Source organism: Populus euphratica, unplaced genomic scaffold (assembly GCF_000495115.2).
Source record: "Populus euphratica unplaced genomic scaffold, PopEup_1.0 scaffold151.1, whole genome shotgun sequence".
In the NCBI taxonomy this organism is placed as follows: Eukaryota; Viridiplantae; Streptophyta; class Magnoliopsida; order Malpighiales; family Salicaceae; genus Populus; species Populus euphratica.
Window position 1 is genome coordinate 339,174 of NW_011500039.1, and position 72,089 is coordinate 411,262.

The window sequence follows — 72,089 nt, forward strand, 5'->3', positions numbered from 1 at the left end:
TAGAAGCTGGCCTTGTTTTTATAGTTCTAGGCCTGTAGATGGCCATGTATAACATTGAAACCTTTTCCTTTAAAAAGAGTAGAAAGTTTTGTAGAGATTTTATCGTACATGTTGTTGTCCTCGGATTAAAAAAATAAAAATAAAATTAGAGATAATAAAAATATAAATATATTTGGTTAAAAAGATAGAAATAGATATATAAAAATAAATTTATTTTTGAAATAATTTTAAAATAAATTTTTATATTTTTTATTTTTAAAATATTATTGTAAAAAACTCTCAATTCCAAAATTATATAACCAAAACATGGAAGAATATAAATGATTATTATTATAGCTTTAAAACTCAACTCAAGAGGTCGATCTGGAGTAAAATCCAAGTTACTGGTCAAGGCTCAATTAACGGATCAAATTAACTTAGATTAATTCGAGTCAGTTAAAAATAAAAATAATTATTATAATAGTTTTAAAATCCAATTTGAGAGTTCATCTGAGACAATATCCAAGTCACGAGTCAGATTGACCATTGGTCTAGGTAAATATAAAAACAGAAAAAGTTATTATCATAATTTAAAAAACCTGACTTGATGGTTGATCTGGGATAAGGCCTATGTAACATGTTAGGAGGATCAACTCGAGTTGATCCAGGTCAATATAAAATAAAAATGGTTATTATAATAGTTTTATGCGGGAAAAGAGAGGCTTACTTGGTGTAGGAGATGAAGTCGATGATGTCCATATGGTTGGTTAGATTGCCTCTTTTACAATAATCTCCCTTTGTTTCTCTCTTTTTCTTTAGTTGTGTTTTTTTTTTTGTCTCTCTCTTCTCCTCTCTCTAGTCTTTCTCTCATTTGTTCTCTATCCTCTTTTGCGCTTTGTTCCCTCTACTTTTACATGGTTAAAAAACAAAAGAATACCATTACAGTTCGTATTATCACTCCCAGGATAACAATCCTAGAATAAGGATAAACATGGCTCAAATCCATCCATGTTTAATGAAAATAGGGCACCAACAATCCTGCCATTATAAGATTATTGGAGACGAACGATTTTTACATTGGAAAAACATCGTATGATTGATAGAAACTAAGACAACTAGTAGGCTTTATGGTAGACAAATCTGATCTACGATTTGAATTAGATTTAATGCAGTTTTGATGTGTTTTTTGTTGAACCGATCTTCCCTTGAAAGAGGAAGAAGGGGATGAATAGTTAATTTAGAAACAATATTGTTTTTTGATTGAAATGATTATCTTCAATTTGCCCCCTATAATTCTAATGAGTTGCAATCAAGTCCATACTTTTGAAAATCTTTTTTTTTTTTAATTTCACCCTTGAATATATGTAATTAGACCCTTTGATTTTTGTGTTATTTACAAAATAATCCCTATATTTGAATTTCTTCAATTCAGTTCTTAATTGACTTCTCAAACTTTTCATTCTTTCAAAATTACCTCTTGTAAAATCAATTAACCCCATTATAGTATTGGTGCCTATTCATTTTGGTCATTGGAATTTTATTTCTTGTAATTTTGACCCAAATTGACCCTGAACTTTGATATTTCTCCAATTAAACCTTTGATTATATCAATTAAACTAATTCAAATTTTAATTAAGTCCCTAAAATTATTAATTCTTTCAATTTTTGGCCAATTTGACTTCTAACTTTATAATTTCATCTTTATTAGTTATCCAAACTTTCAATTTGTGTTGTCTTGACTAAATTCTCAAATTATTTTTAAATGTTTTTTTTTTATGAAACCCCAATTCATCTATCTACATGTAGTTTTGAATGAATGTGCATGCCTAATTAGGGTTATATTCTCAAAATTATTATTATTATGAAAAATCAAAATTGGGTAATGATAGTCAGTATTGTGGTAGAAACGCTAAACCTCCAAGAAAGCTGGTATTTAAATATCATAATTGACTAGAAAATTATCAGAATTTTATCTAAATATTCATCAATTTTAATTGAGAATATTTTTCACCACAATATACAAGTTGGAAAATACCCTTCCGCCTTCCAAGATAGGTGAACCTTGCCAGGGCACCAACATAAATCTATTTCATAAAAACTGATTTCAATACATGAGCTGATAATAAATTCAAAATACTAAAATTATTCGCATGAGTGAATCTTTACCCCAAGTAATAGAGTTCATCGATTAGAAACCCATCAAGCCCGTAATACTACAACCAAAAACTTGAAAATTGTTTATAGTGTTTCGACTGTTGGATGCTTATAATCGATTATGAGCACTCAAACTTTGGAGTTCGCAGCAATGTTAGATCAACAAGTATAGACTTGAATAGCCCATCTTAATGAAAAATTTAAATGACTTACTGTTGATTATGAAGAACTCCATCGATTGATAATGTATATGAAATCATAGATGAGTGATATATATGCATCCCTTAATCAACTTTACAATCCCAACAATGACTAGATTACTCCTCCTTTAATGCCAATTCTATTTTAGATTTATTGCATTTTAACGTGTAAATATTTAAATTTATAATAGATATCTGATTTTTATATTATTTTAATTATTTTTCTACTTCTGTTCAATATATTTTTTAAAATATATTTTTAAAATATTACTGACAGGGTTATCAAATGAATAATTAAGGATGATCATTTTCGATTCAATTCAGTTTTTATAAAAAAATAACCAAACCGGTTCAAACCAACCAGTTTCAATGTGATTCGGTTATTTTAAAACAAAAACTAGTTCAAATTGACTGGTTTTGGTTTAGCTCAATTTTCTCTGGTTTAAGTTGAGTTTTTTTTGGTTTTTTTTTTTGGGCTTGATTTAGTTTTTTCAACTTCAGGTTTATAAAACTGAACAAAACCAGTTGATTTTTAAAAAATTATAATCTATTTAATTGGTTTGTTTTTATAGTTTGATTTTTTCAATTTTTTTTTATTTTCTTGGTTGAATTGGTCTTTCGGTTTTTTTTGCTTACTCCTATGAAAAACTTTATCGATATATTCCAAAGAGAGTTATCAAAGAATTATTGTAAATGCTACTGCTATTATCAACTTACCAATAAAATTATAGATGATATTATGTTAGTGATATATTATATTTATCAATGAATATATCAATACACAAATAAAAACATTGATAACATTACATATGATATGATTTTTTTATAGGTGATATATTAAATTTACCAATAAGATAGCAACAGAATAAAACGAGTATTTTTTTTTGGCATGTTTTGTATATTTATAAATCCATCAGTATATTTTTTACCAACAAACTATAAATTAGTAGTGAGAGTTTTTTTGATGGATTAATTGTCTATGAGCCTATTGATAAAACTATTAAATCTAGTAGTATTTAATTTCTCTTTTAATTATTGTTTAATATTTTTTTATATAGATAAATATCAATTTTTTTATTTAAATATTTACACTTTTCAGTTTACAGTTTAAATTTTTATACACAAAAAGCACGCCAAAATAATGTATATACCCTATATTATTTTCTTAGAAAAACAAATAACGGTTAGATAGCTAGTATTTATATATGAGGTAATGGGCAGAGAGGGAGAGAGAGAAAGAGACAGGAAGAGAAGGGGGTGCGGGCGGCTGTGCATGCATCAACGTGGTCGTTCATGAACCAGAAGCTTTAAACCAGGTCTTCCAAAAAGGAAAGGATAGATGGTATGGACATGGACAACTGTTACAAAAACACACATTCAGAGTCAGATCATGATCCATTAGGAGACAGTTTTAGCATTGGCATCGTAGCTGTACTTGGAGGTAGATAATCAGCTCAAATCGTGTAATTGAAGAGAAGATAATGGATATTGGTGAATTCAACAAGAGGTACCCTCATGATCATAAGAAGCAATTGCTTGACGACGACGATGACGAAGACGATGACGACGACGACCATCAGGTGGAGGGCACTAGTGCTCCCGCTACCTCTTCTTCTTCCTCTTCTTGGAGGATCAGGAGAAGTACTGGTAGTACAAGTGACAATCTCGTTTCACCCCACAAAAACAAATTAGTAGGTGCGTTGTCCGTAGATCCACCCAGCAGACAGGACTCTAGCTAGCTGGAGTAATTATACACACACACACACATGAAATGATATACACATATATAGTCTGCTTGGCCTAGTGCTCGTGGGAAGTCATTATAGTAATTATAATGATGTTACTAATTAATTAATATGGTCCAGATCATGAAGACAGTGATGAAGATCTTTTCACGGTTCCGGATGTAGAAGCTCGACCACCGGCGGAGTCTGCTGCTGCTGCTGGTGGTGGTAATAATACTACTACTTACAATAATAAGAACATTAATTCTAATAATCCAGAGGTTCAATCCGCCGCCGCAGCGGCATCAGCAGCAGCAGGGAGTAATAAACGCCATAGAGGACGAAACCCTGTTGACAAAGAATATAGAAGGCTCAAGAGGTGAGTCCTACATACATAGTTTAAATATGATGTTGTTATTTCTTTTTTGTTATGCATATAGATTAGCTTAACGCACTTGTTAAATGTTATTTAATGTTCAGAATCAACATCTAATTTCCATTTCTGTTATTGAATTTATTGTAAACGATTAAAAATGTTACCACAAATATATATATATATATATATATATATATATACACGTTGTCTGTAGTATGTATATGTGGGGTCAGATCAATATTTTTTTTGAACAAGCACGTTACAAAAAACTATTTGTTATTATTATTAAACATAACTTAACAAATTAATTTGAAAATTTGACAACTTGACTCCTTATCGAGTATAAATTTAAAATTAAACTGTGTGAAAGTTGTCATAACATGATCTAAATGAAATCTTTGTTGTTTAACCCATCAAACATGCAACCTAAATTCTTAACTCTATTAGGTTTGATATTTTTTTTTTAAAATTTTTTTTACTTAATTATATGATATGCAAAATAGATGTTTATAAAATTGAGCACAAATCAAATATCAAAATGTTATTTGAAATAATGATAACTTAATAGAAAATAAACAAAAATGAAATATAAATATCAATTCAAACTCCATCAAACATTGAAGGAGAAATGAAAAAAAAATAGCTTCACTCTTCATATCATAGCAAAGCAAGTAAGTTAAAACCTAAAATTTCTAAGTTACATAGAACCATTTGATATTATTATTAAATTTGATTTAAGAAATCAACTTTGAAACCTATCGATTTACATTTTTACCTATTCCGGGTTTAAAAGTAAACTGTTTAGGAGTTGTCTTGACATAATTCAATTAAATTGGTAATAACAATTCAAACGATCTGTAAAAAGTGTAGTTTGTTTTTTTAAAAATAAATATAAGAAGATATTTTTTAATATTAAGATGATGAAATGTTGGATTATCTGGATTTCGCTGCTTAACCCGCTAAACCTATAATCTAGGACATGGATTCCACTAAGTTTAATAACTTTGTTTTTTTTTTTTTATCTATTTTTCAATTAATTATATGATAAAAAATCTAGACGCTCATAAAATGTAATACAAACCAAATGTCCGAATGATTATTTAAGGTTGTGATAAACTCATAAAAAACAAGTTAAAATTAATTCAAAATTAATTAAATGATAAATGATAAAATTAAAAAAATAAAAATAAATTCAAATCTAATATTAAAGGATGAAATTAAAAAAAAAAAGAAAGAGAGAGAGAGAGGACCCCTTCATAGTGTAGGACGTTAGTCATCCATGTTTTGTTTAACTATTTTTCATTTAATTATATAATAACAAAACCAAATGCTTGTAAAATATAATACAAACCAAATATCTAAATGATTATTTGAGGTTGTGCTAAATTCATACAAAAACAAATTAAAATTAATTTAGAATTAATTAAATGTTAAATGATAAAAAAAATTAAAAAAATAATAAATTAAATTTAAATTCAATATACACGGCTAACAGTGTAGGAGGTTAGTCATCTTTTTTTTTTTTTTAAAAAAAAGTTGATATATTGAAAAGACTAACTAGAAGGTAACCAAAAACAAGATACACAGAAAAAAAGTATAAAAGAAAAGAAAAAAGAATCACAAAAACAAAAAGCAAACACAAAAGAAAAGAGAAAGAAAATCAACAGATTCATAATCGAAAAAGATCATCAAAATTGAAGGAGCTGGTATGCCACACTTAAAGCCTTGATTTAGATCAAGCTATAATACTTTTAGGTTCCATAATTAAAGCAGTGTCAATAGAGCCGTGAAGAATTTATATTCAGACTTGAACCAATTCGAGAGATAATAAAGAATTAAGAAGAAACTATATTCGCAAATCATAGTTTCATCATCGAAGATTATCTTGTTCCTCATAAGCCATATACTCCTGCTAACACAATAAAAAACCATAGACCAAGTATTACGCTGGAATTTTCCAAACACCAGGTTGGGAAACTGATGTAATAGAATAATCTAATTATTTAGAAATAATCTTAATTTTCCATAATCAAGATCTCATTCTTAATTTGTAATGCTTGGATCATGGGATCTCCCTTACTGTCTTCACACGCACGCACGTATGAATGCATGTATATGACTTCTTCTGTATGTAGCAGATTGCTAAGGAACAGGGTCTCAGCCCAACAAGCTCGAGAAAGGAAGAAGGTTTACGTCAATGACTTGGAATCAAGAGCCAAAGAATTGCAGGAAATGAATACCAAATTAGAGGAGAAGATTTCCACCTTGACCAATGAAAACACCATGCTTCGGAAGGTGATCATGAAGTGATGATGATCTCTTACAAATTAATTACTAAAGTTGCCATGCATGCCATTTAATTTACCTGCTGATCATCAATACGCATTTGTTCTCTTCTTGCATGCAGGTCCTCATGAATACCAGGCCTAAGGTTGATGAAAGCATGGAGCAAAAGCAGTAACAGCTGGGCAAAAGCTGAAAATGCATCGCCTCCTATGATCAGATTGATGTATAATATCGCCAGTGATCTTGCCAGCTGCTTATGCATGGCGAATACTTAAATAGCATATGCACTTCCACGAAAATATATACAGTCGAGGCTGATTTTGAAGTGGTTAAATCTTTTCTAGACGAATGGCTGCTCAGTTTAAGGCCCCAAGAAATAAAAATAAAAATGAGCGTGTCTATCTATATATTTATGTATTCAGTCAATTTATGGCAGCCATGCATGGATATTTTTCAGGCGGCTTTGCATCCAAATCATGTGGCTTACTGAATATTAAGTCATGTAAACTCATAGGTCATTTTAATTGCCGAAGTTATATTATTTGTGTTAAATAATATTTATCTAGTTAATATTAAGTCATGTAAACTCTTAGGTCATCTTAATTGCCGAAGTTATATTATTTGTGTTAAATAATATTTATCTAGTTTTATTTATTAAAAGTGTCTCTATCCAAATTTTGACCTATATTTTTTATAAATTTTCAGAAAAAATAAAAAATAGCAAAAAAATAGTGAAAACCTCAAAAAATATTTTTTTTTATATATTTGCATTGTTTTTAGCATTTTCAATATTATATCAGAAAAATTTAAATTTTCAAAGGTATTTTGAACACATTCAACTTTTAACACGTTAATTTTACAATCACCAATTTTTTTTATTGAGTCGACATTGATATTGCTCACTTTCAAAAATAAAAAAAATAAGAAAAATAAAAATAAACAAAAAAAAAGAAAGAAAAGAAAAGAAAATGAAAAATTGAGGGACTAGTTTGAAAATATAGCAATATTTTGCCTATAAATACTAGTCTACAGTAAAAAAATGTGAAGGGAGAGAAAATGTATTGGGGGGGGGATTAAGAGAAAAAAAAAGGGAAAAGAGAAAACCCTAAAAAATCTATCTTCTCTAAAGCCGCCCCCTTTCAACCCTTGGTCTTTGAAAAGAAAACTAGATAAACTCTCCCTTTAAGAAGGTAGAGCCACTCTCTACCATGGCAGTCTTCTCCCCATTTCCTACAGACAAGCCTCTATTTCCCTGTTAAACTGCCGCACTCCCATCTCTATCTTCCCTGCAGAATAAGGACGCCCCGTCGCTCACCTTTACCCTAGCCTACACCTGATTTTCCTCTCCTAGTCATCAACATGGTGACCGCCCCTTCCATCTTAGGGTTTTTCTTCCTTCCCATGGCCAAAAACAAAACCAGAGAGCCAAAGCTTTCCCCCTTTTCCTCTGGTTTTCTCCACGGACCAGTCAAGGCCACCCCCTCACTCTCCTTTCAGCCGGTCTTTGCCATCAGTAGCTACATCCCCTACAGACCCACAAGATAGCCCTGACTCTCTTCCTTATCATCGTTGTCTCCAGATTTGACCGACCTCTCTCTTAGCCATTGCGAACGCCACTTAATGGGCTATAGGCCTTCATCCTCACCAAGATCCGAAAAGGCCGCCAGGAGTTGCACAGACGTGACATGAACCCATTCGCCAGTAGTCCTTTGGTTATGCCACCGACTACCTAAAACAGAAGAAGAGGAAAAAAAAAGATTTGCAGAGAGAGAAGCAAATCAGAAAAAAAGGGAAGGAAGAGAAGTCAATCTAAAAACAAAGAAAGAAAGCTATAACAAACTTGCTTGTTGTGTTTTGGGTGTTTTGCAGGTAACGACGATGCTTATAGTGGATAGGAAGGTGAAGAAGAGAGGAAGCCATTACAGATCTCCCCCTCGCTCTCTGGATTTCACGGCGGCACGTGAACCCATGCACTACCAGTCGCGATGGCGCGTGGAGAAGACCCACCATCACTGTCCTTGCAGTTCCAGAAGGCCTCCTCTGCAATTCCTGGATTTTTAGGGGTCTGTTTTGTAATTTTTACATTTTAGAACATGTATTTCAATTTAGTTTTTTTGTTTAATTTATATTATTTTGTGAACATGTAAATGTGGGTGAAAAAAAAAACATAATGAGAATGGATGTGTACGTGACTATACTTTTCATTATGTATATTTCTGAATTATAAAATAAAAAAGAAAGGAAAAATAATTAAATGTTTTAATTTGTGTATGGTCAAATATCCCAAGGATAAATAAAATCATGTTGTATTTTCTATGAAAATATAAGAACATATTTCTACATATATATTTTGGGATTTAAGAACTGACTTATTAAAATCTTAGAATTTGACTAATATTTTTTTAAATCATATCAAATTACAAAGCAACTTATCTCAAGTAGGGTGTGTTAGGGGTATTAATACCTTTCCTAGCCATAACTAGTCCCTTACCCTTGAATATCTGACAACGACTAATACATTTAGGTTTTCTAGTAACCCTCAATCAAATAGCAGGTGGCAACTCTCAAAAACCAAATCAAGCAAACAAATGAAAAATTGCCATCGACGCAACGCGGGTGACGTGCGACAGAATGACGACTCCACTAAGGACATATATTATTTTCAACATTATCGGACCAAGCTTTGTGTTTTTGATGTGTTAAATAGTTTTTTGGTGTTTTGTTTTATTTTTGTTTTATTCATACATTGTATAGAATTCTCTCATGCATCACATGTTTTCATTTTTAAAAGCACACACAAGCTTTAGGTTAGGTGGGGGACTAGTAGCTTACCTTACGACTTTTAGTCAAAGTTTAAGTTTGTGTAAACCTCAACTCTTCATTGAGTGCCTAGATTATTGGTGATTGGTATACGTGTCATTTCATTGTCTCTTGAGCCCTTATATTGCCTTTATGAGGGTGATCACTAGGACAACAAGAAACTCTTTTTAGAGACTAAGTAGTAAACCTATCATTTATCTCACATAAAAAGATTAAAACCTGCCTTTAGGATGTATGCTCCATACATATTGTTTTGCATCTGAGCAAGCCCTTCTTAAAACATCTTAAATTCAGGATGTATAAGGGATATAATGGTCATCACTCAAGAAATTTCTATTGTAGAATTTCAACAAGAATAAAAATTGTTGTTTCATCAACAAGAATTATGACCATATATCATCCCTCGATGAGCAAGTTCATCATATAGATTACATGTCATACATTTATCATGCATTGTACCTGGATGAAAAATAGGTTCCCTCATCTGAGGTTTACTACACTAGACTAAAAAGGATGGATAATAAAGAAAGGGGTTAGAGAGAGGCTCATGGTCTAAAGAAAGTTAAAAGCATCAAGGTGAAGTAGATAGACTCAGATTTGCTTGAACAAATGTTGAGCATCAAATGGAAAGGGAAGTCTATATAGTCTTATGTGGGAACACTATTTGTCCACATTCCATTGAAGCAGCACCTTTTCTTTTCAGTCATGAACAATGACAGCAATGCCTTCAGTCATCAACTAATAACAACCTCCGTTCTTATTTAGTTGCATTGTTAATTGTTCATCGCCTCCACATCTTCCAATGGCATCAAATAGCTGCTAGCCATCTGTGCATGGTGCATTAGTATTCTTTGAAGTTACCCACACTGTGAACTCAATTTTAGTTCAGCAGCACAAGATGTTGGAAAAAAAAACATGATTAGACATTGAACTTTTATGTGACAGAGCTCTCTCTATAGAAATCTATTCATAACTCTATAAGTAAAAAAATCTAAGAAGGGATGCAGTAGTTTTAGATCATATATAATTTTCTCCCATCAGTGTTAGCTTTAAAATGTAAAAATAGAGAGAAGAGACTTACTTAAATTGAAAAACATGAAAAAGATTGAAACTTTAATAGAGACTCCCTTTACAAGTGTATGTTTGCTGCAATGCTAATGAGAAATCAAAGAGGAGACAGAGGAGCTTTTGATTCATCAGGTTCTAGTCCAATAGAGACGACATGTGATTCCACACGTTGGTAATGACGATGCTACATGTTTCTATACACTACCATGATTACCTAGCTATTAAAAGGTTTCCAACAATCCTAAAAATTCCTTTCTTTCATAGCCATGAACCATAGCTTGCATTACGTGCTGTAAAAAGCCCTTTTTAATCAAGTAAGCAATCTGAACCGATAAATGGCGCTCTCAAAACTTGAAGAGCTTTTTAATAAGTTTCATGACTTCATGAATCAAGTTATTGATTATTATACAAGCTGATAAAATAGGTGCTAAAAAAGAAAAAAAATCTTTCTTGATGAATCCTTAAGTTTTAACTTGAGCCTTTTGTTTTCCTTGAAACTTATAGAAGGTCACCTCATCGTAGACCATCAAAAGATATACCCAAAATCAATGATTAAAACTAACACAAAGAACCATAAAAAAGTCATTTTAATCTTACAAGGGGTCATTTATGTTTTCAAAATATAAGACAATCAAAGAACTATATTGAATAGTATGTGTTGGGTCTTTAACCAAATAAGCTTGAATTTCAAAAATATTTTTTTTAAAAAAATAAACATCTCTCTAATTTTATTTCAACAATTAGACTTGAATAGACATGACCTTTGAAATATGAGATTTGATTCAAGAAATGTCGTCAAATAAAAACATCGATTGATTTTGCAAAATACCTAACAAAAATGACATCAACACTTCTCAATACTCCTCGAAAAGTTAACTACCCAAGGGTAATACAGTAGATCCTGAGAAGGAAAACAAGTAGTATTCAGATCAGCTAGGGGTAAAGAAAAACTCAAATGATGAGTCATCAAAGTCCATTAAAGTTATGTTTAGCATCTGACAATGACAAAGAAAAAACTTCTTGAGTATCAACAGATGACAAGCATTCAAATCATTGCTGGGGGCAATGTTGACAGTTTAGGATCTACTGAATTTCAGCAGCACTTGATGAGCAACATTGCATCTGAAGGACATTTTCATCTTGGGTTATCCTCTGAAACATGGTTATGATTCCCAATAAATGTTATTGTGTACTTACATTCAAATGATTATCAAAAAAAGGCACACCACCAAGATTGACTATGAGACCATTTGTTTTGAAGCTCAAAGGCACACTTATTTGCATGAATATGGGTGATAAATGGATCACTAATAATTCTAATACATTCCTTTTCACAATCTGATTAGACGGGCTAAAAAGAACTTATTGTGAAGAATATTGAGCATACAATGATGAGCCTTTTACAACAAGCTATGGAATGCATGCTTAGATGACTTGATAGTTTCCAAGAAGGTTGATGATAACATATACTTGAAAAGTATTGCTTCAACTAAAGGCAATTTCATGACTAGTTGACAATATTAATGGGTGTTGGCATGATGCACACAACTAATCAGGGGATAATTCTCAGAAGAATCTAGGAGAGAAAATCCTTCATGATGAATCAAGTAACACCATACTTGGGGATAACCCAAGATAGGCACTGCATTTACAATTGAGTGATGGCTAGCACATAAATGAGCCAATGCATCGAAAGAACAAAGAAGGTTTTGGAATGCAAACAAAGGCACCTTATAACGATGAAGCATCAAAGAGAGGGGGACCTATATTTCAAATCAGGTAAGGATGCATACATGTCATCTAACCTCAAAGCATTACATATACTTGTGATTTGTTACAGAATGATCTTCAATGAAGTCCAGCAAGATTGTGGACAAAGAAAGAATCATTGAGTTAATGATAATAAAGAATCAGTTTAGATCCTGGAACGAGAAGAAATGAGATAAACCCTACCAATAAAAGAATCCTAAAGAAACAAGAAGATTAACCCTGTCATCAAGAGGAGTTTTCAAGTCAACCTTGCAATTAGGAAGCGTCAAGTTTGTCAGCCTTATCCTGTCAAGACTTCTCCAGCCAAGTCTTTTTGCTAGGTAAGTTATATTTTATCATTTAGGTAGGTCGCCTATAATAATAAGACCAACTTTCATCTTTCATTTGGGTAGGTCACCCATCATAATGAGACCATCACCTTCTATTTGAGTAGGTCACCTATCATAATGAGAATATTATCTTCCATTTGGGTAGGTCACCTATCATAATGAGACTATTATCTTCCATTTGGGTAGTTCACCCATTATAATGAAACTATCTTCCATTTGAGTAGGTCACCCATATCAATGAGACCAATTCACATTTTGATCATCTTGCATTTAGGTAGGTTACCCATCATAATGAGACTATCATCTTCCATCTCGGTAGGTCACCTATTATAATAAAACCATCATATTTTTCTAGGCAGGTCACCCATAACAATAAGACCATTCTCCATGTTTTTTATTTGGGCAGGCCACCTATTATAATGAGACTGCTTTTTGTTAATTATTTGGATAAGTCACTCATTATAATGATACCACCTTTTATCTTTCACTTGGGTAGGTCACTCATCATAATGAGACCATCATCTTTTATTTGGTAGGTCACCCATCATAAAAAGACCATCATCTTTTATTTGGGTAGGTCTCCCATTATAACGAGACCATTATCTTGCATTTAAGTAGGTCATCCATCACAATGAAACTATATTTTTTCCACTTGGGTAGGCCACCCATTATAATGAGACCATTATCTTCCATTTGGGTAGGTCACCCATCACAATAAGACCATATTTTTTTCACTTGGGTAGGTCACTATCATAATAAGACCATTATCTTCCACTTGGGTAGGTCACCCATCATAATAAAACCATTATCTTTTATTTGGATAGGTCACCCATCATAATAAGACCATCACCTTTCATTTGAGTAGGTCACCCATCACAATGAGACCATATTTTTTCCACTTAGGTAGGTCACCCATCATAATGAGACCATTATCTTTCATTTGGGTATGTCACCCATAACAATGAGACAATATTTTTTCCACTTGGGTAGGTCACCTAATGAGACCATTATCTTTTACTTGGGTAGGTCATCCATTATAATGAGGCCATTGATTAGTACTTAAAAGTGCATTTTTATCATGGTTTTATATCATCATTTTGCACTTGAAGTATCAATAACTCCTTAACCAAAGCATGTTTTATAATAATATATCTAATAATATAAGATACCTTTAATTTGTGGTAAATGTCTATTTTTAATGCAGGCCTATCACATAAATGAAAGGATTGATTGATGACTTGAAGAACTTGAATTGCAAGGATAAAGAGATGGTCAAACTTAGAAAAGAGATGTCGGTGCAATCCAAACCGGAACACTGTTCGGTAATTGGGTTATATCTGGAGCTACAGATCTTAGATTTAGGTCCAATTTATATGGATGGAAAGGTAAGACATAGGCCTACAACTTTTATATGGAGCCCAAGATCTAAAAAGGCCATTATCTAGTCCAAATTGTAGCAACAACAAAGAAGCCCGAATCTGTCTTCCAGCCCGAGCACTGTTCGGTATGTTGGCCATATCTGGAGTTCTAGAAGTCCAAATGAGCTGAAGTTTTTACACAAGAAAGCGGAGACAATTGCCTACAACTTTCATGTTTGCAACTGGCTCCAGTTTTGACGTTATCAATGACGTTTTGGGCAGACAAGAGAAGATAAGGATTGTCACCAAGTCAAAAGTTGGCCACCCACTTATCAATTAGTCATCAAATCAATAGTTCCCAATTTTGGCCTATAAAAGGAGGCATTTGCCATGCATTTAGGCATCTTGGTTTCCAGATCAAGATCATGTTCTTCTTTTCTCTCTTTGTATTTTTTGTAATGTTTGTGCTTTACTTTCATTAATATCAAGTTTATGCCTTTCATTTCCTTTCCTTTACTTAGTTAACTTTTATGTTGTTATTTTGTTTATCTATTTTTCTTTCTTTCATTATGTCTAGCTAAGTCAAGTATGTCAAGGTGAAAAGGTTACACTAATGGTGTGAGAGTAAGTATAATGTAAACTTAATATGGACTTTAATGTTTGATACTAACATGTTTTATATTTGTTATCTTGTTCACTCTTTAATCCTTTGCTTGTTAAATGACTAATCTTGATTTATGTTGTATAACACTTGGTACAACAAATGCTTGGCACTTTCATAGCCCATAATGTATGGTATAACCGACACCTGAGCTATGAAAGGAACTTGATTTGTTGTTAACATAAGTTATAATCATGAATGCTTGACGAGATTTACAAGTATTAGCATTAATTGAATAAGATGACTAATGTAATCATGTTAACAATATATAATCTGATTGGAACCTCCTTTGTGTGTGGTTTCCAATTCAATAATAAGAGTTTATACTATACTTGTTTGATATACCATTAGTGAAACCTCTAACCTTGACATTTGTTATTATTATTGTTTAATCCTTACATTAATATTCCATCTCCAAGTTCTCATCATCTTCTTCTCTTCTTCTTCTCTTTCTTTATTATTATTATTATTATTATTATTATTATTATTACTATTAATACTACTACTATTATTATTATTATTATTATTATTATTATTATTATTATTATTATTATTACTGTTGTTGTTATTGTTGTTTTATAATTGTTGTTTATAATTTGTACAATTAACCTCCCTGTGGTTCGACCCCGGTCTTGCCGGGTTATTTATTACTTCGACACTCCTGCACTTGGGAGAAGACATCAATCTTTTCGTCGTGTCAGCCATCATCTTGCATTTGGGTAGGTCACTCATCACAATGAGACCATATTTTTTCCACCTAGGTAGGTCACATATCATACTAAGACCATTATCATTTCTTCTTGGTAGATTACCTATACTAATGAGACCATCATATTGCATTTGAGTAGGTTACCCATCATAATGAGACCATCATTTTTCTACTTGGATAGGTCACCCATAACAAAGAGACCAATTCATATTTTGATCATCTGGGTAGGTCGCCCATCATAATAAGACCATTTGTTTTCTAGGTAGGTCACCCATCATAATGAGACCATCTTCTTCCATGTGGGTAGGTCATCCATCATAATGAGACCATTAATTTTCATCTAAATAGGTCACCCATCACAATGATACCATCATTTTTTTGGGGGTAGGTCACTCATTACAATGAGACCACACACACATCTTTGTATCGATTTCAGTTAAAGAAGATCGTTAGATGAGATCTCAGGTTAACCCAATCAAAAGGGCAGGTCACCCATAAAATAGACTAGCGTGAGTCTTTGTGGGCAAGTCGCCCATGAAAATAGATCAGCGTAAGTGTGTATGGGCTGTCGTCCCTGAAAATAGACAACAATGAGTATTTGTGGGTAAGTCGCCCATGAAAATAGACCACTTTTCTTTAAAAGGGTAGATCACCCAAAATAATAAGATCATTTTCTTTTAAAAAACGAAGTCCTTGGCTGAGTGGATCACTCAGTAAACTAAGAAGATCTTTTGTTTTCTTTACAAGCTTATTATGTAAAACATTGAGGAATTTTGGCTTCGTAAGCATTGTAAAGAGAGGGCCTCTATTGCTACCCAAATTTTGACCTATATTTTTGATAAATTTTTAGAAAAAAATTTAAAATAGAAAAAAACAATGAAAACCCCAAAAAATATATTTTTTAATATATTTGCATCATTTTTAGCATTTTCAATGTCATCTCAGAAGAATTTAAATTTTCAAAGATATTTTAAAAATGTTCAAATTTTAACACGTTAATTTTACAATCATTGATTTTTCTTGTTGAGTCGACATTGATATTACTCACTTTTAAAAATAAAAAAATAAGAAAAATCAAAATTTACAAAAAAAAAAAGAAAGAAAAGAAAAGAAAAATAAAAGTTGAGGGACTAGTTTGAAAATATAGCAACATTTTACATATAAATACTAGTCTGCAATAAAATAAAATAAAAGATGAAGGGGGGAAAAATTTACTCAAGAGGGGAATTGAGAGAAAAAAAGGGAAAAGAGGAAACCCTAAAAAATCTATCTTCTTTGAAGCCGCCCCCTTCGAACCTTTATCTTTGAAAAGAAAACAAGAGAAACTCTCCCTTTGAGAAACTATAGCCTTTCTCTGCTATGGTAGTTTTATCCTCATTTCCTACAGACAAGCCTATCTTTCCCTGTTAAGTCGCCGCACTCTCATCTCCATCTTTCGTTCAGAACAAGGACCCCCCCAACCGCTCACCCTTTACCCTAGCTGACATGACTAAAAGTTTGATGTCTTCTTCCAAGTGCAGGAGTGTAGAAGTAATAAATAACCCGGCAAGACCGGGGTCGAACCACAGGGAGGTTAATTATACAAATTATAAACAATAATAATAGCAATAACAACAATAATAACAATAACAACAATAACAACAACAACTATAGTAGTAGTAGTAGTAGTAGTAGTAAAAGAAGAAGATGATGATGAGAACTTGGAGATGGAATATTAATGTAAGGATTAAACAATGATAATAACAAATGTCAAGGTTAGAGGTTCCACTAATGGTATGTCAAACAAGTATAGTATAAACTCTTATTATTCAATTGGAAACCACACACAAAGGAGGTTCCAATCAGATTATAGATTGTTAACATGATTACATTAGTCATCTTATTTGATTAATGATAATACTTGTAAATCTCGTTAAGCATTCATGATTATAACTTATGTTAACAACAAATCAAGTTCCTTTCATAGCTCAGGTGTCGGTTATACCATACAGTATGGGCTATGAAAGTGCCAAGCATTTGTTGTACCAAGTGTTATACAACATAAATCAAGATTAATCATTTAACAAGCAAAGTATTAAAGAGTGAACAAGATAACAAATATAAAACATGTTAGTATCAAACATTAAAGTCCATATTAAGTTTACACTATACTTATTCTTACACCATTAGTGTAACCTTTTCACCTTGACATAACTAACTTAGCTAGACATAATGAAAGAAAGCAAAATAGATAAACAAAATAAGAACATAAAAGTTAACTAAGTAAAGGAAAGGAAATGAAAGGCATAAACTTAATATTAATGAAAACAAAGCATAAAAAATACAAAGAGAGAAAGGAAGAGCATGATCTTGATCTAGAACTAAGCATAAACATTACAAGAAAAATACAAAGAGAGAAAACAAGAACATGATCTTGATATGGATACCAAGATGCCTAAATGGATGGCAAATGCCTCTTTTTATAGGCCAAAATTGAGAACTATTGATTTGATGACTAATTGATGAGTGGGTGACCAACTCTTCACTTGGTGATAATCCTTATCTTCTCTTGTCGGCCAAAAATGTCATTGATAACGTCAAAATTGGAGCCACTTGAAAACATGAAAGTTGTAGGAAATTGTCTCACCTTTCTTGTGTAAAAACTTCAGCTCATTTGGACTGCTAGAAGTTCAAATATGGGCTAAATACTGAACAGTACTTGTGCTGGAAGACATATTCGGACTTTTTTGTTGTTGCTATAATTTGGACTTGAAAATGACTTTTTTAGATCTTGGGCTCCATATAAAAGTTGTAGGCCTATGTATTACCTTTCCATCCATATAAAGTAAACCTAAATATGAGATGTACAGCTCCATATATGATCCAATTACGGAACAGTGTTCCGGTTTGGATTGCACCGACATCTCTTTTCTAAGTTTGGCCATCTCTTTATCCTTTCAATTTCAGTTCTTAAATTCATCAATCAATCCTTTTATTTATATGATAGGCCTGCATTTAAAATGAACATTTACCATAAATTAAAGGTATCTTATATTATTAGATATATTATTATAAAACATGATTTAGTTAAGGAGTTATTGATACTTAAAGTACAAAATGATGATATAAAACCTTGATAAAAATACACTTTTAAGTATCAATCACTAGCCTACACCCGATTTCCCTCTCCTAGTCATTAACACGGTGACTGCCTCTCCTATCTTGGGGTTTTTTTTCCTTCTTTTGGCTAAAACTAGAACTAGAGAGCCAAAACTTTCCCCCTCTTCCTATTGTTTTCTCCATGGACTACTTAAGGCCACCCTCTCACTCTCCTCTCAGCCGGTCTTTGTTGTCAGCAACGATATCCCTTACAGGCCCACAAGACAGCCCCGACTCTCTTTTTCATCGTTGTTGTCTCCAGATTTGACTGACCTCTCTCCTAGCCACTAAGAACATCGCCTAGCGGCTCGCAGGCCCTCATCCTCGCCAAGACCCAAATTGGCTGCCAGCAGCAGTACAAACACAACATGAACCCATTCACCAACAATCCCTTGGTTATGCCACCGACCACCTGAAATAGAAGAAGAGGAAACAAAAAAAAAAAGATTTACAGAGAGAGAAGCAGATCTGGAAAAAAGGGAAGGAAGAGAAGTTGATCTTAAAAACAAAGAAAGAAAAGCTATAACAGACTTGCTTGTTGTGTTTTTGGGTGTTTTGCCGGTAACGACGATGCTCACAGCCAGCAAGAAGGTGAAGAAAGGAGGAAGCCATTATGGTGTGTGAGTTAGTCACAGTGAAGAAGGGACGAAGCCATTATGGTGTGTGGGTTAGTCGCAGTGGCCCGTGGAGAAGATGTGCTGCCATTGTAGTTCCATAAGGCCTCCTCTACAATTCCTGGATTTTTAGGGGTCTGTTTTATATTGGAACATGTATTTAAATTACTATTAGTTTTTTTTTGTTTAATTTATATTATTTTGTGAACATGTAAATGTGGGTGACAAAAAAAAATGAGAATGGATGTGTGTGACTGTACTTTTAGTTATGTATATTTTTTGAATTATAAAATCAAAAAGAAAGGAAAAGGAATTAAATGTTTTAATTTGTGCATGGTCAAATATCCCGAGGATAAATAAAATTATGTTGTATTTTCCATGAAAATATAAGAACATTTTTCTACATATATTCTGGGATTTAATAATTGATTTATTAAAACCTTAGAATTTGATTAATATTTTATTTTTTTAAATCATATCAAATTACAAAGCAGCTTACCTCAAATAGGGTGCGCTAGAGGTGCTAATATCTTCCCTAGCCATAACTAGTCCCTTACCTTTGAATTTCTGACAATGACCAGTAAATTTGGGTTTCCTAGTAACCCTCAATCAAATACTAGGTGGCGACTCTCAAGAACCAAATCAAACAAATGAATGAAAAATCGCCATTGACGTCGCGCGGGTGACGTGCGACAAAAGATAAAATAGTATTTATATGTAATCTATATATAATTCTTTTGTATTTAGGTTAACTTAAGTACTTATAATAAATAGATTATTAAGATTTCTAGTCTCCTTTTATATTTGATCTAATTTATTTTAATATGGTATTAGAGTCTAGTTGGTCGAACCTTTGACTTGCTAGTTTTATTGAACTCGCTACCTCTGTAAAAATCATATTCACCAATGTCAGAGCCACTGCTGGTATCAAAATCGTTATCAACATCCACTTCATTCCTTGTAAGATGTTCTAGCATGCTGAATGCATTCCTTTAAAGCTTAACTCTATATCCATTTTAGAAAACATTAGACAAGAGTTGTTTGACCTATTAAAAGGTGGAGAATGAAGATCAAGTTTTGTGTTTACGGCTAAAGAATTAATATCTGAACCTTTATTTTGGATTCTTTAGTTCTGCAAATTGGTATTTATATTTTTTTTTGTAATTATTTTAGTATTTCATCTTCTTTTCAGTTTATGCAATTTGGTATTTGCATTCAGTTTCTACAATTTTTTTTGGAGTGATATTTTGTCTTCCACTTCTATATAATCTGGTATTTCAACTTTTCTTCAGCTTCTAGAATTTGGTATTTCTGTTCTATCTCTACAATTGTTTTGGTATTTCTTCTTCTCTTTAATTTTTATAATTTGATATTTGCATTCAGTTTCTATAATATTTTTTGGATTGATATTTTGTCTTCTGCTTTTTACAAAATCTGGTATTTTGACTTTCCTTCAGCTTCTGTAATTTGGTATTTCTGTTCTGCTCTGTAATTGTTTTGGTATTTCTTCTTCTCTTTAGTTTCTGCAATTAGTATTTGCATTCAGTTTCTACAATTTTTTTTGGAGTAATATTTTATTTTCTACTTTTTGCAAAATTTGGTATTTTGACTTCCCTCCAGCTTCTATCGTGGCATCTACTACCAAAAAGAGTGTTTGGTTATGTTGATTATTTGTTGATATGAGAGTTTTTTTTTCTCATCCTACTCCTATGTATTGTGACAATCAGAGTTCTATTCAAATTGCTCATATCTCGATTTTTTATGAGTGAATTAAACACATTGAGATTGATTGTCACTTTACTCGTCACATGGCACCATTACTTTGCTTTTTGTTCATTCTTCCTTACATATTGCAAATTTCTTTACCAAGACGCATTTCATTTCTCGTTTTTTATTTTTTAGTTGGCAAACTCTCAATACTTATAGCTATCGCATCGTGAGTTTGAAATAAGATGTTAGATAATATTTATCTAGTTTTATTTATTAAGGATATAATAGTATTTTCAGTTTAATCTATATATAATTTCTTTGTATTTAAATTAATTTAAGTGTTCCTAATAAATGGATTATTAAGATTTCTAGCCTCTTTTTATGTTTGATCCAAATTAGTTTAACAATTTGCTGTTCTGCTTCATGAATTCTAGGATTGTTTTCTGCTAGCTTCGTCGTGCCTGCTTGCAACAAGAAGATTTTAGTGAGTTCAATATTTATGCAACCATGCTAATTAATTTCACCACAAGCTGATAATGCCATCAAATGCTTGATGAGTTGAAGAGAATCGCGTTGGAACGTGCTCTTACCTCGCTCCCACCCATTGACAGCTTTAGGAAAGAAGCTAGCTGAAGGAGATGCAGGGGATTTTGGTCAAAGATCCAAATTAGTACTATATAATTCTTTATTTTACCGTTGGACCGGGTAAAGCCAAAACGCACAGAAGTTACTGTTCATAATTTTACTATATTTTTGTATTTTATTTAGAATTCTTTTTATATATATATATATATATATTTAATTTAAAAGCCTATTTAGCCTTTGGAAACAAGCTAGTTGCAATGATATATCTGCAAGTGTTGAGCGACATCTAACAGTGAATAATTAAGCTCTCGAAGCAAGCTGTGACTGGTTTCATGAACACACTTGTAATTAAGTACGGGAGCTAATAATGATTTTGTATTAGTTTTACACTTGCTAGTTTATATCATTCTTTTTAACATAAGAAATAGTACATTATCAATGATTTTTTTTAACATTCCAGACAAATTTCAACTCTTTAACTAAAAATTTAAAATAAATATTTAATAAAATGAATTGAGGATTATATGCCACAATAAATTTACAAAAAAATGTTATAGCTAACTAAAAATTAAATCAAATAGATAAAAACATAATAGAATATATGATATTGTATTACAAGAGTGCTTTAATGTTTTTATTTAATTATAAGATGATATATTTTTTTATAAAACAAATAATAATTTAAATTTCATAAAAGAAAATAATTCCTAATATAAATTTAACGATAAAGAACACTTTGTCTCATGGTATACCTTGAAATCAACAGGAAATATTATTATTATTATTATTTTGTAATCTCAATGAGTAAGTATGAAATGGAAGCTGGTCTTTCTTATCCAGGCAATATACTTTTTCTTCCTGGGTTTAATAAACTTGCATTTTCAAATTTATTTTTATTTAATTATATAATAATTAAAATATACACGCATGCAAATGCCACCAAATTAAATTTAATAAAATAAACACTATCATGAAGGGTTGTATAAAAAAATACTTGCTAATATTATAAAAAGAATGTTATAATATTATTTGAAAACAAAATAAAAATTGAATAATATTTAATAAAATAATATTCAAAATATATTTTTTAATTAATTTATCTTAATGGATTTTAATTAAAAATAATATATATATATATAAAGGTAGAAAAGAAGCCATGCTCTTATGCTTGCAAGCGTAGGACCCATCAAATAAAGTATGGGAATGAAATGTCAAAACCTTATTAAATAGAGATTAAAAAATATGAAAAACTTTGACTATTGGAATTTTAAATTGTGTGCCTCTTGAATTGTAATAAAAAAAAGAGATTGCTCTTTTGTTTAAGTGATAAATATGCTCTATGTAATTTCAATTTATTTTAACAATAAAATTGTATTCTATTTTATTAAATAAAATATTAATTTAAATCAAGATATTTTTTTAAAACAATTTAAAACAAGCTAATCAAAATAAATTATCAAGAAAAAAAAAAGATAAAATTGATGAATCAAGCTCAATTATCATCCAATATATATAAAATGATAAAATTAAAAAAAAATTAATTAATGAAATATAAAAAAACTACCTTGACTTAACATCAAGAGGAAATATGATGATTATTATTATATCACTATTATTTTAATCTCAATGATTAAGAATGGAAGTTGCTCTTTCTTATCAAATGGTTGTACTTACATGCTTCAAGCCGTGAGAGTAAAAGTAATACTTGTTTATATGATTTAAAAATATTTTTAAAAAAAGTATAAATTTTTTTAAAAAATTAATTTTTTTAATATTTTAATATATTAATATTAAAAATAATTTTTTAAAAATAAATAAATATTTTTTAATAAATACTTTAAAAACTAACCGCTGCTGCTTTAAAAACACTTTCAACTTTTACTTTTAGCTCCCTCACATCACAGAAACGTCCTTCATCTGTGAAACATCCCAAGCTAGCCAGGAGCTGACAAAGTCTGATCTTAGCTACTACAGAGCAGAATTTCAGGGCCCTCATGCTCTCATATTTCATATTTATGTATCTTTCTTGATTGAGGTTGATGAACTCTGCAGATTCCACAGAAAGAACCACAGATTCTGTGAGACTCATCAGGCTCCAGCCTGCTTCACTGGGATAAAATGTAAGGGCTTAAGTTGCTCATCCCTGTCGGTGGCCATTACACCTCCGAAAATCCCACTCACCAAGGGACCACAGTAATTCCTTGATCATCATGTGTGATCGAGATCTCCCTTTGACCACTGATCCTTTGTCCCCCATCGATCGATCTCACTCCATGTCCACAGGATTGTTACATTTGAGATCTGATACAAGTTTCTGATTAGGGTGGGTCCATTTGGTGCTATTTTGTTAAAAGGTAGTCATGGTTTAGAATCATTATTCGAGTTCATCATGTTAGGGCTGACCATGGATGGACACCAACAATAATCATTGAAGTAACCCTGCCGCTACATCCTTCAAACCCTAAGTCTTTAATTTGTTTTCTGTACCTACTCGGTGTTGCTTGTGAGATTGCTGATGCATACATAATTGAATTAAATATTCAGTTCTTGACTTTACCAAATGAATATACTCTCTAGCTGATTATAATTTAAAAATTATTTGCTTTTCATTATTTAAACCTGATTTTTCATCTTGAATTTAAAAAAAAAAACAAAAAAAAAACTATAATCCGTAACTTCTAGTTTATTTATAATGCATGAAACTTTTAATTTTAAAAGTATTTTTTATTTTAAAATATATTAAAATAATTTTTTTAAATTTTAAATTTTTTATTTTTAATATTATCACATTAAAATTATCAAACAACACTTAAAATACATCAATTAATTATTAAAAAAAACACTTTAAAAACACATCTAAAAATAAAAACTACACACCACAAACTCTCCCTGACCTCTTTTTTAAAACCACAGCGGCATCAAAAGTTACGAAATGCCAAACACAGACTAATAAGTCACCATCCCATTTCCTAGATGGTGGCCAGCATGCAGGAAGAAGAGATCATTATATAAGACAAACAATACACAAAGACTTCTTATACTCTAATCATTTCTGCTGTTCTCCCCTTTTTTCTGATCTTTTTTTTTTTTCGGAGCAGCTTGTGCATGAAATTGATGCTTGGACCTTGATGAGACGCTGCGGGCCAAGACCAAAGCAATTAGATAGAAGAGACTTAGACATGCGTGTAACGTATCAACCTCTTGAAGGCGACTTCTCACTTCTTTCGAGGCTTCCCCTTCTCCATCAATTAATAATAATTCAGCACCTTCATCATAGATGTTGTTTCCCTTTCTCAAACTTGTATGCAACCATCCTTCCTTCTGATCTCTTCCACTTCGAACTTAGTTGTAACATTAATGAAACACAAGCCTATTAAGATCCCAAGGCTTTGCTTCTTCTGAGTTCTGACATACCATTCTTGAACTAGAAAATTAAGCTTTCTTCTTCAAATGGGGAGGCAATCTTGCGGTTACAAGCAGAAACTAAGAAAAGGGTTGTGGTCCCCGGACGAAGATGAGAAGCTTTCGAGGTACATTACTGAGCATGGACATGGATGCTGGAGCTCTGTCCCCAAGCTAGCAGGTGACACTTCCTGTCTCTCTAGGGAGGCCCCTGCCAAACAACACCGAGATGTTATTTAATTTGCTTCTAACAAGTTTTTGTTTATTTTCTAATGTGATCATGAATTTTCAGGTCTTGAAAGGTGCGGAAAGAGTTGCAGGTTGAGGTGGATCAATTACTTAAGACCAGATTTGAAGAGAACCAGATTCTCATGCCAGGAAGAGAACCTCGTAATCCAACTTCAGTCAGTTCTAGGCAACAGGTGCCAATAATTTAGTGCCTTCTTCCTTGTATTAAACTAACGGTATTCAGGTCAGATCAATAATAACGGTGCTCATAGAACTGTAATGCATTCCTATCCTATCAGGTGGTCTCGAATTGCAGCACAGTTACCAGGAAGAACGGACAATGAGATAAAGAATCTATGGAACTCTTCCATTAAAAAGAAACTCATGCAGAAAGGTATTGACACCAACACCCACAAGCCACTTTCTGAGGTTAAGCTTTCTACCAGCAAGTGCACTGAGAAGGCCTCAAGAGAACTGGATGCAGCGATCTCACTCAATCTCAAGGCAGAAAGTTCAAAGCCATCACTCATTGATGTATCGAGCTGTAAGATTGAAAAAGGAGATGACAATTTGAATGCCTCCAAAACCAGTGCCCACCAGGAATTCTTCCCAGACAAGTCTTTGCCATTCAATCGATACACCAACATCCAGCACAGCACTTTAGATTCAATTGCTTACCTGCAATTCCCAGTCCAGCAGTTGAGTCATGAGCAATTGAAGCTTGACCAGAAGTGCAGTCTTTTTGAGCCAAACCAAGAACTAAACTCCAGAACACCAGTACCTACGATTTCAAGGTCAATCATATCTGCTCAAATGGACAATAAAATCTATGCGGGTCTTCCCTTTCATTCAAAGGGCACATTCAATAACATCCATTGGGATTCAAGTAATTGCAGCAGCGAAAGTAGTGAGTTTCAGAAAAAGTCCTTATTCGATAGCAACATCCTTCCATGGGGGTTGGCAGATGATGGTGGATCATCAGACAAGACCTTACAACTCCATTCCGCTGATGCTGAGACAACAGATATCAAGTGATCGGAATATCACAACACATCATTTCTAGCCGAACACAATCAACCCACACTACACTCGTGATGCACCAAATCAACGTCAAACCACCAGAAATATCGAATAGATGGAGATGGCTCAAACGCAAATTGGCATCACTGGTGGTATTAATAACAATTATTTGCGAAGCTCGGTATACACGTGGTTACGTTGTAATGACTTGTGGGATAATCTAGGGATTAATCAGCTCTTAAAATTTATTATGCAAACATTTGATGGCACAGATGAAGAGGACTTCCATTTTAGAAAGACCTTAGCTGTGATTTCAGAGTGTTTGTTGCAAGATATTTTACTGTATTTCTGTATGTCAAAATGGCAGAATCAAAATGCTAATCCTTGGTTCTTGGTTGGCAGAACTTGCAGATTGAATCTCTTTCTTTCGTTCTTTCTTTCCTTTTATTTTGGAATTTAAGCTAAAAAGTCACAAAAGATACTTTCTTCTTCTCATCGTCTTTCTCTCTAACGCCTACTTCTATGATGATGATTGGGGGGGAACAGCGGACTCCAACCTTGGCAAGCAATTTCCAGGAGTCCAGCAAGGCACCATCTCAGATTGGTGCCATGCATGATCTGTTAAAGAGTAAAAATTTTACCTCTTCTGTATGGAGCAGATTGAGTAGTAGTGCACAAGACTTTCAAATTTCTAAGATGCCAACATGCCTAGAAACCAGGTTACTACTCTAACCACTCTTATCTATCTTTTGAATCTACAAAAGGCAAAGAAAAGAGGATTTGACAACCACAAAACAGCTTAATGACATAGTGTCCGATTTGCATAATCACCGGAGAATAACTCAACCAGTTGTGGTTAATAATTATACATAAGCACCGATTGAGTGTTTCCTCCATAATCATGTTAGTGATCAACTCTATGCCTAGTGCAAGGTAGATTCAAGCACAAATGCCAGCACATTTAACCATTGTGACAGGCAAAGTCCATTTCCAAGCAAGGAATATGCATAGGGTTTTCTTTCAATTTTCCTGCTCATCAGCAACATCAGTAATGGTGACAATATGTTGGCTACCCCGCAACCTTTGAAATCTTGTCATATTTTCTCTAGAAGTTAGAAGAAAAAAATCATAAACTGTTCTAAGCTGTGCATTCAAATATGAGGGAGAAATGTGAAGTATATGATAACTTCTATACCTTGACAATATATTTGAATGGGTCTTGATGCTAAATAGAAGTGGAGAAACGATTTAGAGGAAACCTCTGATGTATAGCTGTAAATTGATAGCATTAATTGAACTTCCTTCCTCTTCTTATTTCCCCCCATTTCTCCTCGAGGAAGACAGCTTTTTGTGGTCATCACTCTTGAGCAATTCAAATGGGGTAGTGATGACATCCAAAAAAATCTAATATTATGTTATTTGATGTTTGGATAATAATTAATTAAATCTTTAAGTCATTATTATTTTCTCTTAGCCTAGGAAGTAAAAAATTGATGATAAAAGTCCTCGTTACGGTAAAAACAATCCATATTCATGAGACTTGAATAATAATATCGGAATGTTAATAACATGAAAGGAAGAACTTTTTTGTGTGTGTGATTAATGCTATAAGATATATAAATTTTTAGAGTAAAAAAACTAAATTTAAATATTTATATTCTTTGAATCTTATCATGAGATATAAAAATTATTTACATGAAAAACTAATATCTTTTATGTATTATTAATGAGATATCAATATAGTATACATATAAAAAAATAATTATTTTAAACATAAATATATTATGTTAATGGTCTTAAAATAGCTTCTTAAACCCTATATAAATCTCCAAGACCAGCTGAATTTGGCTTGAAGCCAAATTCAGTTGATATAAGTCTAACAAATTATCTGATCTATGATAATTTGAGCTAGCTCAATAGTATATTGGATCCAATAATTTAACAGCTTCATAGTTAAGTCTAGCATTATATTAAGTTTATAATTTTTTGGATTCTAACTTATAGATGAACCCAAATATATTATAGCTAAATCTAAATCTAAATATATTAAATTTGATATTTTACCATACTCATAATTTCTTGAATTCACAGCTAAATTCAAGTATAACAAACATATTGGCAAATTCATGTTTAATTATGTAATGATCATCATATCACAGATTTGGGCTATTTAAAAGCACAAAAATATTGAGTTAGAAATACAGAACCATCAGTATAATAACTTTGCCGATGATCATCCTGGTGGCCGTCTTTATCAAATGACTAAGCAGAATTCTTATGATGCCATGAGAAATTATGATCAACGTACTTCTAATCATTATTATTTTGTGATTGACAATTGAACTCCTAATGCCTAGAAGTTGTCTGAATCAAAACTAGCTAGTTTCAGCAGGCAGCTGTCTCCCCAAGTTTCCTTAACAACCAAAAGTGTAGTAGATCCTTCAGCATGTTCCCATGCATGAATCTCACAGCTTATAAATTCTACGTTGCCATTTACAACTTTCATGACCCTTCAACTCAGTGAAGATGTAAGAGAAAAAACGAAAAAGGCAACCGAGTCTTGATGACCATCACTTGAACTGCTTAACGAGATTTTATTTTCTTCAAAGTTCAATGACACATATCGTAGCTTTATAACTAGAAAATCACTTGAACACCAGGTGGTGGCAGGTATTGTCACAAGGGTACGGACAGTCAATAGCCATGCTAACAGCACGATCAAAATACCAGTTGCCAACAGACTCCGCTATCCCCTGTAATTTGATCACCAATTGCATTACAGAGAGCCCGCCTCAGTTGTCTATAATTAAAACTCTCAAAAGAAAAGGAACTGCAGTTTTTTGAAAATTATGCTGGTAATAATTTTGTGCTCAGTGGCATTAAGGCAATACAAAGGCATTGGTTAGTGGTGTTCTTCCTTTGATTGTTTCTTACTCGGACACAAGCGAAGAGGTTGCATGTTATCTAAGAATTTGATGGCAGGGATTCACACTGATGGGGCTGTTCAAAATGGAGTATTTAACAAATGACTTTAAGCACATACTATGTAAAGCAGTGATGTGGTATTAACTTCAGAGAATAACAAGTTAGGTTGGAATGGCCTTGCCTTGCTTTTAATGTGGGGAGAACCTGGAGAAAACCATGTGTCCTGTCTCTCTGTCTGGCAATGAGCAAAACATGAATTTATAAAGAATCCGTTTTTCTTCAACCTTGAGAAGCCTCTTACAGCATAGAGCATTTGATTTCTGAAACCTGATTGAGGTGAAACAAGTGTGGTGGTGAGTTACCATAGAAGTTATCATCAAAACACTGCATCGACAAAAAAAGTGATATCATGAAACTATCATTTCTAGGAACAGTAATAAATCACCTTGAAGAAAACTAATTTGTGATCCAGTGCAGCGTGCATAGTTTTTTCTGCATCCGTTCCAGTATCCATGATGATCAGCTGAGGCAGGAGCTAAACTGACCTGGATCTGTTTGAAGGGAAAGCAAGCGCGAACAAATCATTGTTATTTTGTGTCATCAAACACTCTCTGTAAATAGTAGAACGTATTCGTGTGAAGCATGAAATCTCATATGGATTTAGTACGAATGCAAGTGACCTGACTGTATCTGTATGAACGATTCAGTGCATACACTGCTGCCGTAAATGGTGTTGGTATTAACATGTCGTGACACCCTTGCGCATGCGTCACACATGAGGCAGATAGGAATGACAGAAACTTCCTCAGATAGTAAATTCGTTTATATTTCATTAACTAGTTTAAATTTTAGAGCAGTACAGACACAACGCATACCTGCCATGTATCATAAGCTGTATTGACAAGAAAAAGTGGAGTCCTGACGCTAGCAATTGATCGCTGAGGGAAAAAGCACTGAGCGAAGAAGATTCATGAATAATATCAGAGGAAAAATAAAATGGCAAGCAACATATGTGCTGCAGGAAAAAGATTACCATGATTGGATTGAAGCGCTTAGTACAACCCTGGGGCAGGTTCTTTTGCATCCCCTGCAATAGATTACACATGTAGTTTTTCTAAATCAGTTTTACCCTCAAGAATCAAGATCATGACAAATGAACAAATACAAAGAGAAAATTATTCAGATGACTAAAAAAACAGTGCTAACGTGATGTATGGAACAGTGTTCAATGGAAATACATGATTCTGCCGTTGTCAACCGACTTCAAAAATTAAGGAGGTAGCAAAGAAATCCACCCCAAGAAGCATGATCTTTATACATAAAGCTCAAAGGAGACGGTAAAGATAATGTAGAAATGCAATAAAGCAAACGTAGATGGCAAAGTGAAGATGGATTGGATGAAGAAGCATCATTCCAGCATTAACCTGAACGATAGAGAATTGCTTCGGACCAAGTCCAGACAAACTGAGATTGAGTAATTGATTCACTAGATGTTAGGATCAACTAAATAGCTAATTTTTTTAAGATTAAAAAGATCATTATGGAGTATGACAAAAGTTAAATATCAATAGACAAGATGATAGGAATAGAATCATCAATTAATGACTTTCTGCAGGAATAATGATTTCCATCTGGGCCAACAAGAGCTATGCCAAAATATTTTCTTGTTGAGTAATTCGTTGTTCTTGATATACCCATACGTAGCTATGAATCCTCAGGATTCGCAGCACTGAGCCACTGTAATGGAAAATATGAAGGAAAGTCTAGGTACCTGCAGCATGACCACTCCTGCAAACATATATCTTAACGTGCGCCAACCAGAGATGTCAGGTCTGCATACGGGAGACAACTGCAGTTTAGCCATACTAATTGGAAACACAATGAGGAGTGAAAATGCAAGGATCTCGATGTCTTTACACGTCAAGGAATAAACCAGCATCACTGAGGCACTTGACTCTAGCAGTTCTTGGAAATAAATGCCGGAATTCGTCGCAATGTATTATAGCTGCTAAACCCCCAGCTGAACATCCAGACAGAAGAGCCTGCAAAACAAAAAAGAGGGGAAAAAAAAACCTACAAATAAATAAAACTAAAACAGTGGGTAAAAGTTGTATGGCAGGTTTGAGGGACCTGATTAGCATAGCGCATTCCTTTCGACATCAAATCTTCCATGACAACTGACCAGATTCTTTGTCCTCTAAAATAGAGTTGTGCTGCCTGTGGAGCAAGGATGAAGTCGTTATTCACTCAGCCAGAGGCCTGGTAAATTTCATTCAATCTTCCATTACAAAACAAATATACTTCAATTGGAGAATACAGCTCAAGTCCAGCGGCTTAGTGAGCAGGTCAGCAATACCCTCAAACTACTGATTGTGGGGAAACGTACATAAATATTTGTAAATGAGAATGGTACTGTAGATGAGCGGAGACAGAAGTAAGTTTATGTATAATGCAAGATTTTCAGTTCCTGTTTTTGAGACTTGTGCAATTCAAGAACAGACTTTGCAAAGCACATGAAAGAAAATGTGTGCTGAAAGATCACTGACCTCATTTTGACTGTCTCCACTGAAAGATCCACCATCACAATAACGAACCTTGACCCTGTTCCAATTATAAAAATCTGCAAATGCACATAGCAGTTATAATTTGTGCAAGAATTATGAGAGTAAGTCATGTGAAGAAGTTGTTGAGAGACATGAATGACCAGGATTTTCTTCATTTTTGTTGCTGAGAATGCCTTCAAAAGGTATATGCTTTTCCATATAATGTGAAGAACCATGGCGTGTTTTCTTACTAAAAACACATTTTCTGATTGAATTACACCATCCTCCGCCCTGTTTGAGAAAGAAAGAGAGAGAGCAGGTGCTTAGGAGAAGGCTTGAATCCTGAAGAACAAGACATGATAGGAGAGCAAGTAGCCAAGTACTACTGTTAATTTCTGAGTCATGCTGGATACCTCCAATTGAACGAGCCAACTGTTTGCCCCTGATCCATATCCTCTGTGGATGTGGTATCCTGGTAATGAGCCGTCCAGGCAGACTGCATATTATTCGAATAATTAACAAGAGAGAAAACTGGTGAGGTTGCAAGTCATCATCATTCATATTATCAGTTACGGAGGAGATGAGGTGAGAGTTTAAGAGTAATAAGAAGGTACCAGCTCCCTTTGAAGCAGCCGCATTAACAAGTGTAAGACCCACCATTAACGGTGGTGTGCGGCGAGCATATGCATATGCAAATGCTGCTGCTTTATAAGTGACATTATTATTCCAATCTTGGAGAGGCAGAGGCTGAGAGTGTTCGAATTCAGAACAGTTTACACATTTCCATGTTAAAGAGCACATCATTAACCCATACATAAATCCCAACCACAAGTACAACATCATCATCTTCTTCTTCTTCCTCCTCCTCCTCCTCCTCTCACTGCTTGCATTAACTATTTCTTCTACAGACACACGACTACTTGCTGACACTCTTGCACATATATATGTAGGAGTGTAAGATAAGCCGATCCCAACAACTTTATATCAGAATGAGAAGAAGAAGGAGAGGCAACGTGGTATTTCTTCTTCTTCATACATATATTTAATGGATAAATGGAGCAGACAAGATAACACCAGCACTACTTCTCCAAGCTTTTTACAGCAAAACTACACGATTTTTATATATCATTATCCTTTGACAACGTTCGTTAAATAAAGAAACTTGATACTTGAAAATAAAAGGGGCTAAAAAGCCCCTAAAGGACCACGAATCAATAAAGATAAGAGGTGGGAAAAAAAATTAAAAAATAAAATTGAGAAAACAGAAAAGATAAAAAAAAATTAAATGATAAAAAAAAAGTAATTAAATTAATTAAAATTTTAAAAAAAATCAACTAGTTTAATTCAGTTTTAATTTTATAAATTTGAAATTAAAACAACTAAATCGAACCTAAACTAAAAAAACCAAGTAAAATCGAAAAATCAAGTCAAATTAATTTAAACTAGTTTTGGTTTAAAAAAAAACAAACCAAATCTAAACTAATCGGTTTGAACCAGTTTCAATTTTAAAAAAATTAAATTTAATTATTGTTTTATAAGAACAAAACTAATCTAAAAATAATCATCTGAAAAAGATAATACAAGGTAACCATAAGAGAATTTGGTAGAAGAGAATTCAGTCATTCATGTTGGTGAGAAATCAAGAAAAAAATGAACTCCTGAGTTTTGCTCAATTTACAGGTTGATTTGTTAAATCGATTAGATGAACTTTTATTTAATTAAATATAAAACTCATCTAATCTAATTATCAAATCAACAAGTCATAAAAATCAAATCTGGAATTACCGAGTCACATAATTTACCTTTTAAATCAGATCTTATTTAACAACAATTAAAAAAAACTAATAATCACTACAACTAGATAGATTCACCTACCCTCGATAAAATGTAAAATTTCTTTTTTAACAACGACTAGATAGATTAACCTACAACTATAAAAATCAGATCCTGCTGATTTCGGCATGATAACCCTTTCCTCTATTGTGCCCATCACATGGTACTCGTCATTTGGAAGAATATAAATTTGTTAGCAGGAAAGTAGAACATGACTTGTGCAAGGGTCCATCTCACAAAGTCTTGGACCTTTAATTCAATCGACAAGCCATTGCATTTTGTCCTTGTTTTGATGATAATTAGAGTAGTGTAAATGTATCTTTTCTGGTATGGTATGAAATGAAGAAAGGGATGGAAGGCGAAATGGGAAGGGTCCACACTCACTCGTCTTTTTGTTTTGGCGGTGACCTGAAAGTTCTTCTCCACCGACACCCCCGCTAATCATGAAGACTTGCTGCCAGCCAGCTAGAAGGTTGCAGGGACTCACTTTCTCAGCTTTTCACGACTTATGATGATGATGAAAACATTATAAAAGCCTCATGGTAGGACCACTTCTTTAGATTCTATTTGTTTTTTTTATTTTATTTTATTTAAGAAATCTTATCATTTCCACCCCTCATCATCCATGACCCGCCCACTTTTGCCTCTATCAAATTCAAATACTTGGCTTAATTGATAGATTTTAAGAGGTTAAAAGTTAGGCTGCCCTTAACAAGCCCTGCACCGAGCTTACCAAGTCAGATCTTTCTAAGCATCTCACATGACTCAATGATTGTGTAGTTTCATTTGAAAGACAACACTCGGTCCAAAAAAAGTTTTTATAAATGACAAATTCTATAGCAAACTTCAAGAGATTCCAGGCGTTAACATAAAATATATATATGTTAATTTAGATATTCAAGAGTTCCCGACACTCCCACATGAGATTTGTTTCTTTCTTGATTCTGTCGATAATATACAAATCAACAAACTGTTAGTATAAATATCAACAGAAATTTTTATAATTAAATTATCGAATCTGATTATCGAAGTAGGGTTTAGTCCACCATCTTTTACAAAAACAAGTCGTGGTTATATAGAAAAGAATGGTGTTGTGCATCTGCTTCAAACTTTACTTGATGATTCATGGGTATGCATTTGGCATAAGCAGAAAGTTGATGAAAACAAGAGAACCCAGTAGTCGGATTCGGGTTTGAAACCCTAAGTTCAATCAATTAAAATAGTGAGATGGGTTAAGCCACCACAATCCAGAACCAAAATTTGAGATAATGGGTCCCCCAAGGCTCAATTCCAAGTCCAATGACAAGCAGGCTAGGCTCGAGACAGTAGGTCCCATCAAGGACCCTGCCCGGGCCCACACCTGGAGGAGGTCCTAGGGTTCGGGCTTATTTGAACCATGTCCATCAACGACCTTAAATATGAATCTCGAATACCTCCAAATTTCACGCAGGCAGTGCCAATTTCCTCTCTTCCATGCAACCGACCGTCGCACACCACCGCGTCTCAAATCTTTCAGAAAACCCCACCAATACAAGTTATAACCAAACTGACTGCAGGCAGCAAGTTTTGGATTGGACAAAACTCATTGTCACAAGGGCTGTGTTTGCAGTATTTCTATCTATTATTTTTGAAGGTTGATTAAAATCACTAAATTCTAGCTTTTCAATCTAAGTAATAATTGCCATATCAGAATACACTGGCTCCTTTCAGAAGGGTTCGTGGAATATATAGCTTCAGAGATTACTTCTCCCCAAGTTTAAGTCACAATGTGGCTAGGAACATTGAGAAAAGCGTTTGTATTCCAATAGGCATAAACAAACAAAGAGAAACAGTGAAGCAGACTTGAGCCATATTTCTCCTGTCTTTTCCTGTTCTCAATCTTGCAAATGGATTGTTAAGGCATCATACCGTCTTCATTAAACTAATCCTGGAATTAAAAAGCAAGCCAACCGGACGAGGAATCTTCCATTAAACTAATCCTACCTTGTGTCATCTTCGAGTGGAATAGAATTAAAAGGTAAGCCAAACATGGTGTCAACGGATGTCCAATGACTGACTGATGCGCCTGGTTGAAAGGACACTGCCATTACACGCCTCCCACCTTTGTATTAGCCGTGACTGCATTGGCCATAACAAGTGCATTCTTCACGTCCAACTGAAGCATACAAGAGGGTACATTAGCCACAAGAGAATTCTAATCAAAGAGAACTCTACGCAGTTTATTGAGAAAAACTATAATTACAGGATTGTAAAAATTCAATGACGTCATAATATAGGCTTCGCCGAGAGATGGTGAACACCGAAGTAACAAAGGGCTCCTTTACCTCGATGGAGAACAACTTTCCTCTTCCAGGGATGCACATCCTAGAATAGAGCCACATGCTGGTCCACACATTGGCCTGGTTTCCTTCCATTTTAAAGGCCTAGCTACTGGATTGCAAACCCTCACCAAATCTAATCTCACGATGTCAAACCTTCCAGCTCCTGCTTCTTCCCACTTGAGAACCTTTCCACCCAATATATACAGTTCATCTCTAAGGGAAGCAAAACCATAACTAAAGGCCTCCAAAGCCCTCGTGTGGTTGGTTAGAATGACTGAAGGTACTGAACCCACAGTGTACCACTCTCCTCCCTCAGAGTCCCTTGTTTTAATCAAGCTCTCACCCCAATCAACAACTGTGTATACTCTTCCATCACACATGACTTGAACTGCAAATTGCATTGCCCTGGAGAAAGGCCAAATGTCCTCCATTGTGCACCATGTGTTAATTGATGGATTGAAAACTTGAGTTATGTTTGTCTCTGACAGGCCAACCTGGTCACTCAAAACATGAAATTTGCCTTTATATGATAATCCTAAGCAGTCCATCAGTGGTGCCGGCATTGGCGGCAATTCCTCCCATCTGCAATTTCTGCTATGTCATAACCAGCAACAAATTGCACTAGAAAAAAGATTAATTTGAACAAGATCTTAATTCCATTAGCCCTTAAATGAGGTACTGTGGACTAAGTATTGTTCATTGGAATTAACGCAATCACAAACAACCACACCCCCCCAGGGTGACAGCCATTTAACATAGATGTTTCTGTGCATGTACATGCATAATACTCCAAAGAAAATATCCATATTGACTTAATGAAGATGCATGATTGATTGGGGAATGTCATTATAAACCGAAGCAGTAAACTGTAATGGTGATGGATTTAACGAAAAAAAGAAGATATAATCAAATTTTCAGCTAACAAATTTGCAAACTTTGACAATAGAAACGTTCCAGGCAAGACTGGAGAAAATGATGGAAAGAAAAAGGAGGACCATGACAGCTTAGATAATTAACCAAAAAACAGATCATCTTTTGGTAATTAATCATGCACTCAAATCATAAAGCATGCAAAAGCCTGGTGTTTAATAAGAAGCAACCAGTAGTCACTAAACAATTATCATGGGTGTTAGACAACATCACAAATGAATATTGCAGTTGTGCAAATGAACATACTTGTCTGTTAAAGGATCGTAAACCTCTGCCAGCGCAAGCCCCTTGGTGCAAGATAAGTTGCGCCCACCAGCAACATAAACCTTCCCAGAGATAACACTGCACGCAAAGTGAGAACGTGGTGTTCGCATTCTTGCCACATTAGTCCACTGTTTCTTAAATGGATCAAACTGGAGAACATTATCTGTTATTAAAGGTCTTTGAATTAGAACCGACGAATCCAGTGGTGCATAGGAGCCCCCAATGACTAAGAGTCGATTATAAACACAAACGCAGGAAAATCCAAAATGCTGACGGTCAGCACAATCCCCAGAAACCTTTGGCAAGGGATGCCACCTGTCAGCTTCAGGATCGAAGGCAACCCATTGGTTGTTAGACTGCTCAGTAAGAACAAACAGCCAATCACCACAGCATCCTTGTTTCGCTCTATAGCGGGCATAATCAGCGCTGCGAATCATATCCCTCCATCTCTTGGAGACAGATTCAAGAAGTCCATGGTATCCATGAGATACCTTTGACAGACACCGCAAGGCCAGGTCATCCGGCAAACCAGGTATGATGGGTTGATGCATAGATTCCTAAAAAATCAATAGATGGGTTCAAAAATCAAACAAATCCCACCAAACTCTTGATATTGTTTTTGCTTTTATGTTATAAGAAAAATCAAATTTCACATCATATCCTATTATGCCCAGCTAGCCCAGCTGAATTCTTATAATATTGATACTAAACCATAATCATGATAACTAAATTTCGAGAAAGAAAACAAGAAATGAGAAAACATAAACGAAATTACCTTCGTTGACGGGAAGATTTGCCTTTTGAGCTCTCCTTTCTTCTCTTCTCCTCTCCTCTCTCCTAGGGGTTGGATTTTCTCAAAGTCTATCCGTGATTTATATTTTTATCTTCTTCTACGTCATTGTATTATTATACTCTAGACTTTCAAGATTTGTTGACTTTTACTATTCACCTACTATCAAAGACTGTCCGAGATGAGAGAGAGCCCTCGAGACAGAAAACTTTTGGCGACCACATTTTCATCATAAAATAAAAAAATCGATATTAATATTAATGCAATCATCTTGAAAAGGGTAATTTAATTATGATAATTTTACCCTTTAAACATGCCATAAAAGTTATATCAGGGTTTCTAAATTTTTTATTCAGTTTGATTATTGACTCTTGAGGTGATTAGAACGTGTTTTAGGATTATAAATAAAATTGTTGAAGTTTTTAGCATGTTTTTGAGGTGATTACCATTGTTTTACACGTCTTTTTACCATTCTAGTATTTTAACATGAGTCAGTTTTATTCTGAAAAAATAATTAATTCTAGAGAAATAAAAGTTCATTGGACTTGGTAGTTTTTGCATTTTCTTCTTGCCTCTCTTGGGATGAAGAGGGAAGGAAGATGATCAACAGAGAGAAATGGGATCAAACAAGCTTTGAAGAGCAATAGAAAATAAAATAAAATCATGTACGCATGCCTCTAGTCAAATCCACTGAATTTGCAAATTTCTCCAGTAGCTGGAAGTTAGGTTCGATTTCCTGAACAGAAAAACTCTTTTTCTCATGTAAAATATTTAAGAAATTCTTTATAAATCTCAGCGAACGACGTATCTAACTTTAAAATAATTTAATTGATCAAAAATTCAAAAATCATCTAGAACAAAAAGCAAAAGCATGAATCATTTATTTATTTATTTAGCAAGATGAGGGGTAAAAATATTTTAATTAAATTTTTCTCATCAAATAAAATTTATTAATATCAAGATTTTTTTTTAATTGTCTAAATATAAACAGCTAACAACTTTCTTTTTCTTTCCTTATTTTTTAGTAATTATCTTGTCTCATGAATCAAGGGATTAAAATATAAAATAAATAAAATGTAGATTAAAACCTCAATAAATAGGGATCAAAAATTTTTAAAAAAAATGAAAAACTTTGGGGATCAAGATTTTAAAATCCACACTTCATGAACAATAAAAAAATTAATATTAAATTTAATCCTCATACTTTTAATTTATTTTAAATAATAAAATTAAATTTTATATCTTTCAAATTTAGCATTAACTTAATGTCCAAGAGTTTTTTATCACTGCAATAACTCCATAGCAAGTTAATAAAAAATGATAATATTAATCAATGCAATATAAAATTATGATATTAAAAAAAATATTTGTGATTGCAATAAAAAATAATACAAGGATATAAAAAAAAACACTGTAAAAATTCATTCTAGTGAATTGCATTAATGAGTTTCACAATTCAATTGTATCTTGGTTTATAGTGTTTCCTAAACAGATTTATTTAAAAAAATTCAATGAATGATTATATATGCTTAGTTTTTATAAGGAAAAAAAATACACTTGTGAATTCATTATGATTAAGTTAATTAGAAATGTAAAGAGCTATTTAGTTAAACAAAAAATAATAATTTAGTTTTCATTTTATAAATAATAATTTAGATTTTATCAATTTTTAAAATAATTTATATTTTTCACTTATATTTTTTTTAATGAACTTTACTTTTTATTTTATTTTTCTTTTCATATATATTCTACCATACATAATGATTTTCATTTTTAAATATAAATGATATATGTGACGTTGTTTAGAAAGTAAAAAATCAAATTATTTTATAAATTAACTATTTTAATCAAATTTTAAATATTAAAGAATTGAAAAAAAATCTTACAATTATACAATATACTAAAAAGCTCAATGCCCCTCTTAGTATTTTTCAAGGATTAAATTAGAGCAGTGTAATGATAAAATTATCCATGCCAAAAAAACTTAATAGACATGGAGTGAGGGTGGAGTTGTCTTTTTCATAAGATACATGTAGCATTAAAAGAATAAAGGATGATAAAATGGTTCATTTGGATTTGGCTGAGATATGGTAAGGTTACAGGTTTCAGGTGCTAGGGCATGACATGACTGTCAGATACCTGATGACGAGGCCAGGCATAGTTTCCATGCCTTAAGCATTAAGGCCAAACTCGTGCGCCTAGCTACAGACCCACATCAGGATTATTATTACTGTGGCAGAAAAATTATAAATTTGATTTGAATGATAAAATTAAAAATTATAAGAACTTGGGTCAGATATGTTTAATATTATTATTAATATAATTATTAAAAAATATTATTACTATTGAAAAAAACCATAGATTTAATTTGAAGGGTAAAATTAAAAATTATTAGTATTATTCTTATTGTTAATATCAGTATTATTATTATTATTATTATTATTAAATTTGAAAGAAAAATATTATTATTAATGAAGAAAAACCATAAGTTTGATTTGAAGGGTAAAAATTATTATTATTATAATTAATAAATTTGAAATAAAATATTATTATTTTTGAAGAAAAACTATAAATTTTATCTGAAGGGTAAAAATTAAAATTATAGTATTATTCTTGTTATTGTTGTTGTTATTGAGGTTATTGTTATTATTATTATTATTAAATTTAAAATAAAATATTATTACTATTGAAAAAACCTATAAATTTGATTTGAAGAGATTAAAAACTATAAGAGCCCGAGTCAGACAAGTTTAACATCATCATCATCATTATTATTATTATTTTATTATTATTATTATTATTACTACTACTACTACTATTATTATTAAGTTTTTTTTTTAATATTATTATCTTAGAAGAAAAATTATAAATTTTATTTGAAGAGATTAAAAACTATAAAAACTTAAGACAAACAAATTTAATATTATTATAAATATTATTAAATCTATTAATATTATTAAATTTGAAATAAATATTATTACTATAAAAACAATATAAATTTGATTTGAAAGGTAAAATTAATTATTATTGTTGTTGTTATTGTTGTTAACAACTTGGGTTTAACCTCCTCTTCTAGGTCTAAGAAACTTGAGGCTGGAAAGGAGCATTTGACTCAAGTTGTTTGGGTTTGATAGGGGTGCAAATATAAGTCCTTTGAGTCTTGCAGCCCCACCTGACCCAAAACTCTAGGGTCCGAAGTTCAGACCTAGGGCTCTTGGGACTAGTGTGAGGACCCAAATCTCTAGGGTCCTGCATCAAGACTAAGGCTCTTGAATTTGACATCCGGACCTATGACACTTGAATTAGGTGTTTAGACCCAAGGCTAATGGGCCAACATCCAGACCCAAGGCTGATAGGTCCGATGTTTGATTGATACTTAAAGGTGCATTTCAATCAAGGTTTTATATCATCATTTTTCACTTGAAGTATCAATAACTCCTTCACTAAAACATGTTTTATAATAACATATCTAATACTATAAGATACCTTTAATTTATGGTATATGTTTATTTTAAATGCAGGTCTATCACATAAATAAAAGGATTGATTGATGAGTTTAAAAACTGAAATTGAAAGGATAAAGAGATGGTCAAACTTAGAAAAGAGATGTCAGTGCAATCTAAACTGGAATACTGTTCGATAATTTGGTCATATCTAGAGTTGTAAATCTCGGATTTAGGTTTACTTTATATGGATGAAAAGGTAAGACATAGGCCTACAACTTTCATAGGAGCCCAAGATTTAATAAGGCCATTTTTAAGTCCAAATTATAGCAACAATGAAAAAGTCCAAATCTGTTCTGTAGCCCAAACCCTGTTCAGTGTTTGGCCTATATCTAGAGTTCTAGAAGTCCAAATGACCTCCATTGTGTTTTTTCTGAAAAGCTGAGACAATTTTCTATAACTTTCATATTTTTAAATGGTTCCAATTCTAACGTTATCAATGATGTTTTGAGCAGACAAGAGAAGATAATGATTGTCACAAAGTCAAGAGTTGGTCACCCACTTATCAATTAGTCATCAAATCAATAGTTTTCAATTTTGGCCTATAAAAGAAAGCATTTGCCATGCATTTAAGCATCTTGGTTTCCAGATCAAGATCATGCTCTTGCTTTCTCTCTTTGTATTTTTTGTAATGTTTATGCTTTTCTTTCATTAATATCAAGGTTATGCTTTTCATTTTCTTAGTTAACTTTTATTTTATTTATGTTCTTATTTTATTTATTTATTTTTCTTTTTTGCATTATGTTTAGTTAAGTTTATTATGTCAAGGTGAAAAGGTTAGACTAATGGTGTAATAATAAGTATAGTGTAAACTTAACATGGATTTTAATGTTTGATACTAACATGTTTTCTACTTATTATCTTGTTTACTCTTTAATACTTTGCTTGTTAAATGACTAATCTAGATTTATGTTGTATAACACTTAGTACAACAAATGATTGGCACTTTCATAGCTCATACTGTATGGTATAACCGACACCTGAGTTATGAAAGGAACATAATTTGTTGTTAACATAAGTTATAATCATGAATGCTTGACGAGATTTACAAGTATTAGCATTAATTGAATAAGATGAATAATGTAATCCGAATAAGATAACTAATGTAATCATGTTAACAATTTATAATCTGATTGGAACCTTCTTTGTGTGTGATTTCCAATTTAATAATATAAGTTTATACTATACTTGTTTGACATACCATTAGTGGATTCTCTAACCTTGACATTTATTGTTATCATTGTTTAATCCTTACGTTAATCTTCCATCTCAAAGTTCTCAACTTTTTCTTCTTATTCTTTTTCTTATTCTATTATTACTATTACTATTACTATTACTATTAATATTAATATTAATATTATTATTATCAGTATTCTTATTACTATTAATATTAGTATTACTACTATTATTGTTGTTATTATTGTTGTTGTTGTTGTTATTTATAATTTATACAATTAATCTTCTTGTGGTTCGACCCTGATTTTGCCACGTTATTTATTACTTCGACACTCCTGTACTTGGGAGAAGACATCAATCTTTTGGTCGTGTCAAGTTTTTTTACGCCGTTGCCGAGGAGGTAAGTTCTTGTACAAATTATAATATTTATTTTATTTTTTCTTTTCACTTTTCTTGTATATAACTTTGTTTCTTTTGTTTTGTTTTTCCTTCTTTTGTTTTCTTTTTTTTTATTCTATTCCTACACATGCATGAGAGTGTGGTCACGTACTTTAAGTAGTAGACTTTGTAGGGTATCCTCATCATTTTCAAAAAATATAGCCGAAGACGATAATTAATCATTGCATAATGAAAATAATGAGAATAACCATGTTAAAACACTTAGAGACCAAATGAATCCCATAAGAACAAGTGCACCATCATGCATAGTTTCCCCCCCTAATGCATCTCATTTTAATTTTAAGCCAAGCATTATTGAACTTTTACCTTCTTTTCATAGCTTAGTTTTAGAAAATCCATACTTGCATTTAAGGGAATTTGAGGAGATTTCTAACACGTATAATAACTCAAATTGTAGGATGAACACCATCAGATTAAAGCTTTTTCCTTTTTTATTAAAAGATAAAGTTAAAACATGGCTACAAAATTTGAAACCTGGATCCATTCGTGCTTGGGATGAAATATGACAACAGTTTTTAAAGACATTTTTTCCTTCTTATAGAACAAACTCTTTCAAAAGATAAATCACCACTTTCATTCAAAAACCAGGAGAAACATTTTATCAATATTGGGATAGATATCGAGACTTGCTTAATAGTTGCGCTCATCATGGTTTTGAAAAATGAAGATTGGTTTCATATTTTTATAAAAGCTTAACACTTAAAGATAGGTAAATGGTTGAATTGATGTGCAATAAAACCTTTAAAGATAAAGACCCTAATAAAGCAGTGAAGTACCTCGACTTGCTAGCTAAAAATGCTCAAAATTAAGACACTACAGGCATGTATGAGACTCCAAGTAAAATCTAACCTCATACATCTAATGGAGGTATATATAAATTTAGGGAAGATCATGACCTTCAAGACAAGTTTGCATCTTTAGCTAGAAAAGTCGATGCACTAGAATTGAAAATGAGTGATCAATTAAAATCTATTCAAGACATTACATGTCAAATCTGTGAAACAAATGAACATTGAACCAATGACTATCTAACCTTGCCTTCTTTTAAGGAATGTCTCCATAAACAAGCCTATGCTTTAAACAGTTTTCAAAGGCCCAATCACAACTCATATTCATAAATATACAACCCTGATTGAAGAAATCACCTAAAAACTATAAGAACTTGGGCTAAACAAGTTAAATATTATTATTAATATTATAAATAGTATTAAATTCATTAATATTATTAAATTTAAAATAAATATTATTACTATTGAAAAAAATATAGATTTTATTTGAAGGATAAAATAAATTATTATTATTATCATTAACTTGGGTTTGGCCTCCCCTTCTAAACCCAAGAAACTTGGGGTAGGAAAGAGATGTCTGACCTAGATTGTTTGGGGGTGGGTGAGGTGCAGATCGAAGTCCCTTGGGTCTTGCATCCCCGCCTAATCTAAGGCTCTAGGATCCAGCGTTAGGACCCAAGACTCTTGGGTTTGACGTTTAAGATGAGCCTAAAACTCATGAGCCTGATATTGCATTCAAACTTACTTAAATTTAAGTCAGACAAGTTTAATATTATTATTAATATTAAAAACTTTATTATTTATGTTATAAATATTATTATTTTTATTATAATTAATATTGAAACCATAGATTTGATTTGAAGGGTAAAATTCAAAATTATTATTATTATTATCATCATCATCATTAATAAATTTGAAATAAAATATTATTACTATTGAAGAAAAACAAAAAATTTAATTTGGATGGATTAAAAACTATAAGAACTTAGGTTAGACAAATTTAATATTATTATTAATATTATAAATATTATTATTTGTATTATAAATATTACTTTTAGTATTATAATTTATATTATAAATATTGCTCTTAGGTTTGGCATTGTAGCCAAACTCAAACCTAATGCGCCAGACCCAAGAGCATTATGTGTGGCTGTAACGGTACGGTATTGTAGCTAAACCTAGCCTAGACCCAACACACCAGACCTAATGCTCTTTGGCTTGGTGTTGCGGCCAGACCTAAGAGCGTTAGGTGTGGCTGCAACGTATTGGGTATGGCTGTAACTCCATACCTAAGAGTCTTGGGTTTGGATGCAATGCCATACTCAAAGCTCTTGGATCTTTCTTTGTAGATAGATTGAACACTCTTGAATCATAGGTTTTTTTTATAATTTTTATGAAAAAAAGTTGGCCCACACCGTAGCACGGCCACCTAACTAGTTAAATATAAACTGTAGCATGTATAAATTTCAATTTAATTTTAATATTTGAAATTGAAAAAAATAATGGATTTGAATTAACAAAATAAAAACATAAAATCATTGAAAAAAGACATTTTATTAGTAAAAATAAATTTTATAAAAACTAGTTTTAGAGCATCACTCATCAACATCAACATTATCCTTTGCTTCACCAATTCTACAATTAAGAGAGAATCAATGTTTAAAGAAGCAAAAATATATTCCATGAGTTCTCTAGCTACCAAAATATATCCCTTGAGTTTTACTCATCACATCCACTTTCTTCTCTTACCATGCCGTAAAGAACCTTCACTGTGATTAATGACGTGCAAACTTTAATCACGCTCGAACTAAAGTTCAACTTGTCTTGTCCTCGAAATATAGTTTTAGACTAGTTTTTTTTTCCCATGGTTGAATTATTATTTTTTTTCAACCTAAAGAATATATAAAAATTCTAGAAAGCTAAAAAAAATTAATTTATACTAACTAAAACACTTTTCAAATATTAAAATGGTGATACATTGTACAACATATGTTTTTTTTTAGAAAAAACATATTAAGATTGTCATAACCCAATTATGGGTTATTCTTTAAAACTAACTTTTTTTTCAAAATAAAAAAAAAAAAATAAAATAAAGGCTGGTAACATAGAGACAATAGGCCGGGAAATTAAACAATAATTTTGAAGCAAATTTTAAAGCCTAATTGTATCTCATTATGCCCAAAATGAAGAAAAATACAACTTCAATGTCAAATTAAATGATTATTGGATAAATTTGCATAAACGTTATGTCCAAAGACATAATTAATTTTTTTAATAGACCAATTTGATATAATCATAGGCCAAATTAAATTTTAATTATGTTTAAGAATTAATTTGGGTTCAATTGAAGTATATAAATTAAGTTCAAGAACTCAATTATACTTTAAATGAGTCAAATTAATTTTATTTGGAGCTTAATTGGTGAAAAATTAAGTTTGAGAGCTTAATTTGAGTTTAATTGAGAAGATTATAATTTTAAGAGATCAAATTAAATTCTTACCAAGTTAATTAATTGAAATTAGGGGCGAAATTGCAAGAAAATTAAAGTTTTAGGGTCAATTAAATATTAAATTGATAAATTTCACAGCCAATGGCCAATCTGCAAAAAGCACCAAACAATAGCGGCTTGATTGACCAGAATCGGGGGTGAAATTAAAGAAATTAAAAGTTTAATGGTTAATTAGGGGTTAAATTGCATAAAATCAAGACCAAAGACCACAGTGCAAAAGATGTGTAAATTCAGGGTTGTAATTCAAGTTTGAAAGGGGCTAAATTGCATTAAATCAAAAGTATATGGTTAATTAGGGATATAATTAAATCAAATTAAAAAGGGAGGACCAAAACGAACTTTTGCTAAAAACAGAACTTTGGCACTGTTCATATTCTACTTCAATTTTCTCTAAAATGACAACTCAAGAATGCTACTTTGCAGGTGTATTTAATGCATCTAACGTCCATCAAAATTAACAAATCTTAACGTAAATGATCCTCTACAATTGCTCTACAATCCCATATAGCTCGTTCAAGTTGAATGACAACCCGTCAGTGTAAATGTCGACGTAAAGAGATTAACTCAATTTGCCTTTTCCTCCAAATTTGACAACTCAAGATGCTTACTTTGAACCAACGATTAGGATCCTTCCCAATTGAATCAAGGGCTGTAATTTTTTCCTTGTATAGATAAGATTGCCCACTTCCACCGTCTATAAATAGAAGTGGACTTCATGCCCTAAGACAAAAGAAAATCAGAAAGTCAATAAAAAAACTAGCTTTTTTCGGTTTCTGCACCTCTTTTCTCTTTCTCTCTCTACCGTATCTTTAGCCGTTGAAAACCCCACAGCAACCTTTCTCCTCCACCAATAAATGGCTGCTTAGTCTCCCCACAAACCCAAATCCTCACCGAAAAGAGCGACAACCACTGCGAGGTCCTCCCTCTTCCCGTTGTAAATTTTCTTTTTCTGCTTCAGCTTCTTTCTTCCTTTTCCATAGGAAACCAACACCATTACCATTTCTTCCTCTAGCTCTGCCTTAAGCAACCAGCACCACCACGCGTTGCCAAGACCACCACCAACCAACCACTACTGTGTCTGTAATAAGCCACCATGAATGCCTTTCTCTCCTCTGCAAGAAGTTTCTTCTTCCAGCTGTGACCAACGCTGGCCTCCATTATTGCAACCGCCAGCAAAGACACCATCCTCTCCACTGGCACGACCACAGACCCTCACCACCTCAGGTAGTTCTTCATCCCTGCCTTGCATCAACCTTCCCCATGCTCCTTATTACGGTCACTGAATGCAAAATTCATTATACATGCAGCAACCAAAATAATTAGCTTCGCACCTTGGGTCAGACTAGTTTTGGCCCAGCCCAAATTGTTGGGCTTGGTTCGGCCCGACTCCCATTAAAAAAAAATTCCAAATATTTTTAAAAATCCTTTCATTTTTTTTTTAAAATTTTCTCGCATGTTTTTCTACTAATATTGCTTAATATTAGGTTGTATACTTACACTATAAGATACAGATTCCGTATTAAAATATCTAATTTCCTCCAAAACTTAAAAAAAATAAATTAAAATTAAAATATTTTCAAAAAAATCTCAAAAACTTTTAAAATAATTTCACTTTTCAAAAAATATAAACTATATATTTTATTTTCATGCATATGACCAAATCATATAAATTATCAATGCATATTTTCATTAAAAAATCCAAAAAAATAAATGTCATAATCAGTTTATGATCATCCATTAAGGTTTGGTTAGAATATCAAAAACCTTTTTCCAATATTTTTTTCAAGGTCAAGATGTAGAGTTTGAGTAAAATTTATAGGGTGTAAAATTATATAATAAAGTACACCCTCAAGTATTAAAGATACAAGGTATAAATAAATACGATACTAAAATTCAGATTTTAGAATGGTTAAGATTTAACCCGATAAAGTAGAGACTCTTTTATGAAGAGAGATCTGCCTTTAATCTTAGAAAAAACCAACAAATAAAAACTCAACTTAAAAAAAAAAATCAAACAATAATGCAGCTTGTCTTAGGTAGGGTGCATTGGACATCTTTAGCTAGAAAAGTCGATGCACTAGAATTGAAAAGGAGTGATCAATTAAAATCTATTCAAGACATTACATGTCAAATATGTGAAACAAATGAACATTGAACCAATGACTATCTAACCTTGCCTTCTTTTAAGGAATGTCTCCATAAACAAGCCTATGCTTTAAACAGTTTTCAAAGGCCCAATCACAACTCATATTCATAAATATACAACCCTGATTGAAGAAATCACCTAAAAACTATAAGAACTTGGGCTAAAAAAGTTAAATATTATTATTAATATTATAAATAGTATTAAATTCATTAATATTATTAAATTTAAAATAAATATTATTACTATTGAAAAAAATATAGATTTTATTTGAAGGATAAAATCAATTATTATTATTATCATTAACTTGGGTTTGGCCTCCCCTTCTAATCAAACCCCTTTTAAACCCAAGAAACTTGGGATAGGAAAGAGATGTCTGACCTAGATTGTTTGGGGGTGGGTGAGGTGCAGACCTAAGTCCCTTGGGTCTTGCATCCCCGCCTAGTCTAAGGCTTTAGGATCCAATGTTAGGACCCAAGACTCTTGGGTTTGACGTTTAAGATGAGCCTAAAGCTCATGAGCCTGGTATTGCATTCAAACTTACTTAAATTTAAGTTAGACAAGTTTAATATTATTATTAATATTAAAAACTTTATTATTTATGTTATAAATATTATTATTTTTATTATAATTAATATTGAAACCATAGATTTGATTTGAAGGGTAAAATTCAAAATTATTATTATTATTATCATCATCATCATTAATAAATTTGAAATAAAATATTATTACTATTGAAGAAAAATAAAAACTTTAATTTGGATGGATTAAAAACTATAAGAACTTAGGTTAGACAAATTTAATATTATTATTAATATTATAAATATTATTATTTGTATTATAAATATTACTTTTAGTACTATAATTTATATTATAAATATTGCTCTTAGGTTTGGCATTGTAGCCAAACTCAAACTTAATGCGCCAGACCTAAGAGCATTATATGTGGCTGTAACAATATGGTATTGTAGCTAAACCTAGCCCAGACCCAACATACCAGACCTAATGCTTTTTGGCTTGGTGTTGCGGCCAGACCTAAGAGCGTTAGGTGTGGCTGCAACGTATTGGGTATGGTTGTAACTCCATACCTAAGAGTCTTGGGTTTGGATGCAATGTCATACTCAAAGCTCTTGGATCTTTCTTTGTAGATAGATTGAACACTCTTGAATCATAGGTTTTTTTTATAATTTTTATGAAAAAAAGTTGGCCCACACCATAGCACGGCCACCTAACTAGTTAAATATAAACTGTAGCATGTATAAATTTCAATTTAATTTTAATATTTGAAATTGAAAAAAAATAATGGATTTGAATTAACAAAATAAAAACATAAAATCATTGAAAAAAGACATTTTATTAGTAAAAATAAATTTTATAAAAACTAGTTTTAGAGCATCACTCATCAACATCAACATTATCCTTTGCTTCACCAATTCTACAATTAAGAGAGAATCAATGTTTAAAGAAGCAAAAATATATCCCATGAGTTCTCTAGCTACCAAAATATATCCCTTGAGTTTTACTCATCACATCCACTTTCTTCTCTTACCATGCCGTAAAGAACCTTCACTGTGATTAATGACGTGCAAACTTTAATCACGCTCGAACTAAAGTTCAACTTGTCTTGTCCTTGAAATATAGTTTTAGACTAGTTTTTTTTTCCATGGTTGAATTTTTTTTTTTCAACCTAAAGAATATATAAAAATGCTAGAAAGCTAAAAAAAATTAATTTATAATAACTAAAACACTTTTCAAATATTAAAATGGTGATACATTGTACAACATATGTTTTTTCTAAAACAAAACATATTAAGATTGTCATAACCCAATTATGGGTTATTCTTTAAAACTAACTTTTTATTCAAAATAAAAAATAAAAAATAAAATAAAGGCTGGTAACATAGAGACAATAGGCCAGGAAATTAAACAATAATTTTGAAGCAAATTTTAAAGCCTAATTATATCCCATTATGCCCATAAATGAAGAAAAATACACCTTCAATGTCAAATTAAATGATTATTGGATGAATTTGCATAAAAGTTATGTCGAAAGACATAATTAATTTTTTTAATAGACCAATTTGATATAATCATAGGCCAAATTAAATTTTAATTATGTTTAAGAATTAATTTGGGTTCAATTGAAGTATATAAATTAAGTTCAAGAACTCAATTATACTTTAAATGGGTCAAATTAATTTTATTTGGAGCTTAATTGGTGAAAAATTAAGTTTGAGAGCTTAATTTGAGTTTAATTGAGAAGATTATAATTTTAAGAGATCAAATTTAATTCTTACCAAGTTAATTAATTGAAATTAGGGGCCAAATTGCAAGAAAATTAAAGTTTTAGGGTCAATTAAATATTAAATTGATAAATTTCACACTCAATGGTCAATCTGCAAAAGGCACCAAACAATAGGGGCTTGATTGACTAGAATTAGGGGTGAAATTAAAGAAATTAAAAGTTTAATGGTTAATTAGGGGTTAAATTGTATAAAATCAAGACCAAAGACCACAGTGCAAAAGATGTGTAAATTCAGAGTTGTAATTCAAGTTTGAAAGGGGCTAAATTGCACTAAATCAAAAGTATATGGTTAATTAGGGATATAATTAAATCAAATTCAAAAGGGAGGACCAAAACAAACTTTTGCTAAAAACAGAACTTTGGCACTGTTCATATTCTGCTTCAATTTTCTCTAAAATGACAACTCAAGAATGCTACTTTGCAGGTGTATTTAATGCATCTAACGTCCATCAAAATTAACAAATCTTAACGTAAATGATCCTCTACAATTGCTCTACAATCCCATATAGCTCGTTCAAGTTGAATGACAACCCGTCAGTGTAAGTATCAACGTAAAGAGATTAACTCAATCTGCATTTTCCTGCAAATTTGACAACTCAGGATGCTTACTTTGAACCAACGGTTACGATCCTTCCCAATTGAATCAAGGGCTGTAATTTTTTCCTTGTATAGATAAGATTGCCCACTTCCACCGTCTATAAATAGAAGTGGACTTCATGCCCTAAGAGAAAAGAAAATCGAAAAGTCAATAAAAAAACCAGCTTTTTTTAGTTTCTACACCTCTTTTCTCTTTCTCTCTCTACCGTATCTTTAGCCGTTGAAAACCCCACAGCAACCTTTCTCCTCCACCAATAAATGGCTGCTCAGTCTCCCCATAAACCCAAATCCTCACCGATAAGAGGGGCAACCACTGCGAGGTCCTCCCTCTTCCCGTTGTAAATTTTCTTTTTCTGCTTCAGCTTCTTTCTTCCTTTTCCATAGGAAACCAACACCATTACCATTTCTTCCTCTAGCTCTGCCTTAAGCAACCAGCACCACCACGCGTTGCCAAGACCACCACCAGCCAACCACTACTGTGTCTGTAATAAGCCACCATGAATGTCTTTCTCTCCTCTACAAGAAGTTTCTTCTTCCAACTGTGACCAACGCTGGCCTCCATTATTGCAACCGCCAGCAAAGACACCATCCTCTCCACTGGCACGACCACAGACCCTTACCACCTCAGGTAGTTCTTCATCTCTGCCTTGCATCAACCTTCCCCATGCTCCCTATTGCGGTCACTGCATGCAAAATTCATTATACATGCAGCAACCAAAATAATTAGCTTCGCACCTTGGGTCAGACTAGTTCCGGCCCAGCCTAAATTGTTGGGTTTGGTTCGGCCCGACTCCCATAAAAAAAGAATTCCAAATATTTTTAAAAATCCTTTCAATTTTTTTTTAAATTTTCTCGCATGTTTTTCTACTAATATTGCTTAATATTAGGTTGTATACTTACACTATAAGATACATATTTGGTATTAAAATATCTAATTTCCTCCAAAACTTAAAAAAAATAAATTAAAATTAAAATATTTTAAAAAAAATCTCAAAAACTTTTAAAATAATTTCACTTTTCAAAAAATATAAAATATATATTTTATTTTCATGCATATGACCAAATCATATAAATTATCAATGCATATTTTCATTAAAAAATCCAAAAAAATAGATGTCATAATCAGTTTATGATCATCCATTAAGGTTTGGCTAGAATATCAAAAACCTTTTTCCAATATTTTTTTCAAGGTCAACATGTAGACTTTGAGTAAAATTTATAGGGTGTAAAATTATATAATAAAGTACACCCTCAAGTATTAAAGATACAAGGTATAAATAAATACGATGCTAAAATTCAGATTTTAGAATGGTTAAGATTTAACCCGATAAAGTAGAGACTCTTTTATGAAGAGAGATCTGCCTTTAATCTTAGAAAAAACCAACAAATAAAAACCCGACTTAAAAAAAAATAATCAAACAATAATGCAGCTTGCCTTAGGTAGGGTGCATTGGGGTGATGCATCATCCCTTGCACAACCTATCCCTTATCCAGACTCTTGCAGGCCATAGGTTCTTAGTGACCATAGTATTAGGTGGTGACTTCTAAACATTAATCATAATTTTATGATAAATCTAAAAACCCTTCTCAACACACCACACCTCCCATAAGAGGCACAACAAAAGCCTCCGCAGCTACCAAATGGCATCGCAGTACTGACCCTGTAACAGAGACAGTGAAATACTGAATTGACTCAAACCAACCATGGTTACTTTGCAAAACTCATAATGTGGTTATGAGATAGTAATAACAACTATGGAACTTGCAGTGAAACAAAAGAAAAAAGGTCAATTACAACGAATAAAATATTGGAGGCAAAAGGTGAAAAGGTTTTTTCAAAAAAGAATAAAAAAATAAATTGAGTAAACCTACACCAGAGGAGAAGAAATTGAATTGTGGGGGCTAATTGATATAAACTAGACTTGAGACCAATTAAAATTTACTTTTAGTTTGTTTAGTTTAGGGTTAAAAATTAGAGTTGTGTTTAGATTTAGATTAAAAGCTTAAGGGTTACCATTTTACCACCTAGAGGTGAAAAGATTAAATTAGTTAATAATTAACCCCCAAATACTTAACACTTATAAAGGGGTGGAGGAACAATATTGTTAATGTGGAAAATTTTGAAATTTGTGTGAATATCTTTCTTAAATCCAAATTTCAATTTTCCTTCTTTTTACAAATACCAAACAAATGGATCCCATTACAATATGTTATTTATTATTACATGTAAATTTAATTTTGATTTAAAATAAATTAGATCATATCACTAAAAACCTTTTTTTACACACATATCAAATATCTTTAATATTTTTACCCTCTGCCACTTTCTTACACTTTAACACTTAGAAGATGTTTAAAAGTGTGATAGATATTACTTTTCAAAGTGCATTTTACTTGAAAATATATTAAAATAATATTTTATTATTATTATTATTTAAAATTTATGTTTTATATCAGCACATTAAAATGATAAAAAAAAACTAGAAAAAAATATTAATTTGAAGCAAAAAAATCAAATTTTAATGAAAAACATGTTCAACCTCAATGTCAAATACTTCTTTAACCCCAAACCAAATATACTGTAGAGGCTAAATGTTAATAGATTAAAGATGTAAAAAGATGATCGATGGATAAAATGTTAACAAGGAGTTTGAAAAAACTTAAAAATAATTAATATTAGTTATAGAATGCAAAGTGGGAAAATTATTTGAGAATGTTGCATTAAAAATATCAACAAAAAAAAGAAGCCTAGTGAGCATAAAAATAACAAAAACTATTGATGAAATAAAGAAAATTCATTTGATATCGAAATAAGAGATGATATTTAGTTAATTGATATAACGAGAACAAATCAAACTCCTAGGCAACCATATAACCTCAATACTGAACAAATAAAAGGGAAGAATCATTAGAAGTAGCATGATTCATATAGATATGATACTAATAATTGTATTATTCTCATAAATTTGATTTAAAAGGTATTGGAAGTTGGTTGCACTCACTTCTTGAGAAAGAAAATAAAGGTGAATAATAACTTATTTCCTAAGATAACAACAACAGTCATCGCTTCTACATCAAACAAACTGCTTGTTAAAGGACAAAATATAATAGACAAGGTTTGATCGACTATAATAAAGGTTAGAATTAATCATTGATACCATTATAGGCAAACAATGTATATCAATCATAGTAAAGCGAAAGAATTGGCACTAGAAAATCACAAGGAACCTTTATGTAAAGTATACATAGTCTATTTCTTGTCATACAATTAACAAAAACTAAAAGAAGTGGTTTTTTTATTGTACACCATCTCACATAATATTATTCATTGTAATATTATTTTTTTAATCTATATATTTTTTTTAGTTTTATCCTTTGACATTTGGTTTATTGGAGATTAGGTTTCATGATTTGTTGTGTTTTTCTTTCTATGTGATTTTCTCAATCTCATGACTGGTATTATGGGTTTGATGAGTTAACTTGATTAACTCAAGTTTCTTTTTGTCTCTTTTTTAGTTGGTGTTTATTTTTAATTTTGTCGCACGTCTCCCGCGCGGCATGATTAGTACTTAAAAGTGTATTTTTATCATGGTTTTATATCATCATTTTGCACTTGAAGTATCAATAATTCCTTAACTAAAGCATGTTTATAATAATATATATAACAATATAAGATACCTTTAATTTATGATAAATGTTTATTTTAAATACAGGCCTATCACATAAATGAAAGGATTGATTGATGATTTTAAGAACTTAAATTGCAAGGACAAAGAGATGATCAAAATTAGAAAAAAGATGTCGGTGCAATCCAAACCGGAACACTATTCGGTAATTAGGTCATATCTGGAGCTAGCTATAGATTTCATATTTGGGTCTACTTTATATGGATGGAAAGGTAAGACATAGGCCTATAACTTTCATATGGAGCTCAAGATCTAAAAAGGCTATTTTAAAGTCCAAATTGTAGCAGCAACAAAGAAGCCCGAATCTGTCCTCCAGCCCGAGCACTGTTCAGTATTTTGGCCATATCTGGAGTTCTAGAAGTCCAAATGAGCTGAATTTTTTACACAAGATAACTGAGACAATTGCCTACAACTTTTTAGAAGTCCAAATTGATGCCTCCATGAGTCGCATAAATTGGTCAACTAAGGAAAGCCGTAAAAAGCTTAGATTGGATTTGAGCCTTCATTTGTGAATTTTTGTCTTTTGGTTTTATTATTGTGTTTTGTTATTTCTTATTTTTTTTTCAGTGTGTTTCAGGTTTGTCAGTGTTCGTTATTTCAGGTGATATCTTCTATACTCTATCTTTGTACCTTAGAACATTGAGGACAATGTCTCGTTTTGGTTGGGGGGAGAGGGTAGTAGTTGATAAAAAAAAAAAATTGTTTTTCATTTCATAAAACATGTGCATAATTGTTGTTACTAGGATGGCAGAGTAGAGGAGCTCTTTTGTTAAAGTGACTCATGAGACGCATCTTAGTAACCATTCTTAACAAGGTCTATTATAATACTTCTTGAAATATTCAGGTTTACAAACTCTCGCATTGTTATCACTTAATTCTACTCATATACTTATTTAACATGTATTCTTAAACCTTAATTTACACACACACACACTTTAACATATGATTGTGGGTTGCATATTGGATTATTACATTATTTATGTTCTTTTGTTAAAGGTCACAACTAAGGGAAAGGGATTGTATATAATTAAAAAAAAAAGAAAAAAAAATGATAATAATAAAAATATAGATAAGTTTGGTTTCGTAGCCTCCCTAACCTAATCAATTAAGCCCGAAGGGGTGTTTTAACACCAAATACCCTAAAGTCAACTAACTTGGGAGCTATTGGCCCAACGCTTGTTATATGGGTTGAGAAGAAAAGCTTAAGGGAATCAAACATTGCAGTATCTACATATCAGTATCTGCAACCCGAGTTATTAAGCTCGTAGGGGTGTCTTAACACCTAATGCCCTAAGACCAACTGGTCTGTGAGTCATTAGCTAAAAGCTCGTTACATGGGTTAAAGATGCATGATGTTTTTAAATTATATGTATATATATTTAAAAAAAAAGAAAAAAAAAGACAAAAATAATAATCCCAACCCAAGGAAGTTAACCTTAAACATTAGAACAAAAATTTTGTTTTCGTCCAATAAAAGCCCCATAATTATATGTTGATACATTGAGCACAAAAGAAAGGTTTATTAATATCTTGTTAAGAGGTATTGAGCAGATATATATATATATATATAAATGAGAGTTTGTTTATGTGGATAGATTAATGGAAGTTAAATGATGAATACCTTGCTTTGTGGAATTTGCAAATTGTTTTTCTATTTTAACGCTTTGATTACTAGGGACTAGTAATAAGCTGGTTGGGGGGGTGTAATTAGTACTTAAAAGTGCATTTTTATCATGGTTTTATATCATCATTTTACACTTGAAGTATCAATAATTCCTTAACTAAAACATGTTTATAATAATATATCTAATAATATAAGATACCTTTAATTTATGGTAAATGTTCATTTTAAATGTAGGCCTATCACATAAATGAAAGAATTGATGGATGACTTTAAGAACTTAAATTGCAAGGGCAAAGAGATGACCAAAATTAGAAAAGAGATGTCGGTGCAATCCAAACTGGATCACTGTTTGGTAATTGGGTCATATTTGGAGCTATAGATATCAGATTTGGGTCTACTTTATATGGATGGAAAGGTAAGACATAGGCCTATAACTTTTATATGGAGCCCAAGATCTAAAAAGGTCATTTTCAAGTCCAAATTGTAGCAACAACAAAGAAGCCCGAATCTATCCTCCAGCCCGAGCACTGTTCAGTATTTTGGCCATATCTGGAGTTCTAGAAGTCCAAATGAACTGAAAGTTTTAGACAATTGCCTACAACTTTCATGTTTTTGAGTGGCTCCAATTTTGACGTTATCAATGACGTTTTGGGCAGACAAGAGAAGATAAGGATTGTCACCAAGTCAAGAGTTGGCCACCCACTTATCAATTAGTCATCAAATCAATAGTTCCCAATTTTGGCCTATAAAAGGATGCATTTTTTGTAATGTTTATGCTTTGCTTTCATTAATATTAAGTTTATGCCTTTCAGTTCCTTTCCTTTACTTAGTTAACTTTTATCTTATGTATGTTCTTATTTTTTTTATTTATGTTTCTTTCTTTCATTATGTCTAGGTAAGTTTATTATGTTAAGGGGAAAAGGTTACACTAATGGTGTAAGAATAAGTATAGTGTAAACTTAATATGGACTTTAATGTTTGATACTAACATGTTTTATATTTGTTATCTTGTTCACTCTTTAATACTTTGCTTGTTAAATGACTAATCTTGATTTATGTTGTATAACACTTGGTACAACAAATACTTGGCACTTTCATAGTTCATACTGTATGGTATAACCGACACCTGAGCTATGAAAGGAACTTGATTTATTGTTAACATAAGTTATAATAATGAATGCTTGATGAGATTTACAAGTACTAGCATTAATCGAATAAGATGACTAATGTAATCATGTTAACAATCTATAATCTGATTGGAACCTCTTTTGTGTGTGGTTTCCAATTGAATAATAAGAGTTTATACTATACTTGTTTGACATACCATTAGTGGAACCTCTAACCTTGACATTTGTTATTATTATTGTTTAATCCTTACATTAATTTTTCATCTCCAAGTTCTCATCATCATCTTCTTCTTCTCTTTCTTTATTATTATTATTATTATTATTATTATTATTACTATTATTATTATTATTATTATTATTATAGTTGTTGTTGTTATTGTTGTTGTTGTTGTTATTATTGCTATTATTGTTGTTTATAATTGTTGTTTATAATTTGTACAATTAACTTTCATGTGGTTCGACCCCGGTCTTGTCGGGTTATTTATTACTTCGACACTCCTGCACTTGGGAGAAGACATCAATCTTTTTGTCGTGTCACGGCATCGATGGCGATATTCGCTCATTTGCCTGATTTAAGAGTCGTCATCTAGTATTCGATTCAGGTCACAATGAAACTCGGATGTACTAATCTTTGTCAGAGATTCACGGGTAAGATACTGATTGTGGCTAAAAAGTATTAGCACCCCTGACGCACCTTACCTAAGGTAACCTGCTTCGTAGTTTTAATATGATTTAAAAATTTAAACATAGTAGTCAAATTCTTAAGTCTTTAATAAATCAGTTATTAAATCTCAAAATATAAGTAGAAACGTGTTTTTACACTTTTACGGGAAATACAACATGATTTTATTTGCACTTAAAATACTTGACCATATGCAAATTAAATTCCTTTTTATCTTTTGATTTTATAATTCAATAACATATGTAATAAAAGTACAAGCACATACACATCTTTTTTTTTCTTTTTTTTTATACACCCATATTTACATGTTACAAATCCATAAAATTTAAAATAAAACAAACAATACATTAAACAAACAAAAAATTACAAAAAGAAAAGCCCCAAAATAATATGGAATTATAGGGAAGGCCTTCTGCACCACTGGAATAGTGGCGGCGTGTTCGCTCCACGTGCGACCACCACTAGTGGCGCGTGAGTTCATACATCGCATCAAAAAATTCATAGAATGGGGGAGATATGCAATGACTTCCTCCTCTCTTCACTTTCCTCGTCAATGGTGACCTGCAAAACACCTAGAAACGTAGCAAGCAGTTGGTTTTAGTTTTTGTTTCTTGTTCATGGATCTATTTTTTCTTTCTATTCTTCTCCGTTTTAGATATGTTTTTCTCTCTACAGATCTGTTGTTTTCTTTTTCTTTTTCTTTCCCATTCTTCTTTGTTTTAGGTGACGAGAAGGCCAAAAGGCTGTCGACAACTAGGCTTCTGTCGCATCTAGACAACAACAGTGGGGAATAAAGGAGTGTTGACCCATGTTACTGCCAGATGCCAGTTGTACGAGATGTTTAGTTTTTTTAGAAAGAGAAGACTTAGGAGGTAAAGTTAAATGATTTTGCATGTAATGAAAGCCCAAGACTTTTAGGCCTAAAAGTTCTGCTGACAATGGATAACATAAACACTAACCACAACTTAAGTTATCCAAACTCTGTGGTGAGAATGATGAAATGGTCAACGATTACTATCATCTCTTGTACCTAAAAAGAATAAGGAAACAAGTTTAGCTACCCAAGATCTAATTTAAAAAGATACAATGTCTAAACACACAAGTGAAGAAGGATAAGGCTAAACCATATATTATAACAAGAGAACAAGTGTTTTTTTTTTTAAAAAAAACCATTTCTTTGGTTAATAATCAATAACAAGTATTTATCAAGTTGTTAAAATATGGTGATGAAGATCAGCCATAAACACAATGAGTGGACAAGTGTTTGTGCCAAGAGAGTTTTAGGTCTATTTTGTCGAAACTCATTCTAGATTTGATTTAGTTGATCATATACGGTTGGTGTTGTATGGCATATATGAGGCAGAACGACGACATATCTATCACCTGAGAGTGTGTAAGAAAGGAGGTTTGAGTATAATCATAAAATTATAATTATAATATTCAAGAGTCACCACCTATTATTAAAATTACTAGGAAACTCATAGTCTGTGAGAGTTCAAGTAAGGGATTGGTTGTGGAAAGGGAAGACGCATCACTTCTAGTGTATCTTACTTGAGGTCAGCTGCATTGTTATTTGATTATTTTTCTATGTTAAATTTTTATTCATTGGTCTTGTCTAAGGTTCAAGGTACATCTCTTTTTGTAAGGAAATCTCTACTTTATCGAATTAAATCCTAATCATTCTAAAGTCTAAATTTTAGCAACGCATTTATTTTGTGCTTTGTATCTTTAATACATGACGGTATACTTTACAATGTAGTTTTATACCTTTAAATATAAAAGTCTATAGCTAAATCCTAACATTTTAAATATAAAGTGAACAAAATGATTGGTGAAGAATTTTTGATATTTTAGTTCTCTAACAGATAATTATAAACTGGTTATGATATCCATTTTATATTTTAAAAATGAAACGGATGCCATTTTGTTTTTATGAAAATATGTTTGGGAAACTTTTAGGATTCGGTCGTATGCATGAAAAGAAAATATTTTTTTAATTTATTTTAAAAGGAAAAAGGTTGTTTCATTTAAATAAAGCAGCGTCGTTTTGATTTTTAAAGTTTTAATTTAGGGATTTGATCAAAGTTCAATTTGGTCTTCTGACTTTTGATTTCTTTTAGTTACGCCTTGAATTGACCCTAAACTTCCAGTTTTATGCAATTTTATCCATGTCAAACTTCCATATTAGCCTTGAATTCTAGAGCTTCTTTATTTTGGTCTTTGGTCTTGAATTTATACAAATTAACACTCAATTTACTATTAAACTTATAACTCTCTTTAATTTCACTCTTGATTTCCATTAATTGAGTCCCTAGAGTTCAGCGTTTTTTGCAAAATGGTATTTGACTAGGGATTTCTTCAATTTATCTATTAATTAACCCTAAATCTTTTTTATTTTCTTGCAATTTTACCCTTGATTTGAATCAATTGACTTGGTAAAAATTAAATTTGATCTCTTAAAATTCCATTCTTTTCAATTAAGCTCAAATTGTGTTCTCAAACTTAATATTTTATCAATTAAACCCCTAATAAAATTAATTTGACTCATTAAAGTATAATTAATTTCTTGCACTTAATTAAATCCTGTAATTGGACCTAAATTACTTTTTTAACATAATTAAACTTTTAATTTGGCCTATAAAAAATTGAATTATGTCCCTAAACTTAATTTTTATGTGGGTTCATCCAATGATAATTTAATTTGGCTTTAAATCTGCATTGTTTCTCAAGTTTTGGGTACAATATGACACAATTAGGCTCCTTATTTCATCTAAAATTACAACTTAACTTTCTATTTTTGAAATCCTTCATTAACCAACTTTGTTCCACATTGCCATTTCCAGTTTCCTTACTTTTATTATTTTATTTATTATTGTTATTATTTTAAAAGAAAAAATGGTAAAATTTTAAGGAATAACCCAAAAATTAGTTATAATGATTGGTATGATTTTGTTGACTACCACGATATTATGGTGGTAGATTATATATTTTTTATTTTCTTTATGTTAGTTTATAAAGCCTTTATATTAGTGTTATACAAGTTTAATGGATGATAACAACATAAACTCTCGTAAATAGACACTACCAACAAGCTAAAACTTAGCTTAGTTAAATTGTGACTATCTAACAAGAATTGGGTGAATGCAAGCTCTTGTTAGCAGCTAAAGTTTGTAAGCAACTGCTCTAATTTTTTGTATCACGAGATACGACTTATAAAATTGATTAGCAAGCTTCTGGTGGGAATGTTTAAAAATTGATTGTTGTTGATATGGATACAACTTAAGAAATACCATTTCATCCACTTCGAACGTGACATCTCTCCTCTTTTAATCAACCATTTGTTTTATGCAATTGATGGAAGCTTTTAGATTAGCTTTAAGCTGTTATAGTATTGCATCTCTAGTTATTAGTTTCCCATCCACTTTTTTTATGAAATAAAAATTGTTATCATAAAGTGGGAATGAGGGGGACGGACACCCATATAACACCTGAAATGGAGTCATTCTCATTGAGGCATGATACGTTGTATTATACCATAACTTAGCCAAAAAAAGATAGGCACTCCACTTACACGATCATTAATGCACAAAGCACTGAAGATACTGCTTCACACAGCAGTTGTCCACTTTTGTTTGTCCATCGGTCTAATGATAAAGGTAGAGCTAAGTTGTAACTTAGTCCCTAATATTTAAAACATTTCTTACAAAAACCTGTTAATAAAGATTAGATCTAGATAATTGATGATGGATTTTGCCAACCAATGTAACTTGATAATCCTTTCTATAAATTTTTTAGCCACATCTTTAGAAGTAAATGGATAAGTTAAGGTTAGGAAAGGTAAAGATTTACTTAACCTATCCACTACTACCAATATCTTATCCTTGTTGTTGGTAGTGGGTAGTCATTCAATAAATTTGAGAGTGATATCTCCTTATACTTAGCACAAAATAGGTAATAATTAGAGAAATCATATAGGTGAGAGTGTTTTGGATTTCATTTTATGGCATACTTCACAATGTTGGATGTATTCGTGGACTTCTTGATACATTTTAGGCTAATAAAATTATTGAGCCAACCATTTGAATGTCCGTAATACTCTTGAATGCCCCTCCATTTTTGTGTCATGAGCCTCATATAGCAACCTTTTTCATTACTCTCTTTGGGAAGGAATGATCACTATACCTCTGAAGTATAATAACCTGTGTCATTATGTATATAACCCTTCGATTTGGCTCTTGGCCTATTAAGCGACTAATTGAATGTATGGATCTCCTTTATATACCCTCTGAACTTTATGTTATATGGTTACGGTGGGTACATTAAGGTGATTAAAGAGTGGACTATTAGGCTTGCATAAGAGAGTGTCTGCTGCATAATTTTCATGACCTAAGTGATAAGTGATCTCGTAATTGTAGCCCAACAATTGGCTACTTATTTTTGTTGCTTTGATGTTGCCAAACATTGTTCCAAAAAATATTTTAGGTTATATTGATTGGTTTGGATGAAGAACTTCCTCCCCAATAAATATGGTCCCTATATGCATATAACCTCCATAATTGTTAGCATTTCTTTAGTGTAGGTTGACCATGATTTTTTTGTAACTCCCAATGCATGACTTATAAAGGCGATAGGCTTACCTTGTTGAGTTAGACCACTCATATCCCTTCCCTTACAGCCTTCATTTCTAAAATGAAGGACTCATTAAAATTGGGCATAACCAAAATAGATATGGTAGTCATTACTTACTTAAGAGTCGTGAAGGCTACTTTAGCTTCCTTAATCCATCTAAATTGCCTTTTTTTAAGGAGGTTAGTAAGAGGTTGAGCAATGATACTATAATTTTGAACAAATTTCCTGTAATATCCTGTCAAGCCTAAAAAATCATGTGATTCATGAATATTAGTTGGTTAAGGCCACGCCACCATAATTGTAATTTTGTGATTATCAACCTTCACTTCTTGAGGCATAACAATGTGTCCCAAATATTCTAATTCCTATTGGTCGAATAAATACTTGTTGGCCTTGGTAAAAAAAATAAGGTTACCTTAAAATCTTTTGTTTAACATGCACCACATGCCTATCCCAAATAGTACTATATATGAGAATATCATTGAAGAAACCGAAATAAACTTTCAAAGATAAGATTAAAATATAGAGTTTCATGACGATTTGAAATGTAAAGTGCACATTACATAGGCCAAATGGCATCACTAAATATTTATAATAACTGTTGTGAGTACAAAAAGCAATTTTGAGTATATTGGAAGAATTTACTCTTACTTAGTGATATCTAACCTTTAAATAAAGCTTGGTAAAGAAGGATGCGCAATGTAATTCATCTAAAATATCATCTATTATTGGAATGAGAAATCGGTCCTTAATGGCAGCGGTATTGAGTGCGAGGTAATTTGTGCTAAATCACCAACTTCTATCCTTTTTCTTTACCAATAATATCGGCGATAAAAATAAATTGATGCCCGATTAAATGAGGCTAGAGTTAAACATCTTTTGAACTTGTTTTTTAATTTCTTCCTTCTTGAAATGGGCATATTGATACGAGCATACATTAATAAGCTTAGTCCCTTTCTTAAGCATAATGCAATGCTCTACTTTGTGCATAAATGGTAGACTTAAAGGCTTCTGAAACACATCTATATAGTCTTTCAACAACCTTTACATATCTTGTTGCTTATCATCAAGTGGCACATTATGTGACATTGTTCCCAGGGGTGGTTGAAAGCATACTATAAATAATGCATAGCCTTTGTGAAGCTCATTTGATAATTCATTGTGTGAAGCAACCTAAATTGCTTGCATGTCTACACCTCGCAACCTTTAATCTTGATTGTCTCAAATAAAATCCATGGTCAATTGTTTCCTATTACAGATCATGGAGCCAAGCATTTCAAGCCATTGCATACCAAGGATTAGGTCAATACCTATTAAAGACAGAAAAAAAATGAGGTAAAACTCAGTGCCCTACAACTCCACTCATACCTTATCGTATTGCCCCTGACACTTTAATTTTTCTCTATTAACCATTGATTAGTACGTAAAAGTGCATTTTTTATTAAGGTTTTATATCATCATTTTGCACTTGAAGTATCAATAACTCCTTAACTAAAGCATGTTTTATAATAACATATCTAATAATATAAGATACCTTTAATTTATGGTAAATATTTATTTTAAATGCAGGTCTATCACATAAATGAAAGGATTGATTGATGAATTTAAGAACTGAAATTAAAAGGACAAAGAGATGGCCAAACTTAGAAAAGAGATGCCGGTGCAGTCCAAACCAGAATATTGTTCGATAATTGGGTCATATCTAGAGCTGTAGATCTTGGATTTAGGTATACTTTATATGTATGGAAAGGTAAGATATAGGCCTACAACTTTCATATGGAGCCCAAGATTCAATAAGGTCATTTTCAAGTCGAAATTATAGCAACAACAAAGAAGTCTGAATCTGACCTCCAGCCTGAGCACTGTTTAGTATTTGGCTCATATCTAGAGTTCTAAAAGTCCAAATGACCTCAATGTTTTACCCAAGAAAGTTAAGACAATTTTATACAACTTTCATGTTATCAAGTGGTTTAATTTTGACATTATTATTATTATTATTATTATTATTAGTAGTAGTAGTAGTAGTAGTAGTATTACTACTACTACTACTATTATTGTTGTTGTTGTTGTTATTGTTATTGTTATTGTTGTATTATTGTCATTTATAATTTATACAATTAGCCTCCCTATGGTTCGACCCCGATCTTGTCGGGTTAGTTATTACTTCGACACTCCTGCACTTGGGAGAAGACATCAATCTTTTAGTCGTGTCAAGTTTTTGACGTCATCACCAAGGAGGTAAGTTCTTGTACAAATTATAGTATTTATTTTCTCTTTTCACTTTTCTTGTATATAACTTTATTTCTTTTCTCTTGCTTCTTCTTTTGTTTTTTTTCTTTTATTCCATTCCTGCACGTGCGTGAGAGTGTGGTCACGTATATTAAGTAGTAGACTTTGTAGGGTATCCTCATCATTTTCAGAAAATATAGCCAAAGAAGATAATCAATCACTTTATAATGAGAATAACCGTGTTAGAACACTTAGAGACCACATGAATCCCACAATAACAAGTGCACCATCATGCTTAGTTTTTCCTTCCGATGCATCTCATTTTAATTTTAAGCTAAGCATTATTCAACTTTTACTTTCTTTTCATGACTTAGATTTAGAAAATCCATACTTGTATTTAAAGGAAATTTGAGGAGGTCTGTAACACCTATAATGACTCAAATTGTAGCATGAACACCATCAGATTAAAGCTTTTTCCTTTTTCATTAAAAGTCCATATTGAGTTTACACTATACTTATTCTTACACCATTAGTGTAACCTTTTCACCTTGACATAATAAACTTAGCTCAACATAATAAAAAAAAGAAAAATAAATAAACAAAATAAGAACATAAATAAGATAAAAGTTAACTAAGTAAATGAAATGAAATAAAAGGCATAAACTTGATATTAATGAAAGCAAAGCATAAACATTACAAAAAATACAAAAAGAGAAAGCAAGAGCATGATCTTGATCTGGAAACCAAGATGCCTAAATGCATGACAAATGCCTTCTTTTATAGGCCAAAATTGGGAACTATTGATTTGATGACTAATTGATAAGTGGGTGACCAACTCTTGACTTGGTGACAATCCTTATCTTCTCTTATCTACCCAAAACGTCATTGTTAATGTCAAAATTGGAGCCACTCGAAAACATGAGAGTTGTAGGGAATTGTTTCAGCTATCTTGTGTAAAATATTTAGCTCATTTGGACTTCTAGAACTCCAGATATAGCCAAAATACTGAACGGTGCTCGAGCTGGAGGACAGCTTCGGGCTTCTTTGTTGTTGTAATAATTTGGACTTGAAAATGGCCATTTTAGATCTTCGGCTCCATTTTAGATCTTCTTTGTTGTCTTACCTTTCCATCCATATAAAGTAGACCTAAATATGAGATCTATAGCTCCAGATATGACCCAATTACCAAATAGTGTTCTGGTTTGGATTGCACCGACATCTCTTTTCTAAGTTTGGTCATCTTTTTGCCCTTGCAATTTAAGTTCTTAAAGTCATCAATCAATCCTTTCATTTATGTGATAGGCCTGCATTTAAAATGAACATTTACCATAAATTAAAGGTATTAAGTATTATTACATATATTATTATAAAACATGCTTTAGTTAAGGAGTTATTGATACTTCAAATGCAAAATGATAATATAAAACCTTGATAAAAATGCACTTTTAAGTACTAATCACCACCCCCTAGAAGAAATCTTGAGGAAACATTGCATGCATTCATTGAAAAGCAAGAGACAATCAATTCTCAACTTGCTCAAAACATGACAGATTTTAAAAATACTCTTACAAAATTGACATTTGCTCTCAGTTTCCAAGAGAAAGGTGTTGCGATGTCGCGGTCGCACAAATTAATTACCCTTACACTTAAATCACACAAGATAGTATAGAGCAAGCAAGGGATCGATCCCACGAGGAAGATTTAGTTCAGATTTTTATGCTATACGTTATGCAATTGGGGGGTTTTGATTTGTGATAATCTAAAATATGGAAGAAATTAAACTAGTGAACACGATCAATTAAAACTGAAATTTATCAAGAAAACAAACCTTGGTCACAAGCACACATCCACCTAAAGAAATCAGAACTGATCCTTAAAACGAAACCCCAATTTATATTCTGAATTTTTATCTTTTCTTAACTTTGGTTAATTAACGGATCCGCCGTATAACTAGCCCTAACCAACAAATAATCACAGTGTCCGCACTAATGATTTAATCTAATGGCAGCCTTAAGATCTAGATAAATTCATTAATCTTAACAACCAAGTTGTCTGCTTGTGTTGCTTTGATCGAATGTTTTCCCTAAGTTTAATAACGTAGTTCCGCCACAATTATCAAGCTTAGTTGCTTCACAAGTTTATATACCCTAACTCCGGTTTTGATATCAAACTTAGCAATAGATTGTTCAAAATAATAACTTAGAGTCCGCTCTAGCAATTATCAACAACAATCATAGAAAACATGCATAGGAAAACAATCATACTCATTCATAATACAAACTGAAAATAAATGAAGAATAAATCTCACAGTTCTTGAAATCTGAAAGTTTCTGCGTCCTTGCAACCAAGAAAAGAGCTTAGCCTTGCATATCTATTGAACAACTACTCCTAAAGATAAAAGAAAGCATTATTTCTAGTATGTAGAGAGGAGAGTTTGTGTTTCTTCACTTCTAGTTGCTACCACCTTTCTTTGATTCTATTGCACTCCCTCCTCTTCTTTCTTGGCTCTCTTGATGTCTATATATAGGCTTCAATGGAAGCTCCTCTTGCTTCTTTATCAACAATGGTGGCTGCCAAACTTGCCAAACTTTGACATTAGTAGTCACCACAAACAACCCACCATTGTAGCCTCCTTCTTTGACAATGGCAACATTCCAACTTGCAGCTGGTTTGTGGTTGGTGATTTGAGGTTGGTGGATTGAGGTTGGTGGCTACTTTTCTTGACCTTCTAGATTGATTTACTAGAGGGGCTAAATTGCTGAAATTATAACTTGGATGATAGTTTAGAAGCTTCGAAACATAATTTGGACTCATTTCTTCACGAAACCTGATTGCTGGTAGAATTCAGTTGTCATCTTTGAAAAATCATATCGCCCTCATCTGACATCGTTTTTGGCTGAAACTTTGAGCGTTTCTAGACCTTTTAGTCAGGAATCCAACAAAATTGAGTTTGCATCAATTGGACTTCTATAGCTCCAGATATGGAATTTTGAATGGACAAAGGTCAATAGTGGCAGAATACGAGATTTGACTTTGAAGGATGTGATTTCCATGATCTTCCTCTTTGTATTTTTCTTGCATTACATTTCCAGAAAGGTATGGATGTTAGCTTTTTAGAGCCACTGGAATCACTTCATTTTGATCTCTAGAAATCACGCTCTGCACAAAACATCGACTGAACATCAAATCTGCCAATTATCTCCAATTTACTCCTTTTTGCATTTTTCATCCAAAAGTGCCTTCAAAACATAAAACAAAGAATATCAAGGCATTTTACATATAAAACATGGACAAAACATTAGGTAAATGTGGGTGAAACAATCGAATAATATGGTTACATCAAAAGGCAAGTTTCCATATCAACCACAACAAAATCTCAAGGGGTAATATAATGTAAATGCAAGTAGTTCTGGAAGCCAACACATGGATCAAGTCAAATCAGTCACTACTCTTCATAGTGGTAAGGATATTTAAAAACCCACTCTTAAACCTTGTGAGAAAGATGATGAGTCAATCTCTAAGGGTAAGGAAGAGGTTGAATCTAAAATTTTCAAAGAAAAAACTAATTTCCCACCAGCACTTCCATTTCCTTATGTCATGACCACACAAATGAAAGCCAATCACAACTCTGAAATCTTTGAAACTTTCAAACAGGTAAGAATCAATATACTTGTGCTGGATGCTATTAAACAGGTTCCTTTCTATGCTAAATTTTGAAAGATCTCTGCACGGTGAAGAGGAAATTGAATGTGAAAAAGAAAGTCTTTTTAGCCAAACAAGTAAGTGTCATTCTTCAGAACAATAATGCTTTAAAATATAAAGACCCTGGTTGTCCTATAATTTCTTGCTTTATTAGAGAACATAAAATTGAAAGAACTTTACTTGATCTTGGAGCTAGTGTGAATTTACTTTCATATTCAGTTTTTTAAAGTCTCAATCAAGGTGAGTTAAAACCAACTTCTGTAACTCTTTTAATTGCCGATAGATCTGTAAAAGTGCCTAGAGGAATAATTAAAAATGTGTTAGTATAAGTCGATAAATTCATTTATCATGTGGATTTTATTGTCTTGGACACACAACCTGTTGAAGTATGTAATTCATTTCCTGTTATTTTAGGACGTTCGTTTCTTGCAATTTCTAAGGCATTGATTAATTATAGGAATGGACTGATGAAGCTATCATTTGGAAACATGATATTGGAGATGAATATTTTCAACATTTGCAAGCAACCTAGAGATGATAATGATTTACAGGAAGTGGACTTTGCTGAAAAATTAATTCATGATCAATTTCAAACCACTTCCAGTGAAATTGAGATTGATGAATCTGATGATTTGCAAATGATTTACTTTCAGGAAGAATCAAAGGCAAGTAATTGGAGGTCGCAAAGTGAGGCATTGCCACCACGATCAATTAAGTCCATACCTTCAAGTGTTTCATTAAAAGGAAGTGATGTTAACAAATCTAAAATTTAGTTAATTGCTAACTTGCCAACACCAAAATCTATTAAAAATGTTAGATCATTCTTAGGACATGTTGGTTTTTATAGAAAGTTCATCAAAGATTTTAGTGTAATATCTAAGCCCTTAAGTAACCTTCTAACAAAGAATAATATTTTTAAATGGACTGAACATTGTGAAGAAACCTTTGTTAAACTTAAAAACTTGCTTACTTGTGCTCCTGTCATTCAACCTCCTGATTGGTCATTACCTTTTGAAATAATGTGTGATGCTAGTGATTATGTCGTAGGTGTTGTTTTAGGACAAAGAAAAGATAAGAAACCTTACATGATTTACTATACAAGTAAAACTTTAAATAGTGCTCAAATGAATTACACCAACACTGAAAAAGAATTACTTGCAGTAGTAGTTGCATATGAAAAATTTAGGTCTTATCTTGTTGGCTCACCTGTTGTTGTTTTTAGTGATCATGCAGCATTGAAATATCTTCTTTCTAAGAAAGATTCTAAAGCTAGATTGATGCGGTGGATTTTGTTACTTCAAGAATTTCATATCACAATCAAAAATAAGAAAGGCGTCGAAAATGTTATCGCAAATCATTTGTTAAGATTGACAACAGATTCAAAAACTGACATCACACCAATAGATGACTACTTTTCAGATGAATCTTTACTTTTTTGTCTCTAAATGCCTTGGTTTGCTAATATTGTTAGCTCATTGGAGTACCCAAGATAAAAGAAAATTCTTGAATAAAGTGAAGAACTTTTATTGAGATGACCCATATTTATTCAAATATTGTTCTGATCAAATATTTCAAAGATGCATTCCCTATAATGAGGTAAGTAATGTCATTAAATTTTGTCATTCTAAGGTATGTGGGGGTCATTTCTCATCAAGTAAGACAACTGCAAAAATCTTACAAAATGGATTTTACTAGCCCACCATGTTCAAGGATTCACATGCATTCTATAAGTCTTGTGAAAATTGTCAAAAGTTGGGGTCTATTTCAAAATGTCACATAATGCCTTTAAATCCTATTCTTGTCATTGAGATCTTTGACTGTTGGGGTATATATTTTATGGGTCTATTTCCTCCATTATTTGGTTTCTTGTACATATTAGTCGTAGTAGAATATGTTTCAAAATGGATAGAGGCAATTTCAAATCAAAACAATGATCACAAAACAGTGATAAAGTTTTTGAAAGAAAATATTTTGAGTCGATTTGGAATCCCTCGAGCCATGATAAGTGATGGTGGAACACATTTCTGCAACAAGCCATTTGAGTCTTTAATGAACAAATATGGAATCATACACAAAGTTGTCACCCCTTATCACCCTCAAATAAGTAGACAAGTAAAGCTTGCTAATAGGGAGATCAAACATATTTTGGAGAAAACAATGAACCCTAATAGGAAATATTGGTCTTTAAGACTTAATGATGCACTTTGGGCTTATCAAACTACTTATAAAACATCATCAAGTATGTCACCTTATAGACTAGTCTATGGAAAACCTTGTCACTTGCATGTGGAACTTGAATATAAAGCTTATTGGGCTATTAAAGCTTTCAATTTAAATTTTGATAATGCTAGTCAACTGTGAAAATTATAAATAAATAACCTTGAGGAAATAAGAAATGATGCATATGAAAATTTAAAAATTTATAAAGCAAGAATCAAAGAGTTTCATGATAAGAAAATTCTGAGAAAAACATTCAATGTTGGTCAAAAAGTCTTGCTTTATAATTCTCAACCGTATTTATTTCTTAGAAAACTAAGATCAAGATGGAGTAGTCCTTTTATTATGAAACATGTGTATCCATATAGGGCCTGTGATATCGAGAATCCAAAGAATGACAATGTTTTCAAGGTAAATGGATATCGTTTAAAAGTTTACTTTGATAATTTTTCAGTTGAAAATGACTCTATTAAATTGGGTGATCCTATATATAAATATTGATTTTTTGTCTCACATTGTTTTTGTGTTTCTTTTTGAGTGATTTTTGCTAGTTTCTCTCACCCCTGTCAAATGGTGGATAACGGTACTCCGTGACTTAAGTCGGTTCTTTCAGTTTTCTTTAATAACTGATATATGTGTATATATTTATGCAATTCTTTGAATCTCTCTTCCAATTCTCATTTGCAAATGGACATTAATCTTGAAAAATTAAAAAAGTATTTTCTTGCTCTACCTCAGAATGCGATTATAAAAATTTACCATGATAGATGTGCAAGATTGAGGTTGTTTATGAATCATGGAATTCCTGAAGATATTCGTTGGTAGATTGAAGTAAAAGTCTGATTATCAGGTGAGTCCTCTAATTCTTTCATTTCATATATGTCTAGAATAGGTAAAAACACTTTTGCCTAGAAATGTCGTGCAAAACGACTGAAAATCTGTCATCGATATGCCAGATGGACTTGTAATACACAAT

General features: G+C 32.1%; 4 protein-coding genes across 8 annotated transcripts; 2 read left to right on the forward strand and 2 right to left on the reverse strand.

Moving 5' to 3' along the window:
• The first annotated feature begins 3,615 nt into the window (after window positions 1-3,615).
• HYH (HY5-homolog) lies at window positions 3,616-7,257 on the forward strand. 2 transcript variants are annotated; one of them, XM_011001038.1, is made up of 4 exons: window positions 3,616-4,028; window positions 4,199-4,436; window positions 6,569-6,728; window positions 6,841-7,257. In XM_011001038.1, the coding sequence occupies exons 1-4, from the start codon at window positions 3,815-3,817 to the stop codon at window positions 6,892-6,894; spliced, it is 666 nt and encodes a 221-aa protein (XP_010999340.1). In that variant the 5' UTR covers window positions 3,616-3,814; the 3' UTR covers window positions 6,895-7,257. The 2 variants fall into 2 exon arrangements, with proteins under 2 accessions (XP_010999340.1, XP_010999342.1); XM_011001040.1 differs by having other exon boundaries at window positions 3,621-4,028; window positions 6,572-6,728.
• Window positions 7,258-24,338: 17,081 nt separating this feature from the next.
• LOC105107202 (transcription factor MYB3-like) lies at window positions 24,339-26,631 on the forward strand. Its single transcript, XM_011001041.1, has 3 exons — window positions 24,339-25,064; window positions 25,176-25,305; window positions 25,411-26,631. The coding sequence occupies exons 1-3, from the start codon at window positions 24,932-24,934 to the stop codon at window positions 26,144-26,146; spliced, it is 999 nt and encodes a 332-aa protein (XP_010999343.1). The 5' UTR covers window positions 24,339-24,931; the 3' UTR covers window positions 26,147-26,631.
• A 1,713-nt stretch (window positions 26,632-28,344) lies between these two features.
• On the reverse strand, window positions 28,345-32,784 carry LOC105107203 (protein notum homolog). Of its 4 annotated transcripts, XR_838834.1 has the most exons (14): window positions 32,538-32,784; window positions 32,214-32,501; window positions 32,013-32,095; window positions 31,761-31,890; window positions 31,603-31,676; window positions 31,187-31,273; window positions 30,974-31,098; window positions 30,828-30,888; window positions 30,090-30,143; window positions 29,932-30,009; window positions 29,737-29,813; window positions 29,502-29,607; window positions 29,238-29,383; window positions 28,345-28,884 (listed from the first exon to the last, which is right to left on the reverse strand). XR_838834.1 is itself a non-coding variant. In XM_011001042.1 (13 exons), exons 2-13 carry the CDS (start codon window positions 32,443-32,445, stop codon window positions 28,777-28,779), a joined length of 1,311 nt encoding a protein of 436 aa, XP_010999344.1. In that variant the 5' UTR covers window positions 32,446-32,501; window positions 32,538-32,782; the 3' UTR covers window positions 28,345-28,776. The 4 variants fall into 4 exon arrangements, 3 of the variants coding, with proteins under 3 accessions (XP_010999344.1, XP_010999345.1, XP_010999346.1); XM_011001042.1 differs by lacking the exon at window positions 29,737-29,813 and having other exon boundaries at window positions 30,090-30,170; window positions 32,538-32,782; XM_011001043.1 differs by lacking the exon at window positions 29,737-29,813 and having other exon boundaries at window positions 32,538-32,781.
• Window positions 32,785-35,136: 2,352 nt separating this feature from the next.
• Window positions 35,137-37,950, reverse strand: LOC105107204 (Galactose oxidase/kelch repeat superfamily protein). The gene is made up of 4 exons (XM_011001045.1): window positions 37,723-37,950; window positions 36,930-37,504; window positions 35,757-36,335; window positions 35,137-35,587 (listed from the first exon to the last, which is right to left on the reverse strand). The coding sequence occupies exons 2-4, from the start codon at window positions 37,496-37,498 to the stop codon at window positions 35,578-35,580; spliced, it is 1,158 nt and encodes a 385-aa protein (XP_010999347.1). The 5' UTR covers window positions 37,499-37,504; window positions 37,723-37,950; the 3' UTR covers window positions 35,137-35,577.
• Window positions 37,951-72,089: the final 34,139 nt, after the last annotated feature.

Coding starts and splice junctions, on each gene's coding strand:
- HYH (XM_011001038.1), top strand. CDS start 3,815: ATGGATATTGGTGAATTCAACAAGAGGTACCCTCATGATCATAAGAAG. Junction 4,029..4,198: donor CCACAAAAACAAATTAGTAG/GTGCGTTGTCCG, acceptor AATATGGTCCAG/ATCATGAAGACAGTGATGAA. Junction 4,437..6,568: donor GAATATAGAAGGCTCAAGAG/GTGAGTCCTACA, acceptor TTCTGTATGTAG/CAGATTGCTAAGGAACAGGG.
- LOC105107202 (XM_011001041.1), top strand. CDS start 24,932: ATGGGGAGGCAATCTTGCGGTTACAAGCAGAAACTAAGAAAAGGGTTG. Junction 25,065..25,175: donor CTCTGTCCCCAAGCTAGCAG/GTGACACTTCCT, acceptor ATGAATTTTCAG/GTCTTGAAAGGTGCGGAAAG. Junction 25,306..25,410: donor CAGTCAGTTCTAGGCAACAG/GTGCCAATAATT, acceptor CTATCCTATCAG/GTGGTCTCGAATTGCAGCAC.
- LOC105107204 (XM_011001045.1), bottom strand. CDS start 37,498: ATGCATCAACCCATCATACCTGGTTTGCCGGATGACCTGGCCTTGCGG. Junction 36,336..36,929: donor TACGATCCTTTAACAGACAA/GTATGTTCATTT, acceptor CAGAAATTGCAG/ATGGGAGGAATTGCCGCCAA.
- LOC105107203 (XM_011001042.1), bottom strand. CDS start 32,445: ATGATGATGTTGTACTTGTGGTTGGGATTTATGTATGGGTTAATGATG. Junction 31,891..32,012: donor GTTGGCTCGTTCAATTGGAG/GTATCCAGCATG, acceptor TTTCTCAAACAG/GGCGGAGGATGGTGTAATTC. Junction 30,010..30,089: donor AGCGCTTCAATCCAATCATG/GTAATCTTTTTC, acceptor TTCTTCGCTCAG/TGCTTTTTCCCTCAGCGATC.